This window comes from Phoenix dactylifera, unplaced genomic scaffold (genome assembly GCF_009389715.1).
Source record: "Phoenix dactylifera cultivar Barhee BC4 unplaced genomic scaffold, palm_55x_up_171113_PBpolish2nd_filt_p 000130F, whole genome shotgun sequence".
NCBI lineage: Eukaryota > Viridiplantae > Streptophyta > Magnoliopsida > Arecales > Arecaceae > Phoenix > Phoenix dactylifera.
The window spans coordinates 3,668-74,690 of NW_024067692.1; the positions used below are offsets into that span (position 1 = coordinate 3,668).

Sequence of the window (71,023 nt, forward strand, 5' to 3'; positions counted from 1 at the left end):
CACCCTCCTGGTTTTGAAAATCATCAATACCCCAATCATGTTTATAAACTAAACAAAGCACTTTATGGTTTGAAACAAGCTCCTAGAGCATGGTATGAAAGACTTAGCAAATTTCTGTTAGACCATGAATTCTCTAGAGGGAACGTTGATACTACACTGTATTTAGTAGTTCAGATTTATGTAGATGATATTATTTTCGGTGCTACTAACAATCGCCTCTGCGAAGAATTTGCTGACCTAATGCAGAGTGAATTTGAAATGAGCATGATGGGAGAGCTGAACTATTTTCTTGGGCTCCAAATCAAACAATCTAAAGAAGGCATCTTCATCTGTCAAGTAAAATACATCAAGGAGATGCTTAAGAAGTTTGATATGGAAGAAAACAAGTCAATCAGCACATCCATGAGTTCATCATGCAAACTAGACAAAGATGAATCAGGTAAATCAGTAGATCAAAAGATGTATAGAGGTATGATAGGATCTTTATTATATCTTACTGCAAGTAGACCTGATATCATGTTTAGTGTATGCATGTGTGCTAGATATCAATCTAATCCTAAGGAATCACACTTAATTGCTGTTAAGAGAATCTTTAAATACCTAATAGGAACAAAAACCATAGGTTTATGGTACTCTAAAGATTCGAGCATAAACTTAATAGGGTACACTGATTCAGACTTCGCTGGTTGCAAACTTGATAGAAAAAGCACCAGCGGGTCATGTCAATTCTTAGGAGAAAACTTAATCTCTTGGTTTAGCAAGAAACAAAACTCGGTTGCACTATTTACGGCTGAAGCCGAATATGTTGCTGCCGGGAGTTGTTGTGCTCAAATCTTGTGGATTAAACAACAACTTGAAGATTATGGCATTAAACAAGATAAAATTTCCATTAACTGTGATAATATAAGTGCCATTAATCTAACTAAAAATTCAATTTAGCATTCAAGAACTAAACACATTGAGATAAGACATCACTTCATAAGAGATCATGTACTGAATGGTGATGTGACACTTCAATTTGTTTGTACTGATGATCAACTTGCTGATATCTTCACAAAACCTTTGAGTGAAGATCGATTTTGCATACTTAGAAGAGGGTTAGGAGTGATTGATCCATTCTAGTGATACTCTCCTCTAGTTCATAGATTTTGAGGATTAGTTTATGTTGGACATAGGATTTCTTATCTATGATCATCAAATCAGTTCTTAAATCCTAGATAAGCCCATAACTCTCTCTTTTGGCACGAAAATAACAAGATTTTTGGTTGTGTGCTAGAGGTCGAGTCGACTCGGATACATTTTAGAGTCAACTCATGGGGGAGTCGACTCGCGCATATTTGGGAGTCGACTCGAGGTCGAGTCGACTCGCGACTTACCGGAGTCGACTCGAGGTCGGAAATCCGACTTTTAACCCTAAGCGGAATATTTTTCTTTTTACTTCTATTCACAGCCGACACTGTTCCAAAACCCTAGAGCCGTCTCCGAACTCGTCTCCGACCCATTCTAGGTCTTCTCCATCGAGTTTTCCTCCTATTTTCCGTGTCTTTCCCCGTCTTTAGGTCAAAAATGCCTAGGAAGGTCCTTGTCCCGAGCCGAAAGAGACCCGTCTCCGCGAGTGGGGCCGAGCGACGATCCAAGGCTCGGAATGAATCGGCGAGGCCACCACCTCCGGTTCCTTCTCCGCCTAGGCCGGTTCCCTCGCGCTCATGCGCCGGGAAGGTTGTCTCTACCGGGAGGCAAGTCAACTTTGACTTCCTCTCCCGGAAAGGGTTCAACCTAGGGCATCACCTTAGGGCCCAGAGTTTAGAGTTTTTCTGCACACTTGACCTCCCTACCTATCCAGGGTTAGTTAGGAAATTCTATGGTACTGACGCACGGGTTAGCGGGGGTATCCAGGAAACTGTTTTGGGTGTCCCTATTTTCATTTCGGAGGACTTCATTGCTCGAGTCCTCCATCTCTCGAGTGAGGAGATTGTTCCCACACACCCCTCCGATAGGACAGAAGCCCTTACGGCCATTTTAGGGAGTCCACCTCTGTCCCCCATAGAGGTGGTGTTTGCAAATCAGCTTTCGGTTGAAATGCGGCTTCTCCTTAGTGTCATCTCTAGGACTCTTTTCCCAAAGACTGGTAGATTTGACTTCATTTCCGAGAGAGACCTGGCCTTGATGTTCTACCTCCTCCAAGACACTCCCATCAACTTTCCAAAACTCATCTACAAATACCTTTGTGAACCCCTAGACAAACCTAGGCTGAGTCTCCCTTACGGTATGTTATTCACTCTGATATTTAGACAGTTAGAGGTTCCTATCCCTGAGGGGGAACCCTCTCGCTCACTGCGTTTTACAGATCGCATGGGTGAGGGGACCTTTCACCGGATGGGATTCCACAAGGTAGGGGGAGTCTGGGTTAGGAAATCATCCACATCCACATCTACACCTTCTAACCCTACCACTCATCACTCATCCAGTCCCGATCATGATCAGGACCATGACATAGCTCCTCCCACTTTTTCTTCCACCTCTGCTCCTACCTATACTGAGCCCTCCACCTCCACTGCCCCACCTTCTCAGCAGCAGCCCTTGGAGGTTCGGATATCCTCTGAGCAGCTCCGAGAGTTGAGGCAGGAGATAGTGAGGGAGCTGAGGGATGATCTCCTGAGAGAGCTAAGAGGTTCTCAGACTGCTCCCTCCACAGATTTAGTTCCCTCCTTAGCAGCCGTGACAGAGATGGTTGCAAATCTGAAGGAGGAAATATTCAATGTGCGAAGCCTAGTTCAAGCTCAATACTGGAACATGAGTGACGTCAAGGACGACACAAGGGAGATGCGAGACAGCATCAGACATGAGCTAGGCAACCAGAGTCAGGGTGCAGAGCGGCTAGCCAATGCGCTGATCTCCAAGCTTGACACCCTCCAAGAAAGTGTGACCCAGCTCACCACGATACAGTCTAGTGCCACCCCGGAGATCATCGAGCAGCTAGGGAACATCTCTGAGATGATAAATTTAGTCATGCAAATGAGTAGACTGAAAACGGGAGCCACATCCTCCACTACAAAGACAAATTAGTGTATTTTTATCTGTTTTTATGATGTACAGTCCCTTAAGGACTCTTTTGATATGTAATCACACTTGTACTCAAATTTGAATTTAATACAATGAGTAGAAATTTTCTTTCAAAATTGTGCATTCTTGAGTTCTTGTACTTTTCTGTGCTTTCTGCCTTTTTGCTATGATGACAAAAAGGGGGAGAAAATATATTGAATTGAAATGTAAAGGAAATCAATAAAAAGAAAATTCTTAAAGCACAAAGTAATTTGTTCTAAGTAGATTCGATACCTTGAGGCTCATTATCTCTCTATTGGGACTCCTAAAGGAGTAATCTCCAGAATCTATTCAAGGGATATTCGGAGATTAGTTGAATCATACTCAAGAACAAATTGGCAGATTTTCCCTTTAAAACAAAAAATTTAAGCTCAAAAGCTTCAAGACATTAAAAGAAAATTCAGAGAATCTAAACAAAATTGAATGCATATGTTGAGGGAGAGAATCTGAAATCTTAAGAAAGCAAATTCATTAAACACATATAAGCCAAATAATTGATTGCATGACATGAAGGCTTATATAATTTCAAATGAAAGGGGGAGCTTTAACTTCAGAATTTACTGTTTCACACCTTTCAATTTTGGATAAATTAAATGACTAGACACTTGAATTCATTTCAAAACTTTATTATAAATCTCCTTTTGGTTGAGTAATTCACTTTATAAATACTCAATGTTTTGTCATCATCAAAAAGGGAGAGATTGTAGAGTGATTGATTATAACCCTATTTGATTTTGATGAGCTCAAAGCATTTGAGTATATCTTATACTAATGAATTCAATCTAGTGTTTCAGCCAAATATTTGTGAATTTATGTTTAAGTATCTTTAGCTTTGGTTCAATACATTTTGGCTAAGAATGGAACTCAGTTTGAACCAAAGTCTGAAGCTCGAGTCGACTCCGAAAGATTACGAGTCGACTCCAAGTGTTTCAGAAGCTCTGGCACATGCTCGAGTCGACTCCGGTACACTACGAGTCGACTCCGACTGAGAACTGACAGAAAGACAGAAAGTTGATTTTCAGACCCTGTCAGCGAGTTGACTCCAGAAGGGTTCGAGTCGACTCCGATGGTTGCCGAGTCGACTCCCGACATTTCCGAGTCGACTTCAAAGGGTAACAGAAGAAAGACAGAACAATGTATTTCAGACCCTGCAACCGAGTCGACTCCAGAAGGTTACGAGTCGACTCCGAAGTTTGGCGAGTCGACTCTTAGAGGAAAGCAAGACTAGAAGGCAGTTTAAGCCAAAATACAGAGGATCAGTTTTCGGATTCTGAGAGCCGAGTCGACTCCAACAAAGTGCGAGTCGACTCCGAGGCAGTTCAACTCAAAACACAGAGAAACAGTTTTCGGATCCTGAGAGCCGAGCCGACTCCAAGTACTCCCGAGTCGACTCCCAAGTCAGCCAAGTCGACTCCAGCAAAGTCCGAGTCGACTCCAAGGCAGTTCAACTCCAAAGACAGAAGACCAGTTTTTCGGTGTCTGAGAGTCGAGTCGACTCCAGCAAAGTCCGAGTCGACTCCGAGGCAGTTCAACTCCAAAGACAGAAGACCAGTTTTTCAGGCTCTGAGAGCCGAGTCGACTCCAAGAGAATCCGAGTCGACTCGAGGAAGTAAACCCGAAAGAAAGATCTTTGGATTCCTGAAAAACGAGTCGTCTCCGGAAGGGAGAGTCATCTCCGGACATTGGCGAGTCGACTCCAGGTTTGGCCGAGTCGACTCCAGAACGGGACAACACTTTATTTCAAATTTTGAACAGTGGGCGAGTCGTCTCCAGTAAAGCATGAGTCGACTCCAGCAACAGCCGAGTCGACTCCAGATCGAGCGAGTCGACTCCGATCCCAACGGACACTGTGTCAGGAGTTGCAGGTTGTGCAGAACGGTTCTAAAAGTGTGTCTAACGGCTAGTTTTCGATGGGGATTGCTTAAATAGCCAGAGTGAACAGTAATAGACAAGTAGAGAGACACTCCATTCAAAGAAAAAGAGATTTCCACCTACCAAAGCTTCTCAAGAGTAAATACAAGTGAAAGAAGGAAGAAGTGCATTAAAAGTCTATCCTCCAAACGTCTTCCTCGCATTCAAGGCTCCCCTTCTGACAGCAAATCTTCAGCACACTCAAGAGGAGTTGCAGAGTTTGAGAAGCCTCCTTCTTCACATTCAAAAATCTGTTTGAGGGCTTCTAACTCTTCTTTATTCATATTGTTTATATTTGCTTTTCAAGAAGCTATCCTTGTACTCTTTTCAAATTGCTTTTCTTACTTGATTCAATCAGGGGATTAAATCAAGGGTGTTAAGGTTGGTTGGTGAGCCGAGAGTAAAACCAACGTGTAAGAATTCGATTGTGATCCCGGAAAAACAATCGGGTGGTTCTAGTCGGTGAGCCTGTGAAAACCGACCGAGTTCGTTGTGATCTCGTAAAACAACAAGTTGGGTTGTGAGCTTGTAAAACAACCGGCTGTAATCCGAGGGATTATAGTGAACTCCCAAGTGAAGCTTGGGGAGTGGACGTAGGAGCAAGGGTTAGCTCCGAACCACTATAAAATCTCTTGTGTTTGTGATTGTTTAATTATCTCTCCCATTCCCTTCATCCACTGCATATAGTAAACTAATTAATCCACTTGCAATAAGGTTTAATTAGTTACTCATTAAGTTTTAATTTGCAATTATTACTTAAAACCCAATTCACCCCCTACTCTTGGGTTGTCTTCTTGGGCAACATTAAGAGTTACATAACTTTCTATGCAAATTAAGCTAAGATAATTGGTTAATATATATGCACATAGGAACACGAAAGTTGGCATGGTGGATCTCATAAAGGCTGAAATGACCACCAAGATGGTCCGGTCGGAACTAATATGTCTACCACAAAATGGCTCAGTCACTCAAAACAATAAGTGTTTCTAAATTTCATGAACAGTTGCAAAAAATGCCATCCGTCTTGATCTAAGTAGTTGACTTGCTCAACTCATGATAAAATATGTAGCTGAATAACATTCATCTCCATAAGATATGTTAGGGTTCAGCTTGAATTGCAAAAAATAATGGTCCATCTCAAATATGGATCAGATATATATGATCCTTCTTGGACTCGAGGAATCAATTTTCCATTATTAATAATTCGAATATAATCAATCATCAATTTGTGTACTTAATGATAATATATTCCATTCTTGGTTATTGACGATGTTTATTATATCTTTGGGATGTTTTTCACAGATCAACCGGACCAAAAAAAAATAGATTAAGGTCGAATCTAATTTTAGATCTTATTTAATTTGGAATATGCAAGTCTGATACAACCAAACTTGCCCATGTCCCTACCTAAAATATCATCAAGCTAATTATTCTCTAATTAATCCATATTAAATTGTCAAATATTTAAATTAGACAGAGCCATACCTACACCAATCAAGCAAATTCAACGGTAGAGCGAATACTAAACCATTGACATAAAAATGGCATTTCTTTCCTCTTAGCAAAACATAGTGACCCATCGCAAATCTATTTCTTCTGGCACATCCTGCACGCGTGCACTTAGCTATGCTTTTATAGGGCAAACAATATTATAGCTTGCACATATAGCGGCAAAAATTATTACCACTAGGAAATATGCAGAAAATGGCAACAAACAATTTGGCCATAAGAATATTTCTATTTTGCAGAGAAACTTTTGTTGCTGCGATAGTATTTTTTTGTGTCAAGTCTAGATATCAAGGAAGGATTACCTGCCTCCTTCTTGATAGCATGATACATGTGGGGAAGCTTCGTTTGCTATCCTTCACTCTTCTTCCTTCTAATGTTTCTATTGCTGGAGTTCTTTCTATTAAAATGTTGTAAATCTCTTTATAGGATAATATTGTTTCCTCTTAAATGTTAATTAATGGCTTTCTACATACACTGAATAAATAAATCAAGTTTGGATGTTACTCGATTCGAGGCACATTATGGAAGCGCTTCCTTCAAAATAAGATTTGCCATGCCCAGGTACAAATTCTTGACAGCAATTTACTCTTAAGATACAACGAACCACTTCGTGCTTTCCTTGAAATATACTCTAATAATATACTTGTCAACTCCGTATGCGCTGAAAATCAGCAAAATAAATTGAAAATAATTCTCCCTCACTTAATGCTCAATTTACTCTCTCAATTTCTCTTCTCTAATTCACCTGAGTGGTGTTGTTTAGTTGATACGAAGCACTATCTCCTTATCTATTTATAGATGTAAAAGGGTGAGTGTAATTGGATTCTTGGGTAGCCTTTAATTGGATGCATCCCTTCACATGATTCTTCTATTCATCATAGAATTTTAAAAGATGAAAGAGAAATGAAGATGAAAACTAAATCTTATCTACTTAAAAAACTAAGTTCTTTGAGAATCTAAAATAAGAAGTTATATTTAAGTAGATATATAATAGTTAAATATCGAATATGGGACTATTCTTAAAACCTCAAAATTTTTAATTATATATTTTATTGATAAGCCAACACCTACAGTCTGACAGCATACTCGGTCATCACTATCGTGCTTTTATATAGAGGGATGGTATGAATTTATCATTAATTTTTTCAGGACTCGTTTGGTTCGTAGAAAGAATTTTTCTTCATCAAATTATTTTTTTAAAAACCTTATTCCTGATAATATATACCTGAAAAATTAATTTTGGTATGTTTGGTTGACCATAGCTAGAAAAGTGGCCATTTCAGAGTAGCTTATATTTGGTTGAGCATCTACTTTCCTAAAAATTGTATAAAATATCTATTATACTCTTAATAAAGAAAAAGACCTTATCAATAAATTTTGATGACTTAAGGATAGTTTTGAAAAAAAAAAGCATCCCAATTTCCAACCGGTGTAAAAATAGCTTTTTCATGAAATATGAGAATCTTATTCTCTTAGAAATACTACTTTTCCATATCTCTCCTTTAAAAACTCCAACGAAATAAGAGATATTTTTTTGTTTTCTCGTTGACCATACTTTCTCTCTTCTTTTCCCGCGAACCAAACAAGTCCCTAGGTAATTCTATAGAAAAATTTAGTCGCCAATCTTTGACATTGAGGAACAAATGTTGCTCTTAACTTTATGGATGAAAAGGCATCCACTTTTAAGATGATGAGAGTCGATATTCGAAACTAAATTATGCTAAATTAGCATCCAACAAAGGGAGGCATTATGTCAATGAGTTCGAAAAAAATTCAGTTTGGTTAAGTTAGTTGGAAAGCTACATAATCTTCCTCTCCATAGTCTTTCAAACGCATAGCAAGTGAAGCTTCTACCACAGGCTATGCCATTCTTCTCAACTGGTTTGCAAGGTGAGATTGCTCCATTCTCTTCTACCGCACGCATTATGTCTATGAATGCTTTTCTATTATTGATGAGTATTGTATGCTTATATTATCTCCTTTATGTTGTTCTTTGCATCTAAAAGTCTCCCTTAGCTTTCTTACTCCATAATTTTTTCATTTACTTTAATAAATGCTGGGTGGTCTATGACCTCCTTTATCATAAAAAAAACAAAAAGTTTGAAATGAGTGAGGTATGTTGTCCAAAATTGAAAGGACATGATCAATCATTTTGTCATTTCGTTCGAATAAAATTCTAGCTTGTTTGAGGGATTCTTTAGAGAGTGCTTACCTTTTCTTTTAGAACAACTTGTCTAAGGGTAGTAAGACATTTGGCTTACGGTACCTATAAGGACCATGCGAATATAATTTTAGTCCTACATCGGCTATGCACTGAATGGATTTTGGATGCTTATGCAGAGCTAAGGAATTCAAAAAATATCTTTTCAGCTCGCCTTTTCAGGTCATGTCTTAAGTTGTTACAGATGCTATTAGAACAGAACCAACCCATGGCCTAAATGGGTCCATTAGAACTGACGGCCGGCTGATCGTGGTATTTATGATTGAATTTGAATAGATTTGGGCCTTTATTCTGGTGAGGATGCCATGGTTAAACAGAGAAGTATATGAGAACCATGCAGATATATGTTTAGTCCGACTGTTTAGTCCAAAAAATACCTTCCACTACAACAAAAGAGATGTTTGCCGACTCTAAATTGCCGACGCTAGATAAAAGCGTCGGCAATTTTTTTCTTGCAACAGTAAATGCCGACGCTTTGAGAGAGCGTCGGTAAAAAATTTGTCGTCAACGCTTTGGATGGATTCACCGACGCTAATAAGTGTCGGCACAAGGGAGAAATGCGACGACGCTTAGGAGAAATGCGACGACGCTTATAAGCGTCGTCGGACTTCATATCTCCCACCACAAAACCCGATCGACCCTCTCCCTCCGCAGCCTTAAATCCCTTATAGCTCACGCCGACCGACTCCCCCCTCCCTCCGCCGATCTCAGCCATTCTCCTCCTTCGAGCGACCCCAAATCGCGTTCCTCCGCCGCATCTCCTTCCCCTCCTCCCCCTCTCCGTTGGCCTCCTCTCTGTGGATATCTCCCGCCTCCTCCGCCGCAGATAAGCCCAAATCCCCTTCCTCCTCCTCCTTAATGCCCCCTTCAAAGCCCTCTCCCTCTCCCCCGCCGCCGCCCCAGACGCCCACTGCCTCTTCTCCCTCTTTCTTTCTCCCGATTCTTCACTCTGTAATAATTATTAAATTAAGAAAGGAATTAAATTAAAAGAAGGAATGGAGAAGGGGGAAAGAAATGGGGCTCCCGAACCGACTCCACGACGCCTCCAGCGACTCCATCCCGATCCTTCTCGTCGTGGCGGCCGCCGGGTGGGTCTCCTACCTCCGCTCCCTCCTCCTCTGCCTCCTCCACTCCCTAGGCCTCCAACGCCTCCACCCCTCCTCCGCCGCGGCCGACGATCCCCTCTTCTCCGCTGCCGGGTCCGGCCTCGCCGGACTCGTCGTCGTGGCCTCCTCCGGACGCCCCTTCGCCTACGAGGCCTTGCCGTCGGCGGCCACGGAGGGGGAACAAGATGAGCCGGGCTGCGTGGTGTGCCTCTGCGAGCTCGCCGACGGCGACCGGCTTCGGCGGCTGGATTTGGTGAGGGAGTTATTTGATCTAATGGCAGAAAGAGGTGTGGTTTCTTGGAGCTGCATGATTTCGGGCTATGCAGAGTAACAGGTTCATGAAGGCACTGCACCTCTTTAAAGTGATGCAACTGGAGAAGAGTGCAAAGCCCATTGGGTTGGTGGATGAAGGGTGCAGGTACTTTGTGAATATGTCAAAAGTTTATGGGGTTCAGCCTGAGATGAAGCATTATGGTTGCATGGTTGATTTGTTGATTCGAGCAGGGTTGTTGGAAGAGGCAGAAGGGATCGTCAGAAGCATGACAATGAAGCCAGATGTGATGGTATTAAACAATGCTACTATAGTTTTTGTTAGCTGATGGTGCTTTAATATTAAAGTTTTACTACATTTAAATGCCCTAGTGGTTGCAATTAGATTTATTGTTTGGTGATTGAGTGATTCTATGCCAAATTAATGTCATTCGCTTGAACCTTGGCTGATGCTTTCAGCACAGTCTTTTAATAAATCAAACATGCCACTGATATGCAACCTGGCCTATCTGCTTGGAACTTGCTGGTTTGATCTGTTCATATGGATTACTAGAAGAACCAACCTTGCCAAACAATGTCCTGGTGGTTCCAATCAGACCTGATTTAATCAGCTGGTCTGCCAGCTCCTAAACTATTGATGCTCAGAGAATGTCGTTACACATTCAGTGAGTAGACAGACACAATTTATGTTATGTCAGTGGTTCCATGTTTAAATGATAATTTTACAAGGTTTGCTGCTAATGCTTGTGCCGAACTTTTGATTGCTTATTACCACCAATCAGATATTCTTAGAGTTCTACACTTCTAAACATCGGTGTGGCAATGACTATTCTCATAGGCTGCATTTCACACTCTCATAGCTCCAACGATGGATATTTTTCTCTGTGTTCACCATTTTCATTTAGTAAAATGATTTCCTACTCAAAAGAAAGCAGCACAATTACAAGAACAAAATATCAAAAACATATCATTGTCATAGGCTATACTTTTTTTATTGATGGAAATCTTTTGCTTTCACCTTTTGCACTTTGTGGTGAAGGGCATATTCTAAGATAAAATACCTGGTTTAGCTGGCACTGATGGCACTTTCAAAGTACTTTTCCATCATTTTGAAGGATAAGTCGGCCATCATTGAGACTTCCATTGGATCTAGGTGTCACATTATATGTAGCCTCCCCCATGAGCCTCAAGGCATTTTCAAAGAACTTTGCCTCAAGGCATGAGGCAAGATGAGCTTCCAGCCTACCAAAAAAATGTCTTGACCATGTTATCGTTACAGAATTTAGGATTTATGGTATGGATACCATAAGGAAGCCATGAATTTTGAAGGCTTAATTATATTCCAACGATTACCTTAAATAGGGATTAGTACTATGGATCTATTACCGATCACATTATTGCTCCCAAATTAAAATATGCTGATACATTTTGTTTATCCTTTTTCAGCAGAAGACATTAGAGAATTTCAAGAACATTATCCTATTATCTTCGCCACAGGTATCGTTTCTTTCTCCATTAATAATAATGGCTTCTTCTTTCTCAGATAGTTTTAGTTTGCAGTGAGAGATATGGGATGATTATGCTGTTAACGTACTCTTGAAGGCATGCCATAATACACAGAAATATTGATGCAGACCTGGAAATCTTGTTCTTCTTTCCTTCACCTTTCTAATTATATTTCCTTTCCCCACCGGGATTCTTCAGTTACTTTTTGTAATCAAGGATAAACAAATTTGGATGAGACCTACATGATTTTTCTTTAATTCCTTATTTCCTTTTGAACTGTCTTATAATCTTTTAGTCCTCTGTTGCAAATAATCTAAATTGAATTACATATTAACAAATGCATATGATCAGGCAATGGGGCATTAGCTTCTGTAAAAAATTGTATGTCTTTTACTTTCAAGGCTGATCACACTCTCACATGTTCGTATTCTAATTAAAATTTCTGCTGTTATTTGATAGTTACTTCTTCTGTAGAGATGGCTATGTCAACAAAAAACAATTGAATGCCTAGATATTGTGATGTTCTAGAACAACTCAAATAGATAAACTTGGAAACTTCTGCTAGAGAAAATGTTTTGATCCATATGAATTTAATGCAGTTCTTAAGTATATCTTTATTTTTACCCATACTTACTGAATTTAATGTTAGCTTGAAGAGTGGGATTTTTGCCCAAGTTTCATTCCTCATCATCCACAAATATTCCCAAGATCTCATCAGCACAGCAAGAGGCTAAGATGGCTGCAAGTATGATTCAGATGGTTGTGAAATGGGTCCAACTTTGGTACCATTCTGTTTAGTTCATGTGTAAATCCCTTACTGCATTCTATCCAATATAAATGTCCGGTATTTACACTTGACCTGGTACAAATAATTGAGATGCTTGTTTTTGGTAATTTGGAAATTGTTCCATGCTTGGACTGGTTAATTCTTATGCAGCCTCTGACAGTACACTTACAGGAAAGCACAAGGCACCGTAAGCCTGACTTTCCCACCTCTGAGGCTACTGAGCATCAGTATTTGGCTGCAGAATAAATTTTAAGGGGATAAGAAGAACTCATCCAGATATTGTTGAAATGATGCGACTTATTTAATAGGACAGAATTTTTTTGGCATTGGGTTAGAGGGATAAATACAAGAAATAAAGTATATTTAATGCTGCATAGGATGATGATTTGGATTTCTATTACAAGGTTGAATTTATTCTCTCATTCTTTTTGTTGTGTTTAGAGAGTGGTTAAGAATAAAAAAAGTAACTGGAGGGATAACTTTCCCTTTTCTATGTTGTAAGAATAAATTCCCATATGAGGAATTTAATGCAGTTCTTAAGTATGGGTTTGTGATTCATCCACTGTTTTTAATATTTTATGATTTATACATTAGTTACTCTTGCATTTTTAACATTTGGGGATTCTACAGTTATTAATACTTCTTCTAAATTCTCTTTTCTTTCAGAGAATTTGTTATGGCTTTGGCATGTGGTGCATGGGAGAGCATGTCATGCATTACTGTTGTTTGCATCAAGTTTTTGTCGAAAAAAACTTCATTGATCTGGCTCAGTCCCATGGACAGAAATTAGTGTTTAAAAAGAAAATCCTTTCAGACGAACGTATTGCATACTTAACATTGCTTGGGTTGAGTTAAGAAAGTTTGAATGTGTTGTTGTGTTTCAGGTTTAAGACTTGGAGGAAGGATACTTGCCGATGAAACTGGGACAGAGTTAGTATTGAAAGAGAGACCTGGATTTTGACTTCAATCCATTTACAGAAAATAGAATTTTCTTCAGCCATCTTGCTTTCTCTTAGTGCTGGTTATTTTATCCTCCCTTCTTGATCTGGCCATAGCTGTGGACATGTTGTACTCCTAATGTTTATAGTCATCATCTGACCAAAGATATTTATATACTACAAACAAGAGAAGTTCATGGTTCTGTTGGTTCTTCTGGTGGTCCTGATGTGGTGCTGACGGTCCTACTATAGTTCTCAAAAAGTAATTGATCCTTAGGTCTACCTAAACCATCTTTTTAGCTTTATAATTAGCATCTAATTTTGCAATTATCATCTGACACAGGACATTTGTACAAATGCACTATAAAGTAATGTATGAGAGAACTCTCATGTAGCAATGAGTTGTTGATGCTCTGCACATTGCTATTGATGCTTGCAATGATTGCTGGATTTTTATTACCTGTATGATTCAACAACTGTTTCTGGATCTCTTTATTACCGCTGCTTGCCTCGGCTTTGTTGTTGTTAAGCCTGCGGCCTCTGCGAGTGTGGAGGATGCCTTGCATGTTTGCGGTCTCATGTCCTATTAACATGGTAGCCCCTTTGTTCTCACCTGCTAAGGTTATGATTCTTGTTGTGCCCTCGCTTCCCCAGCTGCTGCAACTTCCCAAGATTCAGCTTTTGGACCAATTTGGGCTCCTGAGTTGTTGCTTCTTGTTGTGGCTCGGAGGTTTCTTGGGGTGGTGAGGGAGATCTTGACCTTGTTGGAGTTGGAGATGGCTCTGAAGATCTTCTAGAAGATGGTGATGGTTGCTGCAGCTATGTTTGTTCTGCTGGCTGCTTCTGAGATGATTTCTGTGACAGCGACGGTGAGGGCGATGGTGGTGGAGCTCGAATCCTCCTGATCGGTATTTCTGTTGGAGTGGCTGATGGGGATCGGGATGGTGATGGACGCCTTGATTGAGGTGGGGATGGGGGCTGAGGCTGGGTTGCGGTGGAGCATGAGCAGCTGGCCATAGCGTAGCCACTGGTGGACGTGGAGGTGGTGTGGGATTCTTCAGGGACTCGTGGTAGTTTGATTTCTAGGCAAGAATTAATATTAAAAGCCTTTTATTTTTTAAAAAAAATTAATATTCTAACGACGCTTTAAAGCGTCGTTAAAATTTCGACCAGAAATCAATTAGCGATGCTTTAAAGCGTCGCTAAAATGTCGACCAATTAGCGACGCTTTAAAGCGTCGCTAAAATGTCGACCAGAAATCAATTAGCGACGCTTTAAAGCGTCGTTAGCTACCGACCCTTTAAAGCGTCGTTAGCTACCGATCCTTTAAAGCGTCGTTACATTACAGCTAGCGACGCTTTACAGCGTCGCTAAGTTTACAATTGCCGACGCTAAAAAGCGTCGGGAAAGCCTCGACGCTTTTCAATGCGTCGGAAAAAAATTTCTCCACTGTAGCATAGGCGACGCTTAGCGACGCTTAAAAGCGTCGTTAAAGGCCAAAAAAAGCGTCGCTAATGACCATTATTCTTGTAGTGTTCTTAGCCAGCTTTTTCTAATCAAGATGTCAAACTGAACAAAAAGAGTATGCGATAATCTTTGGCCTTTTAGTAGGTGAGGTCCTGAATTGTTGCAGCACTCTTGAAACATTCAGCTAGTGCCTGCACACATGCATGTGTCTGTCTAAACCTTAAAGCTCAGCACATGGAAGGTGGGGAAAGTGTTATTCCACATTATCTCAAAACGTTATGAAGCATTTAGTCCATCCTCATCTCGCCACCATAAGAACACCAAAAGCATGTTGACAAAATTTTTTGTGGCCGCCATGATGTCCAGAGAATAGACTATAAACTTGATTACTGCTAATATAACTTGTTCTCTAGAATATATCAGACCAAAGTTAAGACTTAAATCCAATCCGATCAAACAGGATCGAGTAATTATGCTATCCTTAAAAGCCATAAGCTTCTTGTTTATTGAAGGTACATACATAGATTATCACATAAAGAGACACGTAGAACTGCGTATCTACTTGGGCCGAATGACAGCGTGTTTAACTGCCAGACCTTTCTTCGAGGGCTCAACATACTCAAATAAAGAAATCTTCATTTCTCCTGCTAGATCTGAGTTTGCCATGAATTCACCAACTTTAAGCTCAATCCATTGCCCTAGAGGCTTTTCTTGCAAGGACTCTTGGCGCACTTGAACATTTCCATCTGGGAGCTCGAGCATTAGATTCACTGGAGAAGACCAATTAACCATCTGTAGGCGGCATCATCTTCACAACGAACACAACCTCATACATTACACCCGGTGTAAGATAACAGGTCTCAAATTTCCCATGGATTTCCAGCCAACCCACATCTAATAGCAACGCCACTTCACAATAACAGCTGCTCACAGAAATTAAGTTGCGATAGAAAAAGTTAAAAAGTAATGGCACACAAGATTAATATACATTCTCCAAGGTTATAATACATGCATTAGTACTTTTTGAGAATCAACATATATAGGCACGTAGTTATGTACATACATACCAAGATTAATAGCTTTCATAAAAACAATTTTTTCCTTGACTGAGGGTGATATTATTCAATAATTGCGATATTTCTGTTTGTAAAAATTCCTGCATATTTCAAGTGAAAAGCAGCGCATTTTTAACTTTACGGCATCAGTTGTTTCCTCTATTTTTAAAAAGGGAATTAACCTGGGGAATTGCACATACAAAGAATCAGGTAGAAGAATACAATATCACCTTGTTCCTTTGATACGGAACCAGGTCCAACGTCCCGGTTCTTCACCAAATTTAATTGATAGGCCTCTTGCCAATATTATGACGCAGTTGTCCATAGTTTCCTTCTCCACCCAACACTTCTATATAGCAAAATCAGTAATGAAAGTAGCTGACTAATTTAGTAACAAACTTAACTATAAAGAATTGTTGCAATTCTCCATTGAAGCTCATACATCTTTTTCTTTTTTTTTTCTTTTGCAAAGGGTAAGGTGTCTGGTTTATGTAGGACAAAAATGCAACAATATGGATGGCTGCATATTTTGTCAAATGCAGGTGTATGTATGCACGTCAAATGCATGCAAATTTCAATAGTAAAAGTGATAGGAATGCTAATATTGATTACAATACTATCTTGGAGCCAAAAGAGTGCATGAAGTTCCCAATAAACCTTTGATCAGCGGTCAGGTCCTATTAGTTATAAATTAATTGTCCATATAAAACTTCCTCTCTTTTTTTGAGGCTTAGGAGGAGAAGGGATTGGTTTTGATTGAGTGCAACCAGCCATTTCCCAACTTCAGTCTCCTTGTTTCTGATGTTCCTATTGTGTCACTGCATATTTGGCCGTTATTAAGAGACTTTTATAGGTGAGTGGATTGGTGCAGGAGGTTGTTTAGTTTGCAAGTGTGTCGAGAAGAAACTATCAGCCATCTGTTTTTAAACTTTTCTTTTGCTAAATACACTACATGGACAAAATAGGCATGGGATTAGAGGTAGTGCAGCTTGCTTACTAAACCTGTGGATAGATTGGAGAAGAAAGTTTCTTTACCTTTCCAAAGAGCTTGGGATCAGTTGGTACCTGGTAAGAAAGAAACAATTGTATCTTTCCGAACAAATCGTCACCTAATAAGTAACCTTGAATTAGGCTATCGGCTACCTTGAAGAATGGAGCCTGCTTTGTGGAGTCTTTACAGAGCTCTGTGTCTCTGGGCGCCTCTGTCCTCCTCTGTAGTTGTATTCCTATTGTTCCTTCGTGGCCTCTTCCCCCCTCCTAATATACCTTTATAGGACTGAGAATGGATTGGATACAGATTGGGCATCAGAACATCCATATTGGTGTCCGTATTTATTCGATGAATATGAATATGAACATGGATGTATTTGTGCTAAATAGTTATGGATACGAATTGGATATTGACAACATAGATAAAAATATAGATATAAATAGGATAGTTATACTCTATGAACATGTGAGATACGGGCTGAAGTCGGCAGCCCCAGCCGACTTCAGCCACGTCTTCTTTTGGGAAGAGCCGGAACAGAGGATCGCGATTGCGATCCTCTCCGGCTCCTCCGGGGACAAAGATATCAAAACAATATAGATATAAATAGGATAGTTATACTCTATGAACAATCAAAACAAAGATATCACTATATAAGTGGAAAATTACATTAAATACTAGTTAATGTTGTCACTTATTTCCCTTTAAAATTCATAAGAGATATATAAAACTATATAGACTTGCATATTCGAATATATATATATAGAATGGTTTTCCATCTCTCTTTGACAAATATAGGTACGGATGTGGATATAACTTTGATGCTCAAATTTATATCCATATCTAGAAAAATTCAAATATGTATATAGAAATCCTTAAGATAAAATAATAAACAATGAGAATTTTAGAAAGTGGAGCTTTGAACCCTTTATTTTCATTAATTTTTCATGAATTACAAATTATAGTATATATCAAGGATAGAAAGTGGTGGAAAGTAGAATTTGTATCTTTTGCTTTCACTCCTTTTATTTGTGTTCTAGTTGATAGATTGAAAAGTTTATGCTCTTTGCATTCTTTCTCTATTCCCTCTATTAGAAATCTAATGGGTAAATTATAAAATATATATTCTTTACTTTCACTCCCTCTATTCTCCTTCTCCAAAATTATAAGATATTTTCTTTATTCGTACCAGCGAGATCATTCTTATTTGAGTAGAATTCTTTTTTTAGCTAAAAAGGAAGAAATTGTAAGTTCTCTACTATTTATAGAGTTGCACTCTCTTTAATTTATTTGAGTTACTCTTTTAACTTTTCTCTTTATTCATACTAATAAAGTTCAGCCTAAATCGAGTTGTACTCCTATCCTAAATAAAAGATGTTACAAATTATAAAATAATAAAATTATTTTATTTTTTTTAATTTGGGTAAAACCTAGGTGTTGTTTCTTCCATCAACTTCATTTTCAATAACAATACTATTTTTTTGAATTAGAAGTTATAGCTTTCCAAAATTTCCATGCTCCACTGAATCTTAGATATAGAGGATCATGCTTCTAGAGTTTAGTCTAACCTACTCGCATGGCCAAATTGCTGCACAACAGGTTAGATGATTCTCCTATATCAATATTTTGGGCCCATTTTCACCCCAAACTGTTTTTTTATATAATTCTATGATTTTTTTTTTCTGTTTCCCTGGGTTAAAGGGAGGGATTAACCCCCCATCCAGCCATCTGAAACTTAGATCATTGGGTACAGAATTTCTCATGGATTATTTGGCATGCACAATTCTACGAACAAGTAAGTCTCCAATCTTTAACATTGAGGAACAAATGTTGCTTTTAACATTGCAGGGGAAAGGATATTCATATTTAAGATAATGAGAACTGATTTTCGAAATTTATTTATGTTGGTATCGAACAAAGAGATGCATCACATAGGTGAATTCAAGAAATCAAGTTTGATGTTAGGGATAAGTATACTGTAATAGGGCATTTTGCATGGAAGAAGAGAGTGCTCGGTTTTTCTTTTGGAACATATTCTGGCCAGTGGCATTAAGATTGGACGTATTTTCTTATGGGTACCTTTCAAGCAGACAGCTGGTATGTGTCCGAGGAATAATCTAAAGGCTTGGCATATGGAAGAGAAAATTCCATATTATCTAAGTGCTCACTTTATGAAGCATATATTCTATCTTTATCTTTAGTTGCTAAAGCACAGGAATGCGACCATTAGGGGGAACCCAAATTTACCAGTAATTTATTCTTTAGGATTATTTAGACCCAAATTTACCAGGATTAAATAATTATGTCACTTCCCGTAGGCATAACATAGGCGTTTCCTTCAAACTGCCTGACTAATGATTTTAACCTTCAAGAGAGTTATGTGGTCCGACCGTAATATGGGTGTTGCTGGTGGTCCAAACCGAGAACGATTGGCACAGCGAGGTGAACGGGGTTCCGTCTGAGTTGCCTTAGTTGGTGTTGGTTGTGCTCCACCTTCCACCGGGAAACCTGCAAGCAAGCCTCGCACCACCACTGGGGTAGTGGGGGCCCTCCGACGATCAAGTCAGAGGAGGTTGGAGGAGAAGGAGAGATAATTGCAGGTAGTAGGAGAATGCTCTGGAAGTTCTTGCTTACCTCCCCCTTCCCCCCCCCCCGCAGCATATATACCAGGCTGGGGGATCCTTCGGGGGGGTTGGTCATCGTGTGGCACGATGGAGTCGCCACTGACATGGCCGTTACAGGGCGTCGTGGGGCAGCGCCGGGTACGGCCGTGACAGGGCGTAGTGGAGCTCCGCCTTGTACGGCTGTTACAGGAGATCGTGGAGCAGCGCCGGATACGACCGTTGCAGGGACAGAGGGTCGTGGCGTGCTTCAGGGGAACAGCCTGTCGTTGTCGAGAGGTTGCCGACTCGGGATCGGATTGCTGGATCAAGGGGCAGCCGACTCGGGGTCGGGCTGCGAAGCCGAAGATATCCGACTCGGGGTCGGATTGCTGGATCAAGGGGCAGCCGACTCGGGGTCGGGCTGCGAAGCCGAAGATATCCGACTCGGGATCGGATTGCTGGATCAAGGGGCAGCCGACTCGGGGTCGGGCTGCGAAGCCGAAGATATCCGACTCGGGATCGGATTGCTGGATCAAAGGGCAGCCGACTCGGGGTCGGGCTGCGAAGCCGAAGATATCCGACTCGGGGTCGGGTTACTGGATCAAGGGGCAGCTGTAGTCTTCTTGGGCGCGCGTGTCAGTCACGTGGGGCATGGTGGCTGAGTTCCCCCGTAACAGTAGCCCCCCACTTCCGAGCCTGGAACCAGAAGGGGAACGGGCGAAGGAAGTGATGCTTCGAGATTGCCGCCATTCCTCGGAGAGGCGCGCGTGCTTCGAGCTCCCCGACTTCTTTATGGCGTATGGCGGTTGTTGCTGACCTGGCAGCCTGAGGATTTCGGCGGACGTCCTTCCTTAATGGCGTCGATTCGCCTTTGGGGCGCGAGCGACCCTTCGGCAGCCAGGCGTCCTCTGGCGTCACCGGGGCGTCACCCACCTTTCTGCCTATTTAACCGGGGGTCCTCCTCCGTCCGCCTTTCTCTTTACAGACATCTTCGAGTTTCTCCTTTGCGCTGCCGTCATCGCCGTCGGACTGTTCGCTTGCTCCTCCTTTGACGCTCTCGGAGCTGTTCTTCCTTCTCTTCCGGTGAGTTGCTCCATTCTTTAATTTAGGGCTCTCCATACTCTCCTTTTGTATTAGTGTACTCCAGTCGTTCCGGTCTTTTCCCCCTTTTCGACCCTGTCCTGACCGTAGATTCACTGGCCATTAGGGATGGGCGAAGTGAGAGCAGACCGCATTAAGTCGGAGTTGGCCGCCGAAGACCTAGATAGGTTCGTGGCTCGATACCACCTTCCCGAGGCCTGCAATGTTACACTCCCGGGGCCTGAGGAGAGGATGTCCCATCCTCCTCCAGGGAAGGTTGCCATCAATGAGGGCATTCTTCAGGCCGGGTTCCGCTTTCCCCCCTCGGACTTAGTCGTTCAGGTGCTTCGGGGTTTAAGAGTGGCGCCGACGCAACTGGTGCCGAACTCATGGCGCGCCCTGACAGCCTTTCAGGTTCTCTGCCGCATGCACGAGGTTCCCGCCACCCTGAATGTCTTTTGGGAATGCTACGGCCTGAGTGGCCACCCCCAGGATAAAGGGTGGTGGTGCTTTGCAGCGCGGCGAGGGTGCGGCCTCGTCAAGGAGGCTCCCACCTCCATTCACGGCTGGAAGGAGCGCTTCTTTTTCGTTGACGCAGATTCCTCTTGGGGAATCAGGGCAACCTGGGAGACGCCGATGAAGTCTCCGATTGGCCTATCGAGGTTGTCGAGGGAGGAATCCGACGGCGTCGCCGTCTTGAAGGAGTTGGTTGCCGAGGGTCGGCTCCCCCCGGTGTGTCGCCTTATTTCCGAGGATACCTTGGTGAACGTCGGTCTGAGCTCGGTCCCCACTGACCGTGAGCCCGCCACCATTTCTTTTCCTTAGCTCTGTTCTCCTCTTTCGTTTCGTTCTTTCCTTCAGTTTCTCAACCTCCGACCACCTCATCCTTTTTGCAGAGATCGACGACGTCATGCGGTCGGACAAGGCAACGGCTGTTGGTAGGACGTCCCTACTGGAAGCAGTCCGGAGGAAGAAACGAGCTCCTCCGAGCGGGGCTCAACCGGCGAAGAAGTCCCGCCGGCAGGCGACTCCGACGCCGACAGACGGGTCCGGACCCACCGATCAGGGGGACGCCGCGGGCGCGGACCGGGAGTTGACGTTGTATCAGCCCTCCGATGCCGAGACTACCGTTTCTCCGGAGGCATCACCCGGGCGCGCCCAAGATGGACGGGTCGGACGTGATCGGTCCCCAGCCCAGCCTTCGACTCGGTCGGCTCCGGATGATACGAGGAGGGACGCGCCGAGGCCCCGGCCGAGCAGGACCCTGTCAATTCCAGGGGCGGCCCCCGCCCCGAGCGTGGTCAGCATGACTCTTCCCCAAGCAATGGGTAAGGGTAAGGCTGCGGAACCACCGTCCGACTCCGGGGAGAAGTCGGGGTCGGCCTTCACTTTCGCCGGCGCCCGAAACCTCATCGAGACGGTACTGCTGGAGAAGGACCGCAGGCAGGTCCGGGAGATGAGGGTCCCTGACGTTGGGGCTGCCAGCTGCGTCTGTCTCATGTCGGTGAGTGTTCTTTCGGTCGCTTTTATCATTTATAGGCTCTGTTGATCCCCGCCTGACGCCCTCGTTTTTCCTATCTCTTAGCTCGCCCAGTACATGATCCGCCTGGAGGAGTGTTACGAGGAACAGGCGAGGCTTCTGGCGAGGGCCGAGAGCCAACTGAAGGCAACAGAAGAGGGTGGTCAGGCTGCGGCGGGGAGGACGACCAGGGACCTCGAGACGAGGCTCCAGGTAGCCGAAGAGCGGGCACTCGGCTTCGCCGCCCTCGAGAAGCAACTGTTGGAGGCTCGGGAGCAACTCAAGGTTGCCTCAGGTCTCGAGGGCGAGATCAAGAAGGCGGAGGAGCGGGCCGAGAAGCAGTCCCGGAAGGCTGCCGACTACCGGGAGAGGTGGGAGAAGGCCCAGCGGTCAGCCGACAACGCCCGCAACCGGACCCGGTCTCTTGAAGCCAAGCAGGGCGAATTGGAGTCGGCTTTGGAGAAGTCCCGCGCGAGCGACCAGGAGCTTCGTTCGCGCCTGGAGGAGGCTGAGGCTGCTCGCATCGCTGCCGAGGCGAAGCACAAGGAGGCCCAGGCTGATCTGTTGAGGGTCTCCTCCGAGGCGGATGACCGGATTGTGGCGAAGGTCTTGGAGGCAAAAGCTCAGATTATGGAGCGAGCAGAGGCGACGCTGGCCGAGAAGAGTGCGGAGATCGGGCGTCAGGCGGTACAGGCTTATCGTCAGTCCGCCGAGTTCACCTGTGATATGTCGGAGGCGGTACAGGCCTATCGTCAGTCCGACGAGTTCGTCCGTGATATGTCGGACGCGGGGTCCGACTCCTTTGTCTTAGGCTTCGAGGAAGGCCTGGCAAGGGTGTCGGCTAAGTACCCCGAAATTGACCTGAGTGGGATCTCCCTTCTCGACTCCCCTCCGGCGCCATTGCCTGCTGCTTCTCCAACCGTCTCCCTACCCCCTGCGGACGTGCCCGGCGTTCCCGACCCGGGGGTTCCTCCAAGCTGACCTTCTGTATTTTTGTTCTTTTCTTTGTGTGTTGGCGTTTTGCCAAGTTGTATGGGTCTCAGCCCTAAAACAATGAAAGTTAATGCAAATAGAGTTTCTTCATTTCACTTTCATCCTTCTTCTTTTTAACTCTTGGTAGCGTCTCGCTGACTCCCGACTCCGAGGGTTAGGCCTCAGGAAATTCTTCCGGCGCTAAGCCAGGCATCCGAGGGTTAGGCCTCAGGAAATTCTTCCGGCGCTAAGCCAGGCATCCGAGGGTTAGGCCTCAGGAAATTCTTCCGGCGCTAAGCCAGGCATCCGAGGGTTAGGCCTCAGGAAATTCCGCTCGTTGGTCGGCTAAGGCTGGCGCAAGCCGAGGCGACCGGTCGGGGCTTCAGGCTAGTCTGCTCCCGGGATGATCATCGGGTTAGCCTGGCATCCAAGGGCCGAGCCTCGAGAAATTCCGCTCGTTGGTCGGCCAAGGCTGGCGCAAGCCGAGGCGACCGGTCGGGGCTTCAGGCTAGTCTGCTCCCGGGATGATCATCGGGTTAGCCTGGCATCCAAGGGCCGAGCCTCGGAAAATTCCGCTCGTTGGTCGGCCAAGGCGGGCGCAAGCCGAGGCGACCGGTCGGGGCTTCAGGCTAGTCTGCTCCCGGGATGATCATCGGGTTAGCCTGGCATCCAAGGGCCGAGCCTCGGGAAATTCCGCTCGTTGGTCGGCCAAGGCTGGCGCAAGCCGAGGCGACCGGTCGGGGCTTCAGGCTAGTCTGCTCTCGGGATGATCATCGGGTTAGCCTGGCATCCAAGGGCCGAGCCTCGGGAAATTCCGCTCGTTGGTCGGCCAAGGCTGGCGCAAGCCGAGGCGACCGGTCGGGGCTTCAGGCTAGTCTGCTCCCGGGATGATCATCGGGTTAGCCTGGCATCCAAGGGCCGAGCCTCGGAAAATTCCGCTCGTTGGTCGGCCAAGGCTGGCGCAAGCCGAGGCGACCGGTCGGGGCTTCAGGCTAGTCTGCTCCCGGGATGATCATCGAGTTAGCCTGGCATCCAAGGGCCGAGCCTCGGGAAATTCCGCTCGTTGGTAGGCCAAGGCTGGCGCAAGCCGAGGCGACCGGTCGGGGCTTCAGGCTAGTCCGCTCCCGGGATGATCATCGGGTTAGCCTGGCATCCAAGGGCCGAGCCTCGGGAAATTCCGCTCGCTGGTCGTGCGCCTGTCGCTCGCCGCCCGACGGGATTTCTCCATGGCCAGCTGCGATTGTATTTCTCCTCCTCTCCAAGCGTCGCCTGGGGAACACCAGATGGGCATTAAGTGCTAATTAAGGGATTACCTGGGAAATCGGATCGCCAGTTGCTGCTTGCGAGGAGTGTCAGTTAAGCGGCCGTGATACGCGCGTTCTTCGAGGCGGATGCGGCTTGGGGCGCGAGCGGAGATACGTGGGCCTAGGGGTACAGGCCACCCGGAGTGTCCTGCACAAAAAATGCGATTAAGGAGAATAACGTTTAGGAAATCGCGGGAAGATACGCCTTGAGAGCCGGATCGGCTCCGGATTCAATGCGCCCGCATTTATTGGAGCTACCCGTATCGGAACGACCGGGGGGCCGCAGTTTGGCTATAAATATAGGTGCAGGTGCGATGGAGCCTGCCAAGCCGGAGCTGTTCAGGTTGCAATGGATCGTGGGCCTCCTCTCCGGCGCATGGTTGAGAGACCCCTGCCGAAGGAACGGGAGGCGCGCCCTTCGCGACTTCCGCCAACTAGCCGTTTCATCTGGGATCAACAAGGAGGTTCTCCCCGGCGGAACTCCGCTCTAGGCGTTTCATTCGGGATCACGTCTCCCCTCCTTGAAGTTCGGCCTCCCGATTGAGCTCCGCACCAGGTGCTTGATCCGGGACCGCGCCTCCATATGCTCTTTGAAGATTTTGTTGACGAGGCGCTGGTAAGTGGCGCCAGCATTCTTCAGACCGAAGGGCATTACCTTGTAACAGTACAGCCCCCGGTCTGTTATAAAGGCAGTTTTCTCCTCGTCCTGTGGAGCCATCATTATCTGGTTGTAGCCGGAGAAGGCGTCCATGAAAGACAGCAGCTGATATCCGGAAGTCGCGTCGACCAGTTGGTCTATCCGCGGAAGCGGAAAGCTATCCTTGGGGCATGCCTTGTTCAGGTCGGTGTAGTCGACGCACATCCTCCACTTTCCGCTCGCCTTCCGGACAAGTACGACATTTGCCAGCCATTCGGGGTAGCTGACCTCCCTTATGAATCCTGCCTCCAAGAGCTTGTCTACCTCCTGGTCGACCACTCGGATCCGATCCGGGGCACAGTGTCTCTTCTTCTGCTTTACTGGTCGGTGGGTTGGGTCGACGTTGAGGGCGTGAGAAATGACCTCCGGGTCGATCCCAGGTACATCGGCCGCCGACCAAGCAAATACATCGGCGTTGGCTTGGAGGAATTCCACCAACCGAGCCCGAGCTCCCGGGTCGAGATTGGTGCCGACCCGGACCGTCCGGTCAGGGCGACCTTCCTCGAGGGGAACTTCGATCACACCTTCGGCCGGCTCCCCGTGCCGCAAGGCCACCTCGTCTCTGGCGTCGAGGGACTCGACGCTTAAGGCTTCTACGGGCTTCTTCCCTTTGAGAGTTGCTAGGAAACATTGCCTTGCGGTCGGTTGGTCACCTCGGACCTCTCCAATCCCGGCCGCCGTGGGGAACCGCATGAGCAAGTGGTACGTTGAGACCACCGCGCGAAGGGCGTTCAGTCCGGGTCGTCCGAGGATAGCGTTGTAGGCCAAGGGAACACGGACGACCAAGAACCCGAGCCGCACCGTGGCTTCTGCGGGTGCAACGCCCGCAGTCACAGGCAGCTCAACGACACCTTCGGCCGAGACAGCGTCTCCAGTGAATCCCATGAGGGGGGTAGATGTTTTGTGCAACAATTGTCTGGACAAGCTCATCTTTTGGAAGGCCTCGTAAAACAAAATATCAGCTGAGCTTCCACTATCCACAAGAACACGCCTTACATCATAGTTTGCCATAGTGAGGGAGATCACCATGGCGTCGTCGTGGGGGGTCTGAACCCCCTTTACATCTTCATCACAAAAAGTGATTACATTACCGACCCTCTGCCTCTTTGCGACGGCTGCCCTTGATGCTTCAGTCGAGCCCCCCGCGTTCCTCTCGGGCCGGGGGCAGCCCCCAGTGATAGTATGGATCACGCCCGCGGCGGGTCGATTCTGCTCTCGAGGCTCCGGAGGGGCCGGGTCGGCCGGACGCGAGTCTGCGGGGGGACGTCGGTCGTTTACATATCGACCAAGACGCCCTCGGCGGATGAGAGCCTCGATCTCGTCCCGAAGCTGGAAGCAGTCTTCGGTGTCATGGCCGTGGTCCCGGTGGTACTCACAGTACGCCCGAGAGGGCCTCCTCCCAGGGATCTTCTTCATCTGTCTCGGGACCGGGAGGTCCTCCCGCCCCTTGATTTCCATGAGGATCTGGGCCCGGGGAGTCAGGAGAGGAGTGTACCGGTTGAAACGTCGGGGCGGAGAACGAGGGCGTAGGGCGCCGTGGTTCCTCACCGGCGACAGGCTTCTGCGCCGACGCTGAGGCGTCGGGCTCCTCCCCTGGCGTGCCTCTTTTCGCCTTTTCTTCCCGAGCTTTGGAGGGATCTCGGCGGCCTCCTTGCTCCGGTGGGCGGCCGCCTCCTCGACGTCCGCATACTGGTTCGCCCGGGACAACAGCTCCGGGAAGCTCCGCGGCAGGCGTTTGTCCAGGGAGAAGGTGAGTCTGCCCTTTCGGAAGCCACGCTTCAGGGCTGAAAGAGCCACCTCCTGGCTCAGGTTCCGGACTTCCAACGTAGCCTTGTTGAAGCGGGTAAGATAATCCCGCAAGCTTTCTCCCTCGTTTTGCCGGACATCAAAGAGGGAGTCGGAGACCAGTCGCCGCCGACTACTGACGGCGAAATGGGTGATGAAGAGGCGGGTAAACTGATCGAAGGTCTGGATCGAGTTAGCCTCCAAGCCGGCGAACCACGCCCTTGCCGGGCCACGGAGGGTCGCCGGGAAAACCTTGCAGAGGAGAGGACCTGATGCTCCGTGGAGGAGCATAAGGGTCCTGAAACTCTCGACGTGATCCCGCGGGTCCGCCGCCCCGTCATAGGGCTCGATCGCCGGCATTTTAAACCCCGGCGGATTCGGGGTCTGCAGGATCCTCGAGGCAAGCGCCGGTTGGGAGGAGATCTCCAAGTCGGCGAAGGGATCTTTAGAGTGGCCCTTCAGGACCTGGAGTTGTCGGTGGAGATCGTCCACCCGCCGGTCCAGGGAGCGCGACCGATGGGTGGGAGACAAGGAGCACCGAGAGGGGGACCGACTGGAGCGCGGGTTCCTTGAGGACTGGGGGGTCTGGGAACGCGCCCGGGCCCGCTTCTCGTACCCCGCGCAGCTCCGATGGGACGGTCCCGGCAGAATAGACCGTGCTCGAGAATCTTCCTCGCGCCGGCGCTCCTCCCCATGGGAGAGGAAGGAGCGCGGGTTAAGGAGGACAGGTGAGCGCTCAGGGAGCAGCGGCTCCTGGGCCCGCTACGGCGCCCGAGACATCACACCCTGCAGGTTCTGCACCGCCTGCGCGAGGGTGCGAACCTGCTGGGCTAACTGGTCGAACTGAGCGGCTTCGACCATCTGAATAGGGGGTGGAACGGTGGAGTGTTGCTGAGAATGTGTTGGAGACGCAGCGGCCTCCCGGCCGGAGGCGCGAGAGGCCCCGCGACCGGAGGCATTGGAAGCTCCCCGACCACCTCGTCGTGCCATTACGATCGCTCTAAGATTCGGGCCCTCCTTCTAGCGCCAACTGTTGCTGGTGGTCCAAACCGAGAACGATTGGCACAGCGAGGTGAACGGGGTTCCGTCTGAGTTGCCTTGGTTGGTGTTGGTTGTGCTCCACCTTCCACCGGGAAACCTGCAAGCAAGCCTCGCACCACCACTGGGGTAGTGGGGGCCCTCCGACGATCAAGTCAGAGGAGGTTGGAGGAGAAGGAGAGATAATTGCAGGTAGTAGGAGAATGCTCTGGAAGTTCTTGCTTACCTCCCCCCTTCCCCCCCCCCGCAGCATATATACCAGGCTGGGGGGTCCTTCGGGGGGTTGGTCATCGTGTGGCACGATGGAGTCGCCACTGACATGGCCGTTACAGGGCGTCGTGGGGCAGCGCCGGGTACGGCCGTGACAGGGCGTAGTGGAGCTCCGCCTTGTACGGCTGTTACAGGAGATCGTGGAGCAGCGCCGGATACGACCGTTGCAGGGACAGAGGGTCGTGGCGTGCTTCAGGGGAACAGCCTGTCGTTGTCGAGAGGTTGCCGACTCGGGATCGGATTGCTGGATCAAGGGGCAGCCGACTCGGGGTCGGGCTGCGAAGCCGAAGATATCCGACTCGGGGTCGGATTGCTGGATCAAGGGGCAGCCGACTCGGGGTCGGGCTGCGAAGCCGAAGATATCCGACTCGGGATCGGATTGCTGGATCAAGGGGCAGCCGACTCGGGGTCGGGCTGCGAAGCCGAAGATATCCGACTCGGGATCGGATTGCTGGATCAAGGGGCAGCCGACTCGGGGTCGGGCTGCGAAGCCGAAGATATCCGACTCGGGGTCGGGTTACTGGATCAAGGGGCAGCTGTAGTCTTCTTGGGCGCGCGTGTCGGTCACGTGGGGCATGGTGGCTGAGTTCCCCCGTAACAATGGGCATCATGGGCTAGCTTAGGCCTAGGTCGAAAACAAGGTTGGGATTTAAATCCCAGACTTAAACTTGGAACAAATCACATCCAACCCAACCAGCGTAGGGTGTTAGGTTCGAATAGAGCCGGAAACAAGCAAGTTGTTTGTGAGCTAGCTCGAATTTGGATTAAGGGTGACTCAGCGGAGCTGAAGCTAAGCTTAATTAGCTCGCTTGAGCTTGAGTCAAATTAACTCAAAGTACTCATATATAAATAATTTATTAATATTATATATTATTTTGATTATATTATCAACGAAAATATTTGTTTTAACTTTATTAAAAATTATTTGAAATACAATGTATTCTAATTTATTAATATGATTTCTTAAGTATAACACTAAAATGTAATTAGGATTATTGTTTTAAATTAGATAAATATACAACAACTTAGGGCCTCATCCAAAAAAACTAGCCGAAAGTTTTTATTTGAGCTCTTTGGTACTATATAAATACCTAAGATTTATCCAATGCATTGTCACTGTGGGACTAAATACAAGCCCCTATATGTTCTCACATACTTTTTCCATTAAAGCCCTAGCATCCTCAATAGGCTAAATGTTTAAACCCATTTAAATCCAATCCCATGTACCAAGTTCATACCATGGTCAATCCAAATGAACTTGTGCAGCAACATCTCCTAGTCCATGTGGACCACGGGTCAGGTGCACTCTGATACCATTTGGCCTCACGTAAAAAAGCTAGGCAAAAAATATTATTTGGATTTATTAATTTTGTATAAATATTTAAGATTTACCCAGTGCATAGTCGATGTGGGACTAAATGCATACCCACATAAGTTGTCACAAAATTAAAGTTTCGAATATTAAGTTCTTACCGGATCTCTTAAGCAGGTCATTCACGAGCGGCTTGAGAACTCAAAATAACCTGAGCTTGAATTATTAGATGAGCTAAGCTAGAACAGGGCCAATCTCGACTCCTATTTAGCTCATTTCCACCCTTAGTCCCAAGCTTGACCTGGCTCAGATTCATGTTTTGGGGGAGCCACTTGGGTCGCTTGTTATTTTCTACTGAATTCTCTGCCTAGGTCCAGTCCAGAATTCATCAGATCCCGAGAACCAAGCCACGTCAAGGTCTTAAGCCAGCAATTCGGGCCAAAGCTTTCGAATTGGGAATTCGGATTGCACTAGCCCACCAAGAGCACCAACTACAACACTTATCTATACTTCTACTTAAAATTGAGGTGCGGAGGTACATAAAAGATTTAATTGAATGTCGGAGCTTTCAAAGCCAACCCAACTCCACCTCAAATTGGGTTAGCATACCAATCCAATTTTCCTCCAAAACCAACAAATTCAAACGCAATCCAAATATATTGGCTCAACCCAACCCAACCTAACCCGATGAATGGCTCGGGCTAACCAGGCTTTAGCCACTCTATAAAGATTTAGATACTTCAATTCGTCTTTGGTGTTCTTGCCAAAGCTCGTAGGTTATTTCTTAGTCCCTCAAAACTAGTGTAGCCATAATGAATCTTTTATGGCTGATTATCCAAAACAATTCTGAATTTTTATAATATGAACGCCCAAAGATAAGGGCAAAACAATTCTGAATTCTTAGTCCCTCATTAAGGGCATGCATGATTTCCCTTTTTTTCCCCTTTATATGAAAAGAAGGGTATGATATGCGTAAGGAATTTTATGTGACATAATCAGGATGACCACACCGTGAAAGAGACAGAGAGTTCTTTGGCAATGACAGAATCTAGTCAATCATCCATAAAGATCAAGAACATGGTTTTGGACCCTAACAAGAAAGATTTTCTAAATCTTATGCAGTAGTTCAAGAAGTTTGGTGACAGATGGCCATGGAAACATTCCCTGTGTAAAAGAAGTTTGAGTTCTTCGTTGATTGAACTCGAAATTATTTAAGAGTTACGTAACTTTCTGTTCGAATTAAGCTAAGATAATTGGTTAATATATATGCACATAGGAACATGAAGTTGGCATGCTAGATCCCATAAAGGCTGAAATAACCACCAAGATGGTCCGGCCGAACCAACATGTCTATCACAAAATGGCTCAGTTACTCAAAACAATAAGTGTTTTTAAATATCATGAACAATTGTCGAAAAATGCCCTCTGTCTTGATCTAAGTAGTTGACTTACACAACTCATGATAAAATATGTAGCTGAATAACATTCATCTCAATAAGAGATGTTAGGGTTCAGCTTGAATTGAAAAGAATTATGATCCATCCCAAATATGGATCAGATATATATGATCCTTCTTGGAGTCGAGGAATGAATTTTCTATTATTAATAATTTGAATATAATCAATCGTCAATTTGTGCGGTTAATGATAATATATGTCATTCTTGGTTATTGACAATGTTTATTATACACTTTGGGTTGTTTTTCACCGATCATCCGAACCAAAAAAAAACAAGATTAAGGTCGAATCTAATTTTAGATCTTATTTAATTTGAAATATGCAAGTCTGATACAACCAAACTTGCCCATGTCCCTACCTAAAAATCATCAATCTAATTATTCTCTAATTAATCCATATTAAAATGTCAAATATTTAAAAGACCCCCTTCCGAAACATGCAAAACAATATCCATTCATTAGCATGTCGGTGCGAGGCCAATTCCTAACATGGAAGAAATGACTTACGGATATCGGGAGGGGGGGCATTAAGTATTGAATGGTTGAGTACCACAATGCTAGGCTCTTATGGTTGGAATTTTCATTGAAATAGTAGGTTTTCTTGGATGCCCAAATAATTCATCATCAATAGTCTCATTCACCAATTATGATCCAATTTTTTTCCTAAGTGCATGTTGCTGCCAAATCTAGACCAAGGTCGGAGTTTAGCTCGGATAATCCCGAGGTCTGCTGGAGACAAACTGGTGGTGGCATCAGGTGTCGGTCTCCTTCGGAGGCAACCTTCAAAAAGTCCGCTTGTCGGAGAGTTTCCGGTGAAGAATCCTTCGATACTTAAGTCAGAATAGATGGGCAATAGTATGGAAGGAAGAAGATTTCAGAAGAGTTTTGTTCTCTGTGAGTAATATGGCATGCATACCTGAGGTCCCCTAGACTGCCCATTTATATAGGAGAGTTAGATTTTTCGTTATATAGGCTGATGTGGTGTACACTGATGAATAGGTGACGACCGGTAGTATTACTGCGGCATAGAGTCAGTCCGCGTGGGCGGCGTGTAGCGCTGGTCAGGCATAGATTGTGGTGTCGTCACGATTGCGTGCTGTAAAGGCTGTCGGTTGCTGAGATTTGTCAGTCCAAATCGACACATGTTGACGGGCTCCTCGGTCAGGTCCAAAGTCGCTCACCTTGGGTGGTCAGATCTTCGACTACAGTCAGAGTCGTTTACCTCAGGCTGGCGGCTCCTCGACTGGAGCTAAAGTTGTCCGAGGTCGAGGATGGTCTTGTTCGAGGTTAGTGTCTAATATTTTCTCCATCGGTGCCTATGTTTTTCCTCACTGAATCAATAAGAAAGAGTTTAGATCCTCTATGGCTCAAGTCAAACCAAAGAGATCCGATCTCCCCATCATGGTCATTGGTCATTCATCTATGCACCATGCAATTAATGATCATGATTCAATAAGTCACATGTAGAACACTATGACCCAAATACTGCATTTACAATCAACATGCAATGTATAAGGGGGAGATTGGCCCTCTCCAATTCAAGTCAAAGCTAGATCCGACCTCCATGCTATAAGTGCTAAACATCATTACCCCATTCCCCTTGTTCAACTGACCCTCTCCAATACCTACATATGCCCAGTTAGCACTTGACATGTTCCAATCATTTCAATTCGAAAAAAATAGGGGTATCTACTGATGAAAAGCTGGAATTTTCACAGCTGCAATTATTCTTTTCAGTCAACAACGCAACTCTGGTGTAGACCACCCAAGCAATTTGGATGCTCTGAGGCCTCCATGTTGCTTTCTTAGTTACGTTACGTGAAGAGCAGCAAGCAGGCATCAGATCCCTCGATTATTGCTAACCCCACTTCATCAGATTCTCGCTACTTTCAGGAACCCACGAAAGGATAACTTTTGAAGCTACCATCCCATTTTTTTGAGTAACTGCTGATGGAGAGAGTCACCTGCTCCTTCGACGTCACGCAGATGAGGGAAGGGTGACGTTTTATTCCTGGGTTTAAGTGGTGACTATGATCTCGTGAGAGGAAGTGGTGATTGCGGGTCTCTTATTCTCTGGATGCACTTCTGCTTTTGGCTGATGAATTCTTTTTCCTTTCCTCTCAGGCAGCAACTAGGTTAGTTGAAAAGTTTTGTTGGACCAAACGTGTCCAACCCACTGCTCAAAAATATCCTGACTATAATCAGTGATAGAATAGCTTTGCAAGCAAAACATATATCATGAGGCTAACGGAGTAGCAAATTAGGTAGTCTCATATGTACCCAACCATTCTGAAAAGACTTTATGGCTAGAGAAGAAAAAATTATCCGGTGCTCTCTGAAACTTGTTATTTTTTGATTTTTTTAGATATATCCGTATCGGACATATATAATACATCCTCTTTAACAATATATATATATATATATATATATATATATAATAATAGAGGTGTGGTAAACCATGGCTTGTCTCGAGAGCCGCACTTTTTATACTCATCAATCAATGGTTCCAGGTTTGGTTACCGAATGGTACGTAATCTCTAACAATCTGACTTGAATGTTGAAAGAGCAGATAAGCCTCCCTTCCTTTCTCTCAAAATTACATAATAATAATAATAATAGTTGTAGTAACGATAAATTTACCATCTGCTCATAATCATTTAGACGGCATGATGCTTTCATGATGAGTTGCAAGGAGGTCTATCAACCCCAGCCATGTAAAAAAGAATATTCAAATAAAAACCTCCAAAGCAAGATTAATACTAACTTAATTAGTAACTCTGATGCGGCCCACAAACAGTGGTGCCTATCATGCACGAGATTGCCTAGCATCGCTTCAGTTACGGATGGCTGTGATTGGCTAGTAGGCCCTCTCCGGTGCTGACACGGCAATTTCCTATTGAGCTAAGTTTTCACGTCCAAAATATGACATGGCTGCACAAAGAGCATGCTCGAGAAGATGTACATGCGCAAAGAATTTTCTTTTCAACGTGAAAGGCAACATCAATCACCTCAAGTACAGGGGCTCTTTTTCTTCTTTATTTCTTTTGGCCGTATTGTTGCCGATGTGGACCCACTTAACCCATATGCCGAGAGAAGAAGATGCTAGAAGACCTAGCGTTGAGCTACTTGGATCGGACGAGCTACAATTTAGAATGGACGGTTGTGTCTGATCCTGATTTGCAACTATCTTCCGACTTGCAACAACAAAGATGTGGGAGTTTTTTTACCGAAGTATGTTTTGTAGAGACTTTTCGATGCCTAAGTTGATACTTAAAATTTATAAAAGATTCTCAATGGGTGACAACATAATAATAGTACTTGAGCATTTATCTGAAAGATCCTCCGAAGAGTAGATTATATAAGCAAAAATTAGCACCCGTTGCTCAGATATTCAGACAGTGGGTTGGCTGTGGTTGGCATGTCTCTGTGCGCCCTGAGAATTAAGCACGGACCTTATGCACGCATATCATGCCCCACAGGTTTTACTGGTGCGATTTTGGAAACTATCTAAGATCATGACCAAGGTATTGCCAGCCGTGGAGGATTTGAAATTTAAAGAATCATCCGTGCACTTCTAGGCCTACCACGTGGCAGGTTCTGGTTGTTGTTTCATAGGCTTCATAACAAGTTTTGGTTGACCGGCCTTTTTGTGCGGATTGTGGTCGATCATGAGGCACGTTAGATACCAAAAAAATTAGTATAAAGTTCTAGCATGTACAAGGAATTGGAGTGCAGCAGCCTCGTGCTAGAGCTAGACATTTGCATCGGAATTAAACCATGGCATCCCCCCATCAGAGTGGTGTTCTTGATAGCAACTTCACCGTGGTCAGTGCTACCTTTCTCTTGGCTAATATTTTATCAGATGAAATATCTCCGTAGCTTCCCTTCCTTCCTTCCGTATGGATATATAAATATGCATAGATATATATTCTTTGCTCATAAATATCATGACAAATTCAAGTATAGAACCCAAAACTGCTAACACGATGGAATGAAGCCTGGATGACTGATGCATGCAGAGCAAAGAAGAAGGGAAGAAGGAAGTGATCACACTCAACACCAAAGCGATCAGTATAATATGGGGTGGCGAGAGCTGCAGGGGCCGGTACTGGCGGAGGACCCCCATCAACTCCTTTGAGGTCGCCGAGCTCGTGAGCGTCTACTGGCTCGAGGTCACCGGCAAAGTTCCCCTCAACAACTTCAGCCCAAGCACCACGTATGCGTTCTTCGTTACCCTCAAGCTCAAGCCAGGGGCCTCCGGTTGGGACAACTCTCCGGTGATATTTAGTCTCAAAATGCCGGGAGCGGTCGTGTCGTCAAAAGCAGTCAAACTGCATGAATACATGGGACAAGACTGGGTGGATGTTCCTCAAGGAGGGATGCAGTTCACCGTACCTAAGGACGTCTCTGGGGAACTTTCCTTTGCCATGTATGAAATTAGGGGTGAGAAGTGGAAGAAAGGTTTGATGATCAAGGAAGTGAAATTTAGCCAACTTTAAACGTCTATATAATATATATATATATATATATATATATAGGTGGCAGTCTTCCTCTTGTACCAGTTTTCTCTTGAGTAAAAAATAAGCAGAATTTGCACCTACTTATGCTTTCAATCATTTGATCTAAAAATAGCAGTCAGGTCTTTGCTGCTGAGTGCTGACACTGGTTTGTGTAATAGCATGTAAACATAAGGAAGCTGCAGTTATCTTGCCATATCGTACTAATTAAACTACTAGTTGTCTAAAGATGGATGAAATACATTTGTAGTCTACATTCCGGTCTACAGAAGTGGACTTGTTCCTGACTGCAATTAAGTGTTAATCCACGCATGGGGTTAGGGGGGCTTGGGGGAAATTATTATCAAAGGCAGCACGAAGCTTGAAGTCATTATAATTCACCAAAGAGAGTGAGTTAGTAAATCCTTTCTTCAGATGTTGGGCATGTATCCGCTATTCTCAAAGGAGGAGGATTTGGACATTTGCAGACTGAAAACTTGTTTACCAATTATTTAGTAAAGCTCATTTAACAAAAATTTCCAATATATCAGCTACAATGATATGCTTGATTCAAACATAAGCCTGCCGGTATCAATTACAGACTGAATTGAAGGTAGGTAATGTTTGATCTTAACAAAGTGATGCCAGTAATCTTCTATTTGCATTTTAAGACCTTTCACTGGGAGTAAACGACCTGTATCACTTAGGAAAACAGAGCAATTTTTAGCTTCTTCGGTTAAATCAGGCATTTCCTAGTGAAGTTCAAAAGCCCTCGAGCCACTGCATGGCCTATATGCAGCATAAGCATCGTCCCATCAAATACCAAAAAAGTGACTAGGCCTCAAAAATGGCGATGGCACACTGCAGAACTCACATTATTCAAATGAACAAAAGCAAAAATTCAAAAAGCATTCACAAGAATATGAGGTATAATCGCATGGAGCAAAGTTATTTTGGGTTCTCTATATGCCAAATTTTTGTAAGATGGATTAATCCAAACTACTTCATAGATTAGAAAACGAAAACATATGGTGTATCATACCACCTTTTTTTCCTATAGTCTTGTTCAGTTTCTTTCCTGACCACCTTATAACAGGTCTACGGGAGGCTGGATCCAACAGCCCTTTCCCAACAAATATTTGAAGCTGCAATTGGTGTCCGATGAAACACTACTTTAATAGTATCTGATACAATGACCTTGAAATTACCATCACAAACGCACAGCTAGTTAAGTTATTTGCAAATATATGCCTGCAAAAAGGCACTAATTTGATGGAACATTGTCTGCTTTGTCTTGTACAAGAGCACAACAAAAGGCTGGGGTATCAGAAACCTAGCATGGAACGAAGCTAATGGCATGAGCTCTCTGCTAAAACAAAAATACAGCCATGTCTGAATATTGGCGGAAAATCTTCTGGGTTTAAAACAACAATTTTCCTGTCCACACTGTTCGGATTGGACTTATGGCTGTGGTTATTTCAACAACCCCACTACCAGAATTACTTTCTTCAAGATTCGGTGTCTGTAAAGTAAACAGGGCCATCAGTTTCGCCCATGTTGGCAGAAGCAAAAGATTCTGTAGACTCTACAGTTGATGGGCTTGTAGGGGTCTCATCAGAATCTGATATCTCATCATGTATTGCTATATGCTCATCTGGTTCAGACTCCTCAGATCCCGAAGTTTCCAACATTAGCTTGCTTATTGCTGACTTAGCAGCATCAACAAACCATTCATCCTCCGGAAGTGCACTGAAGAAATGGTCGGTTAGACTCGAGAAATCAAGAGAATATATCAGAAGCAACAGAAAAAGTAGAGCTGGAAATGGATAGAATATTTACCTTTGAGGGTCTATGCCTCTAGCAGAGAACGTTCCAATAGCCCTTGTTATAATGGCCGACACAAGTTGGTGAACATTTTTCGATGAATATCCCCCACAAACAGCAATTTCAACAATGAAGCGCATATCAAGTATTAACTGATGGGGAAGAGAAACAAGTGATGAGAGTTTAGAACTCCGGACAGCTCAATAGGTCCATAATTAGGCGATTGCTTAATAAAAAGACACACCTGTTGTAGCCCAGATGGCTGGAGCTGAACAGAATCATCTTCGAACACGTCCCAGAACTCCTGCTCATCCGAAAGCCACATCACTACAGTCTCTGTTAGCCTTGAAAGCAAAATTTTTTGTATCTTTTCTTTCCCAAGTAGGATGTCACCAGCTACAGTTGCTAATTGCTGCAACCTTGCAAACAAAGCCTGCAGCAATGACATAACAAATGTTAAAGCGGAAGTTCTGTGATAAAACCATCAAGAAGCCTCTGAACTAGGAAAATATTGGCCATAGTACAGATCAAAGCTTCTTTAATCAGTTCCGCTATTTACATATCAGCTAGCTAGAACCTAGCACAGAAAGTAAATAAATAATCTGTAGTTCTGTACCATTCAAAGTCTCCTAGGCAGGGAATTAGCTATTAGTTCAATAACATGGTGCACAAAAAATGATGCCATCCTTAGTTAAAGGGAAAGGTCCATCACAGTCTTAACCACGTTGTCCAAACTGCAATAAGCAGAAGGGAAAAAGGGTCTAGCTGTTACCTATGTTGAAATTAGTAGTATATAGCTCCAAATTACATCCTGCTCTCCAGAAGTTTATAAAAAAGGAAATAGAGCCTATGAAATAGTGTAAAAAATTATCATGATCATTTAGAAATTATAGAAAATAAGGATTTCTGAAAAAAATTATAGAAAACACATATAAAGAAAATAAATTTGAAAGTAGCTTAAAATAAAATAACAATAAAGTTATATTACGATAAAATCTAACAATAGAGCCTATGGATATTTTCCATGGTTTTAAAAATGGCACGAAGGAATCAACTCCAGAAGTTGGCAGGCAATAATTATACTACAAGCATCATTTCAACATATAGAACCATTAAAGAGTTAAAAAAATTGGAACACCTGAAATGGCAAGGAAGGCAATGGATCAGAATCCCAGAAAAGATCTTCTCCTTTCCCTTCCAAATACATCCGAGCATCTAATCTAGCTTTTCCTTCACGAGAATAAATGAAGGTTAAGATATACTGCCTACAGAAATGATCTCTGAGTTTATCCAGCGAGTGTTGGAGATGGCGCCTCCAATCCTTGTATTCTACGGTACTAATCGCGACCGGACCTATGCCCTCAGAAGACCCACCACCTGCTTCCTTGCTTTCACTTTGTGGACTAAAAATTTTGGATACAGCCATTGGTAACAGTTCATCAGCAACTGTAAATGCAGTTCCTAGAAGTGTAAGTTGTTGAGCATCAGTTTCAGCCCTAAAAATTATAGACTCTTTCTGCTCCATTAGGTTATCATCTTCAGAAGGGCCAGGTAGGGCCTTGATTAATGTTTCTACATATTTATCAAATAGTTGGAGAAGCTTGTTTAATATAGTCCCTCCAAAATGCAGTATAGCCATTGATGTCAGCTGATCCAATAAATCCTGTAAAAGGTACAAAAGACAAAAATGTCATGTTAATAAATATATCTAGTTATACCAAGATCTTCACTTTAAATAGTAAAAGCACTAAAATCAACATTACAGGAAAGAATAGAAGTGTGCAAAAGCATCCACAATATTCTCAAACCATTTGCACCATCCTCTTCAATCTTCTTATTTTGCATCCTAATAGAATCTAGGGCCACAAGTAGATTTACAGATACAGGAAAATATTTGCATCAATCACATCAGAAACTTAGACCTGATGGATTAGGCATTAGATTCCCGACTCAATATGGGTTCATTTTAGGTCTTTTCCTTAAACTCAGACCTAAACAGACCCAGAAAAGGCAAAACCCAAGAGGGCTTGTCTGGGTCAGAATTTGGAACAGCAGCTCCATGTGGATCAGTCTGCTGAACTTGAGCTTAGTCCATAGTGGGTACAGCTGTAACTAAAAAATGGAAAGAAGAGGGGGCAGGGGCAGAGAGAGATGAAGGATCAAATAACAACTTTCATTAGGTTCAATTTTTCACTTGATCAACCATGAGAGTTTTGAGCATAAAGGACTCGTGCATAGAGAAGGGTACCATAATATATCAAGCTCCAATGCAGATGCCCTATTTAGTATGTATCATCTCATTAAACAGTGAAATATTAGAGAAATAATATTATTTTCTGATCTGCTCCAATCTAGTAAATGTAGCCACTACAGGTAGGTTTCCTAAATTTTATTGCTTTCTTCCACAGTATACAAGCAGTGCAGAGTGTATGAGAAGATGTATACCACTGCCATAAACATTAGTGGGTGCACTCATATACTCCACACATGAATCTTTAGCTGGATGCCCAGTAAGAGATGAATAGCAATCAAGTGATCTAGGTTCTTTACTTTAAGAGTCATTTAAGTGGCACAATAGGATAACAACATACAGGGCTGATATTGTCATCGTGTGGGTACTGGTACATGTTGATATCAGAGAGTACATTCACATGAACCATCTTGAGACTTAACTCAAACAGTGCATTAGTTCTGGTTGTCCTCAAAGATGCATGGCGTTCCTATCGTTTTTGGTAGTTGAAGGCATATAAACAACCAAACTTCAAAGGAAACTACCAACAAAATTTGTTAGGGGTTTATGTTAATGTGTTAAGGCTTTAAACTATTCTTTTTTCGAAGAATCAGAACAAGATTATGTTTAAATGGAATAATGTCAAAGCAGAAAGTAGGCCTTTCGAAGACAAACAAAAGCAGATGGTTTCTCCAGTTCAGTTATCTAGTGGTATACTTGTATTCAAGAAGATCTAATGCTTAGATGTTCGAAACAGTATGTTGTTACAGCTAGTGACCAATAACTCTAGTTGCTGCATAATGCTGCACCCTACTAAGTCGGCAGCATTGCATGTTGGAGCAACCTGATAACTTTGGCTATGAACATAAACTTCCTCCAACTACTTAAAAACATAATATGTGATGCAGGGGCAGCACTCACACCTTAAAGCAACAAGATTACTTACTTTGACGATGAACATAAACTTCTTCCCACTGTTTGTAAACATGATATTTGATGGGGCAGCAACAGTAAGTGGACCACCTTCTCGAGGGGACAGAAGCACCTCATCTTCATCCATTGCCAAGTCAAGAACCTTTCTTCTTGCTCGTCTGAAATTCATATCAAGGACCTCATCAATATAAGGGTGCAATAATACCATAAGCAACTTTGAGAACTTCAGTCCTTGCGATTCCAATATTGAGCAGTGACTAAGACTAGCCTGAATACATATGCTGGCAGAACGAAGAGCAGAAGCAGTCTCAGGTGATGGAGAAATTTCTTTCACCAAATGAACAAAAGACTCTATTTCACATTCAGCCCATTGCACAATTCGATTTATATAAGTTGGCGCATCTCCAAATATTAAACCAGATTCTTTTGTTATCAATGAAATTGTTGAAAAAACAAGCTGAGAAAGAGTAGCAGTATATGTCTCTGAGTATATAGAACATGAAGGAAGAAAAGCCTCGATGCTTTTGTGGAGACGAGAACCATATGCTTTTAGCAGCAACTGATGGGCCAGAGAACCTTTCCCCAGTTTAACTAAACCAGACGAAGCCTTCTTCAGTTCAGCAATACAAACAGATGGTTGTTCACAAATCCCAACAAGCTGATCCACAAGCACTGCCTTTCTTTCAAGGAATGCTGTCTTATATGAAGAACTTTCAACAGATGGATTTTCCCCCAAGTCATTCAACTCTGGATAATTTCTCTCTTCTGCCTCTAAAGCCAACAGTGCTTCTTCTATTTTACGCTCTGCCAACAAAACATCCACAGTTTGCAAAAAAGTGACCTTAGGATCCTCCTTATCAGCATGCAAGAGTTCATCAAGTTCAGAAATTTGAGGGTCTAGCTCAGCATCTGGTTCCTCACTGCTTTGTTTGTTCCACACTTCTAATTCTCGACAAACACCACTTATTAGATCCTGTACAAGAATTCCTTGAGCAGATACGTGCTTTTGTAGCTCGATTAACTCTTGCTCCACTTCAATAACCTCCTCAGATATTCTGCATGCAGTTGGTATGGAAGCAATCAGCACATGTATAAATGAAAATTAAAAACTTAAAAAGGAAACGAAAAAGCTTTGAACAAGAGAGGCAATATCATCTTTACTTGGCCACTAGAATCATATTCATTACATTGACATAACTACAAGACTAAAAGGCTATCCCAAAATAAATACCATAAGGATCATCCAGTTATTATAAAAGGTTTAACAAGACCACATATACAGGTTGCTTTGTTTCATGTGGGAATATCGATGTGTCTTGGTAAATTTAATATTAACCAAAAAAATAAGGTTTCAAACATCAGCTTTGCTGATTAAACATTTTAAGGATCAGATATGTGCAGATCTGATTCCATTAGGCTACAGACCATTTCATGGTTACCTTATTATAGCCAGCATAATGCATTAACAATCCTTGGCTGTTCAGAACCATAATAACCTTGAAGCAAACATTTATTTCCCTTTCTCTCACAGAATTCAATTAAAACATATCTAAATTTCTTTGCAATGCAGTAGAAATCTCCACAATCCCAGTTCTTCTCTTATATATCTCTAGCCCTTCCAGCCTTCAATCAACCCTTAGCCCTAGAGAATTTAGAAAATTACTCCTTACCACTCCTTTTCCTTAAAACATGCAGATCTGACATGTGCTGTCCACAAACAAATTACAGGAAAGCAAGCCACCACAAACCCCATAACCCCTTACATGATTATATCTCAACTTATTAATATCACCATTTATCATATGGAAGCCCAATCATTTGGAGACTATGACATTAACCAAATAATTTTTTTTAAAGAAAATGTCATCTTTTGTTCTAATAATATCTAGATGCGAAATGTGGAACATACATGTAATTTCTTTTTTAACAAAACCAAGATGTACCCCTCAAAAAACAAATGACAGAGAAAAATTCACAAATTCTTAAGGCATAGTTATGGTTCTAGTGAGAATCTACAACATACGTTGTATGCCATAATGTTTAACCAAAACATATGGCCTCACATGCAACACTCCTGTAATATAAAGCAAACACAGAACCAAGGTCCGGCGTACCGGTACCGGTCGGCTTACCGGTGGCTGGCCGGACCCGTACGGTACCGAACCGGTCCGATACTTACCGGCCGGTACCGCGAGCCAGAAATCTGGATTTTTTTTTTTTAATGTTGTCTCTGTTGGATCTTAAATTAAGTAAAGATTGATGTTTTTTTATTGCTTTTTTCATGATTTTTGATGTTTTTATGTTTAAATTTAGGGTTGAAATTTGAAACATAGATGATGCATGTTATTAGCTCCTCCCGTTCCAAATGATAAAATGATACACATAAAATATCTTCAAATTAAGATACAATCATTTACATACATTTAAAGCACTCTCGGATAGCTAAAATCGGAACGAGTGCCGATGGCTCTCATAGATATCCGGATCATAAGTATAGTCAGGAGGAAGCAAATCAACCCAATCAAAAGGAACGCGCGCCAGATTATAAGAACTGTCGGATCTCTCACCGGCGCTCTAGCTCTGAGAGGTGTCCTCTGATTGTATAGGGGGGCATCCAAATATGGCGCAAGCAATTTGATGCACCATATCCATATTCGTCAGGCTGAGGCTGAGGATAATAGAATCTGTATCCGTATGCGAGCTCATCTGCAGCCGTATCCTATTTTTCTGAACGACCTCGAGGAGCCCATCTTCTATATCCAATGATATCCTCACGGAATCTATTAGGTGGTCGACCGTGGTTCGTATCCTGTGTAGCACTCGTAAATTGGGACTCACTGGTGAAATAAAGACCACCCTCCGGCTGTGTCTTATAAGTACCATACTGTCCTCCGCTCCCTCCATGGCTAGAAGATCCATCACCACCAAAACCTTCATCACTGCTGGTCTAAGTCTCCTCCTCGACACTCTCCATTGGGACCCTTTGTTTTCCTTTCCTATCCCTCTCTGTCTGGCTATGTTGCCTTTGTCTGCCGAGCATCTCTCGATCAGCTCTCTCGGAGGATGTCTCGTACCAATCATGTGGTGACTGGCTCTCCTGTGCCTACGGCTGATCAGCTCTGGGAGTGGGTGGAATATTGCGCTCAGCCCATTGCTCTGGATCGACCCTAGCCTCGGTGGCTATGAAGCTAGCTGGTCGTGAAGGCGATCCTGGCTCGTCAAGCTCGGGCTTCTGCTACTGGCCTACAAGCCAGCCGAGTAGTGCATCATCGTCATCATCGATGAAGGTCCCGTAAATCGGATCTGTATACTTGAGCTCCGCTTCCTCCTGAATGCACTTTAGCCTCAACCACAAATTGTAGTGCACATAAACAAGGTCGTTGAAGCACTTTTGCGTCAAACGGTTTCTTCGTTTGCTGTGGATAAGGACGAAGGTGGACCAATTGCGCTCATAGCCACTAGAGGAGACTGTTTGGGAGAGAATCCGAATAGCTATCCGTTTTAGATTTTTCGCGGATCCGCCAAAATGCATCCACCATTCAGCTGCAAAAATATTTATGAAAATTACATATATAATAGTTCCATATTAGTAACTAAGTAACACCAGATGAATGTTTTTCTGATGTGTCACGTACCTGGATTCATATTGTATTTACTGACGACAGCCGCTCGGCCAAAACTGTAGCTGCCCTCTCTAAATAATTTGCTCTGTGAAAAATAAGCATGTTCTACCATGTTAATAATTGAAGATGTCGGTATACTTACACATGCTGGTAATTACTAAATCATAATTACCTCTTCAAGACATAGGGCCGCTTTTTCTGAATCATGCTCCATCTTGTAAATCACATTACGCAAAGCATCCAGAAGTGTTTCATCCATACCAATTCCATCTATGTTGTACTGAAACGCAGTAATTAGGAATAGAGAATTTCTTGAATATTGAATTTCTATCAAATAAAAGTCTTATTGCTGAGACGAAGATTTTGCTTGCTCCAAAAGGAACAACCCTTTTTTTTCATCTGACTTTCTTTGTCCAGCAGACCAGGGATTTTGACAAGCCAACAAAGAGACCAGTTCTTATTCTTTTCAATAGACGAGTGAGGTTCCTACCTGAGATTACCCAGCTTGGTTCGGGACACTTTCATCAGCGGGTGGGTTAGCATCTATAGTTCCCTTTGTCGAGGGAGGTTTTTGCCGGTCCCGAGGCGGCAGAGCTTCCTCTTGTTCACAGCAAAGAGAGCAGATTCGTTCAAGCAAGCTTCTGTTTCTATGAGAATCCCGCCCAGATGAAAGATCATACGCTGCCCTCGATAAGCTTCATGAAAATCCGTTACCTCTTTCACTCCTCTAGAACACGGAATTTCAGAATTCCGTATTCCGTTCGCTAGGTTAGTTCGCGAGCTCCTAACTAACCTAGCTCTTCCAAAGAACAAGGCTTTTTTCGAATAAGCCAATTCATTTGGGACCCTGCGGATCCATTCTTTTTCCTATTAAAATGACTCGGTTTCATAGAGCACTAACGATCATGACGACGAAGCTACTAATTAGGAATCAATCCTACTTTTCTTCTTTCGAGTAATGCCATCTAACTCGACTGTATAGAACCCCATCTCCCCCGCCATTGAGGTAAGCGCGGCTATCCCGATCTGGCTTTTCGGGCTAACCATTCAAAGATGAAAGATTTCCCTCGGGTAATTTATGGCAGGACAATGTCCGTTCCACTCGTTGTGGCCTTGACACAGCGTTAAAGGGAGATGGGGTATAGAACCGGAATAAAGGACTAGAAGAAAGGCGTAATCCGGAACAGAATAGCTAGGTCCCTCCTCTCGTATAGTATGCTACACATATACAAGACTATCTTAGCATAATTATATAAGTACATCCATCATTATAATTGTGAAAATATAATTATATCTTAGCTTACCTGCTAGATGCAATTCCTTACCCATTTGCGCTCCCCACCGTCGCTCAATGATGTTGATGTACGACCAGCCATGTGCTGGATCTACCTCAATAATTTGATCCTTTGCTTTGACCATTATGTGATACAAAAACCCCATCTGAAGGTAGATCTCGCTATCTACCGTCCGCAGCACTTCATATAATGGTTTGATAGTCTTGACTATTGTAGTAGCCCGCTGCCAGAATGACTGTCTCGTCACCAAGTCTTCTATCTTGCTCCCTTCAGTGTCGGCATAAGAATATCTACTATCATACCACTCGGAACTGGCAAACATCTGACGTAGGGCTCCTCTCTTCTCGAGTATGCTATCAAGTGCGATGAAGTTGGTAGCAAACCATGTGACTTCTGGTCTAAGAATCTCTCCCCCTGCATACTTTCTCATCAGTGAAAGAACCCAGTTATGGTTATAAATATACCTGGTAATGCGTTGGGCTGTCTCCACCGTTTGTTGCACCCTACGGATCTTTCCAATGTCCATCAGCATGAGATCGATACAATGTGCAGCACATGGGGTCCAGAAAATATGTGGTCGCCGCTCCATCAAGACCTGCCCGGCAGCCTTATATTGCGGCCCATTATCCGTGACGACCTGCACGACATTCTCCTCTCCTACCAGATCAATCACATCCTCCATAAGTTTCAGCATGTACCCGGTGTTGTGCACATAAGTCGAAGCATCAACCAACTTGTGGAAGAAGATTTTCGCATCACAGTATGTCAGAAAGTTGATGATGCTCCGCCTGGTCGGATCGGTCCAACTATCGCACATGATGGTTAGTCCGTATATGGGCCACTTACTCTTGTAGGAGTCAATCCAATTCTTCAGCTCCTCCTTATTGTTGTCAACAAGCTCACCGTATATATCCTTCGGATCTGGAGGAACTACACCGGGACCGGCAGCTTGTATGGCGGCAATGGCAGACCTGTAGTATGTATTGTCTACCACATTCGCTGAGATGTGGCTGAAGTGAAATCAGAATCCAATAGCTCGCCACATAGTTTTCTTCTTATCCTTCATCCACATTGTGTCTACCCTCTGCTGCCTTGAATCTCTGCTGGGGAGAGCATGCGGATCTACATCATGAATTGTCGCTCCTTCTGGAATTCCTCTAGATGACCTCTTTCGGCTACCAAAACTATCCAGCATAGATGCAATCCGGCCACGTTCTTTGCCGACGCCCTCCTTGACTGAAGTTGTCCTCAAGAATTCTGGATCTTGTCTAGTGCTCTCAGAACCGCCGCCCGACTCGTATGCAGAGGGCCCAAATCGAGCCTTATACCTGGCCACCTCCTCCTGCTGCCACTGATCATCCAGGCTTGCCTGCATGGCCGCCTGAATATCTGCCTCCTCCTCATCTAGATCCTCAACCTCCTCTGACTCCCTAAAATGATAGGAATGTGGCTCTGCCGCTCGGCGATCGACCTCCGCCCTCTTCTTAGAAGCCCTCTCCTTCGCTTCTTTGACCTCAACGAGATTCTGCCTCATCAGCACACGAATCTCGCCAGGGCAATTCGGGCACGTAGCAACCTCACCGGAATTTCTGGCTAAGTGTTGCTTCAACCTGGTTACCCCTCCTCCCTTGAAATCCTTGTCGCAAAAGTTGCATTGAAACTGGTGTCATTGCCTCTCTCTTCCAAGTCTTCGCCCATAAGACCAGCTAATATCACGCTTTGTAGGGTTCGTTTTTCTTGATGGCTCCATTTCTACCATAACTGTACAACATATCAAAAAATTAAGCTAATGAAGTAAATTTTTGCATGATCTTATTTTTTAAGTAATTTCTAAACTATTTTTTTAAGTTACTTATTATCAAAATTAATGACATAACATAGGACAAAAAAACCGCACCTTAAATAGTTTCTGCTGGATTTTTTGGGCAGAACCTCCTCCTGAATTTGTGGGCTATCTCTCAAATCTTCTCTTCTCTGATTACTCCTCAGAGGTTAACTGAATTTGAGTTATTCTGAAGTTTGAATTGAATGCTCTCGTTCGGTTTTTATAATCGAACGAGTGAGGCCAAGGCGCAGAACCATAATCTCTCTCAGCCATCAAGATCCATTTTCAAAAGCACCAGAAGTGGCCGAGAGCAGAAGTGGCCGAGAGGCCACTTCTTGACTATTGTTAAAAGAAAGAAGTGGCCTCTCAGCCACTTCTTTTAAAAAAAAAAAACAAAAAAAAAAAGAAGTGGCCGAGAGGCCAAAAGAAGTGGCCGAGTGTTTCCTGAAAAGAAAGAAGTGGCCAGTCGGACCACTTCTTTGTGAACCCACGCGCAGCGCGTGGTTTTTGAAGCGACGCGCCGCGCAGTGGCTTCAAAAACCACAGTGCGAGGTGCTGTGTTTCTTAAAAAAAAAAAGCGTACCGGTGCGAACCGGTCGGTTCGCACTGATACGAGACCGGTACCAAGCGGTACCGGCCGGTATCGACTGGTACGGAGCACGTACCGGTCGGTTCTGCTAAAAAGATAATCCGGTACCGGATTCCACGTGGATCCGGTACCGACTGGTACGGAGCACGTACCGGTCGGTTCTGCTAAAAAGATAACCCGGTACCGGATTCCATGCGGATCCGGTACCGGTCTAGGGCCGGACCGGTATGTACCGGCCCGCACAGAACAACTATGGTCAAAGCATCATAAGCATTGAGAATTCAGTATTAATTATGGACTCACCTTTACTGCTAATCTCTCTCTCTAGCTATTTTGAAGAATAATTTTTTAGTTAATATTATCAAGAGGTCATGTCATAGCAGCATATTGTGCCAAATGCTCATGACAACGGTATTAAGCGCTGTTGAGTCTAGCATTACTACATGTTTTTCTTGTTTCGATTTACTTCGATCCATAACACTATGTGCTAATATAACAGCCTCCCACACTAGAATAGATTAATTTGCATATAGTGTTTGGTGCTGCCGATGTCACTTAACTATTCTAACATGCATCTTTAACAACACGATTAACAAAATAAATTCTTCTTGGAAACAAAAATACGTAGTACAACACTAACATATTCCAAATTGCTTAGGATCCAGAAATGTCTCGATCACTCATATTCAAAGTGACTAATGTTGGAAACAAAAGTACATAGTGCAACACTAACATATTTCAAATTGCTTAGGGTCCAGAAATGTCTCAATCACTTATTCAGTGACGGATCATGCAGGTAAAGCAATGCAGCAGCATATATATGTGGAAGCAGGGTAAGATTCAATATGCAGACACACAAATGCCAATAAGCCTCAGAAATATAAAAGCAATAGAAGAGTCTTTGTGAGGGCCCAATCCATTGACCAGCCCGCACATGAATTGGGCCGCAAGCCCACGTGAGAAAAGGTTCACGCAACCTGCTATGGGAGAGGAAGAAGTTGGACTCCGAATAGGAGTCCTCTTTTTCCTCTGATCCCGCTGGGAGGGGGAGATTGAAGCGGGTCGATCCTTCCATGTTTGAGCCCTATTTTCAGCTATCGAAGTGCCCCATTCCTCCTCCTTTTGCATCAACCTTGGGAATTCTTCCATTAGAGGCTTAGATCTCTAAGTATTTCATGGGGAATACTGGAGGATTCGTCGTCAATCTGTCCGGGAGAGCTTAACAGAGGCAAGGTTAGCTTCCTCTCTTCCTTTCTCCGATTGTTAGGCCACAATTTTACCTTGAATTTGGCCAGTGAATCGCCAGATTGATCGCGAACAAGCCCCCTTTGTTTTTGGCCGAAGTTTTTCTTCTTTTTCGGCCACCGATGCTACTATTTCTTGATGTCGAGACCTTGGTTGAGTTGCTTGGCCAATTTCATCTTCGCCCTATTGTAATAAATATTATGAAATCTTTCCGTCTATCCGCAATTCAAATGAAAGCCATGAAATAAGTAGCTGGCAAATCCAAAATGGAACTAGCTTTGCCACCTCCTCACTTCCAATTCAAAGAACTCCAGATTGCAAAAGTGGAAGAGGGCAGATGCTATATCGCATCAGCAAAGCCTTATCAACGCGTGTTAAAGACCTCTTACACCTAAGATCCCTCCTAAGTAAGTTGGGATATCTTTTGAAAACCTAATCTCTGAAAAGAAAAGATGTTTGCAATCCCTTACCCCAAAATATTACTGCAGCTTTCCCACCCCCTTTATTCAAAAAAATAAGTTGATTACTTCCCTACAAAATCTCTATATATTCTGGCACGCCCCAAAGCTTAAAATGCAATATACCTCCCAAATATGAAAGGAAAGCTGCTGACTAAAGATTACTGAAAAGCTAAAGCTGCTGCTATTGCCGATTTTCTTAGTAAAAAATAGATTGGAGCAATTATATCTCTACAAAATAAATAATAAAACGGAGCCTCAACTTCCTATATATACATATACAAAAAACGGACCCCGCAGCCGTCGGCGAGTGGGCCGGGACCCGAGGACAACCAAGCCAAAATTCTCCTACTTCGTCAGACCAACATGATCGTAGCCACCAATCCGCCTCCTTCCCCCGTTTTGCCAACGAGAAAAGAGTAAAAAAAGAAGAAAACAAGAAGAGAGAGAGAACCAATCTCTCTCTTATTTTCTATCCCTTCCTTCTCTCTCATCTCCTTATTTCTCTCTTTAAGAAGACCCATGGATCTATGAACCAAGTCCCATCTCCCCACTGGACCCAAGTTGACCCTTGCAAAAGGGTCCTAATCTGCCCTGGTGCTCGGGCAGCTTGCGCTGTTAAGTACCTATGAAACCCAATATTGATGAACCTCATCGAATGGCCTTGGCCCTAATCGAGTTCATGCCCCATGATTCATTGATCGAGTTGCTTAGACCTGACATAACCAAGCCACCGTCATCTGGCCAAACGTTCTCTTTGTCTTGTTATTTCAATACTATTAAAGTGATCGAATGAAAATTAATCTTACTCCTAATATTTTTAAATAGGTTTAGCAAGTTCGCCTAGTGAAGTTTAAAAGTCTAAGACAAAAAAAGTAAAAAACCCTAACACTCCTTATTAGTTTTTAATTTTTCACTTATTTTTTGGTATTATGAAAATAGCATTAAATATTGATGATATCATATTTTCTTAAGATCAAGAATCAAGCATACGATACTATGAAACTCATGCTTTATTGCGAAATAATTGTTCCATGATTGTTTTACCGCCAAGCACTATTTATGAACTAGGAACTCTATATTTATAAAATTTGTATTTTTATTATGAAAACAATACTTTCATGATTATTCTACTGTTAAATGCTTATTTATGGGCTATGAACTCTATCAATCTATTTAGTATTTTATTCATGTATGATTCAAGAAATATGACTTAAGAAAAATTGTTTTAAGAACTATGGCAAAAAGGTTCTCGGATAGCAATGTATGGCCCTAGAAAGTGGGGTAGATCGACATCCAATTCCATACGACTCTGCCGACGGGTAAAAATAGTTGTCATACAATCTTGCCAGCGGATAATAGTAGTTAAAATACGACCATACCGGCGGATAATAGTAATTGGCATACGATCCTACCAGTGGATAATACTAGTTGGTGTTTGTCGATTACGGTCCTATCATAGGTATAATAGTGACCTTAGCATTTAGTCTGAGAGTGGTAATTTGATCAATGATATGGTTAAATAGTAAATACTTTTATGATTTTATGCTATACATCTGGAATCATGTTTATGACATATTGATAATTTATGTATGCATGATTGACTTTATGACTTACTTTATCATATGATACTATGATATATTCTATTTTGCAATAATTGTTATTTTCTCTATATAATGCATCGACTCATGCAAAAACTTATGCTTGTTCTAGTAAGATCATGAAAGATTTACTTACTGAGCTATATCGCTCATATATCTCTATTTTTATTTTTTTTCTCTCCAAACGAATAGATTCGATAGGAATGAAGGATGGTCTAGGCTTGAAGTTCACACTAGCAAGCTTGACAAATTTGTAAAAAAAAAAAATAATATCTTAAATTGACTATGAATTTGTAGTTAATAATTTTCTGCATATCGAAGATTATGGGTTTGGTATTTATGTTTGGATTTAGACGTTTTGAACCAATAGTAGTTGCATTTAATGGATAATGAAATTGAATTGTTATTTATTATATTTTGTTTGAGAAAATTTTGGAAGTTAAAAAAAACGTTTGGCTCCGTGTTATCATAGGTTGTACCCCTCGGTAGCATAGCCATGTCATGCTCCGGATCTGGGGTGTGGCAGTCTTTGGCTAAACAGTCTAGCAATACAAATACCCTATTATTGGATAACCTGAAAGACAAGTGCCACTGATTATTTATGTGTATCTCATGTTCCATCATGATTTTACAAAGTTACACCCAATGCTTAGCATAAATTGTGCTGCAACATGCATTCAAGAGATATATCCTTGCCCTTTATTTATTTTTCAAAAGCACATACACTATTATAAAAATTTTCTTTACAAACAACTTATAATGTGATAACCACCTCTACTAAGTGTTGCCCTTGTAACTATCACAAATGATCAAAAGTGAAGAACAAAGGTTTGTTTAATCATGTTAATAGGATACTGAACTCTACCTCTTGCATTTTCAAGCTGCAACTCAAGATTTTGAAGAAAGAGAATACTATCATATCTAGAATATAACACAATATTTTTCCATATTACATATTGATGTCTTTTGGTACATTTTTAGAATTTTAAATAATGAAATTACCAAAATACAAAAGTCCAAACAAAGGAAAAGCTGAAAAAAATGATATTCATAAGCATAAACCATAGGTTCGCAATTATTAATAACAACCTTTTATCAACTGAAACAAAATAAGACTAATTAAATAATACTTACATGAACCGAAGCTCCAAAAGGTCACACCAAAAAATCAAATATGAGAACATCACATAGCTTTTAATTCTCTAAGCTTCAACAATGGAAACTAAATGAATGTAGTGAAACTCTCCAGCAAAAGATGAGAAAATAACCTTGTAACACGCTAAAATAAAAACTCGCACAAAGCATCAGAAAGTGCATTCTAGCTGCTATTAAAATTTGAAAGATACCACCAAAAAGGAGGGATAATATATATGTCACATATTTGGTGCCACGAGTATTTATGCTGTAAGGATAATCAAGGTTGGGCAGATACGGTTCAATTATCTGACTAATTGCAGAACTGGCACTGTTGGTGCTGTGAATTAGTTTTTCCCTTCAATGCATATGATTTTCCTTTTTTTCCCCTAACTTGCAACGATTTCTAGAAACCCAAATCCAATAGCAAACTTACAACCAGACAACGAAAGGCATCATTGCCCCCAAAAACTTATGTATTTTATCACATACATTTTTAAGCTGTGAAATGGTGAACCTAACAGCTTCAAAGTCATGAAGAAAAGACAGCTACAGAATAGTTAAGACAAGTTGTCCAATGTTCCACTCATAATGCTGATTAAAATTTTTCATTAGTAAATGCTAAATAATGAGGATAATGCTTTTTTCAATTATTACCTGAGGAAGGATAGGTACTTTGAATGCATGTTCCCAGATAAATTTTCCACTGCATCTTTTAATTCCAAAAGCTCAGAACAGATTTTCCTGATCCCCTGTATATTTAGATGACAACAGAAGATGTGAAATTGCTGCCACAAATGAGCAAAGAAAAAAAACACAGATATGTAGGTATCCTATGGTTACTGAAATCATTGCTAATGAATACAACCCTAACAAAGTATAACAAATTACTTCAATCACATAAAAATGAAATAACATGCATGTTTGGTTTTGCTTCGACTTTTTTAACAACCCCTCACGAATGAAGAAGCCAAATACTAGGTTTTCCAACTTCTCCTAGAAGCACTTTTTTAACTTTTCTTCTTTTAGAAGCACTTTTCAGATATTGTTACCAAACACCTAAACAGTTTTTTTGCTTTAAAAGTTGCAAAAGTACTTTTTGGAAGTAACGCCAAGGGCATGTTAGGCACTCCTCATGCTTTCCAAAAAATTACTGTCACAAAAGGAGAAGCTAGAAGCTAGGTTTCCTAGCTTCTCTTAAGAGCACTTTTTAAACTTTTCTTCTTGTAGAAGTACTTCTCAGAAATTGCTACCAAATTACTTATTCATTTTTTGAGGAAGCAGTTTTTTGCTTTAGAAGTTGTAGAAGTACCTTTTACAAGCAACACCAAACATGCCTCAAGCACGCCCAACAAGAAACTTTCTTTTTCTTTGTTGTAAGTGGGGTAAAGAGGTGATTACAAGCTAAAATTGGTTTTATAAAGAGAAGAAAAGATACTGCACCTCTCTAATCAAAGCTGTTAGGCAGAATACAGAGGATTTGTTCTTGGAGGATCATATAGATGACATAAATTGCAGTTGGAATCGTTAATTCCAGTAATGCATATCCCAGCCATCTGAAATAAAGTAGATTAAAGGCAATACAACTTGGCATAGCAATCTCATAAAGGACTCCTTCCACAAGCTAGGAAACAAAATTTTCATCTCTATTTACATATTTAACAAAATTAAATAAATAAGGATCATATCATTACGGCCATCTGAGTTTAGGCTTTAGTTGGATCCCATTTAGGCTTTAGTTCCAAAGCCAATACAATCCTTACAAAGGTCATTGTATTACACTATTACCAAACTTAATAGTCCTTCCTTTCCAATCTAATGGTCTTACTTCTACAGTGACACCAGTAACTAGCCAATCCTTCTAAAATCTCGAAGACTTCGTAGCAAAAAGACCACAGATTAGGACCAAGCACGAAATTCAAACAACGAGAATATAAGGCCAGACAACCCCAAGCATTTGATTCATCTTTTAGGCCATTAATCTCGAAGTGCCCACAGATTACATCCATCAAAACTCGTATGTGATAGTCGATGGAGATTTAGTGACCCTACGTCCCTCGTATATTATAAAAACAAAAAAAAACCCAGTTTATCGAGAAGAATAAGACATCGCGAGCCGATTTTCTCCAAATACCACAACGTTGTAACCCCTCCCGCATTTGAAGTCATTTTCCAGGGTAATTCACCCTAGGGCATTACAACTTAATTATAGGTGCTAGGAGAAGAAACCATATGTTTATATTTAAGCACTTCCAAATAGAGATGGAATAGAGAAAGAGCGCGAGGTGAACCTTTTCGGTGTCGGACTGGTAAATGGAGTTGATGCTGGACTGGGGGGTGATCCACTCGTGCGTCAGGAAGTCGTCTTCCTCCTCGCTGCTCTCCATCCTACTCTCTTTTCTCTTCTACTTTTTCCCCTCCTTCCCCCTTCTCTCCTCTTAGTTATCAATTCCTCTGCTGCTGACTTCCACAGAGACGCAGGCTGGAGGTACAGCAGGGGAGAGGAAGGGGAAGTTCTGGAAATTGGAGAAGGGAAAGGGGCCGGGCCATGGCTTTCGGCATCCGAAAAGAAACCCACGGAAAGGACACCACTGTCGACTTTTCCGCGATGGGTCCGGTTTTGGGGGCACCAATGGGTGCGTTTAGTTTGATTTTTCTTATTCCATGGCGGGACCCTCTAGGCGTGATCCACCGTTGGATCTGCATTGTCGCGTGGATCGCGTTTCCCTCTGAGGGAACGGTCAACGTGCATGAGAAGGGCCGATTCATTGGACGGTCTGGATCGCCTTGTGGTACGGTTTATGGTAGGTATACCAAAAAGGGTTAAGATGCCGAGGTCCCCAGATCACCTTTGTCTTGCTGCTTGACCTCTTGCGGGGCTAGGTAGGAACAGCATTGACGAAAGGTCCGAGAGGGCACCGCCTGGTGACACCTTAGGATTCGTGCTCACTAATCGTGTTGCACATGGAATCCCCTACCACTACCCCTAGCCGACTAGTGTGCAATTAATTGCACATGCAAAGTTTTTCCTAAAAAGAAAAATAAGCGGTATTTAGCATCACGCACAAAATGCACAACTTTTTGATACTAGATCCAATCTTGCAAAATATTGTAGCTAACCAACCATCATTAGAGTACACGTGTTTGAAAGGTGTGGATAGTTTGGTTATGATCATTAATGATGATAGTGTGTAAATTTAGTGCAAATGACAAATTGTCATGATGATGAGTAAATCAAGAAGATGGAGGGATCACTAAATTAGCCCCATTCAAATGAGAACTTTCCTCGTATATATATCGTAGCATATATCTGTTGTGATTGATAAGCAAAATCAAAAACTATGAACATGTACAAGAGAACTAGAGTGGACTTACTGTGTTTTAACTAGAAGGCTGCAAAAGCATGGATAAGGCCATTAACAAAGTTCCATAGACTTGGACATGATCTAAACTCGACGAACACCTAACCCAAAATTTGGGCCTATGAGTTGAGCATCGTTTTAGAAATAGACTTGTAAGAATAAAAATTCTAGTATGAATCCAATAAAATATCCTCATTTCATAGTTGATCCTACTTGATTATATTATATGTTGGGGGTATGGAATTTATTTTAATGAGCCTTTTGCACTTCTCGTGGTTTTATTATTTTTATACTTTGAATAAAAATCATTGATAAATTGTCATGAGGATATGACTAAACATTGTTGTGCACTTACTGCTTCGGTCCAATTTATTTGTAATCCAAATTTGGGGAATGTCGGCTAGGATATAGGTCATTGAAAATTCAAAAAATGACCTAAGGATTTCTCTTATAAAATATTGACTACCCAACCTAGATATGGCCCAATTATTGGACATGTAGGGTTATGAAAATACTTTAAATGAAAATTCCAAATGACTTTGAGCTTGGATCAAGCAACACCAAGGGTTGGCTCAACTTCATAGAAGAAGAAGACGATAATGACGACAATGGCATAACACCCAACTTATTTCATTTGACTACTATCTTAAAGTTAGTCCTTTCATATATCTAGCGGTCACATTTCTCTCCTTCTCTTTGCTTAGCGATTAGAAATGCCACATTCAAGTGTTGAATGATGTATCTTCAAATATTTGAACATAAATATCTACAATATAGGTGGGTCTTTCTTCCTTTTATCCAAGGAAGAAGCAACACCGCAATAATTATCATCTCCTATCTTGGCATGGCTTGCTCAATTCATTTAACACTTTGAAATGGCTACTTCACTATACTCTCTCATTAAATTCACAAATATTATGAATGCTTTACACGAAGAAAAAATTGTACTTTTCTGCCCAACTAGCCCTCCCCGTGCTCATCTCATTTGTCCCATGTAGAAGAATTGACTGAATGATACCTAGGACCTCAATTGACACCCACATATATCCACATATGCACTGTGCTAATACCATACCACCCCATGAAATTAGAGAGCTTAGTAGGGAAGTATAGCTGTATTTAGAACACATCCAGAGGCATCCAATATCATTAAACAAGCAACCTTCTTCCAACGGATCAAAATGTTGTGCCTCACGTTGATGCTATTGTAGTCTTCTTTTACCTCCACGATGCAATGGAAGTAAAGAAAATGCATACCTGTGAAAGATTGCAAAGTCCACAATCTATCGCATCGAGTAATATTGTGAAATTTTAAATGGATCAGATCCACTGTTGAGCTGGTAGATCAATCGAACCATGAAACAATATGCACAATTAAGTTAATATTATTTTTTTATTTATTGTTATATATATTGGTTTTTACTTAATTTGTTATTTTTTCCTGTGCATTAGTGGGGGCCGAGAGGTCCCGTGCGTACCTTCTATCACGGAACTTTTCCCTCTTTTTTTTGGTCAAAGACGGAACTTTTCCTTCAAGTACGTCGAACACCAACTTTTATGTTTTTGACCACCTGACTGATAAAGATCCGAAATTTAACAGTTGACAGGTGCTAAGATGCGATCACCCCCAGAGACTTCTCCGCGACTTAACCCACAGAGACTCTTTCGTCTCTTCCTCTGGAGTGGACCTTCGGCAGCTTAGGCCGGCGACCGAGGGAAAGCGACGGCGATCGGAGCCACACCGAGGCAGATCGAAAGAGCTTCTTGCTCTGATTGTTTCGGTGATCTCCGGCAGCCCGGAGGCGGCGGCGAAGGGGGTTTGAATCCGAAAAACTGATGCTTTGTGGAATGTATCGCGAAGAGGGTTTTTGAGATCGTGTAGTGTTTGTTTTGTTATCGCAGAGCTGGGGCTATGGTGGGAAGCCGGCCATGGCGATTTTGTAGATAAGATGGCTGCGGGGATCGCTTGTTTTCTTCTCCTGGTTCTGGTTCAACGAGCCTGTGGTGATGACCGGCCAGGTCACAAAGTTACAACTCCTTTTTGATCATGCTTACATGTTATTGTTTGTTTCCCAAGTTTGAGATGTTTTCTTTTTTTTTTTGGAATTTATGATAAATTGATGATAGCTAACTTGGAGAATTTGAATGTTTTGGTTATGCCTTCTCTGAGTTATAGCCGCGTAGGGCTGGATTCTTATAAGGGCTAGAAGTTCATAATTATGGGCATGTTGAAAAAATTTCATGGATAAAAAAGGTTAGTGGTTGATGAATTGATGAGAGATTATGCTTGAGGAATTTCAGGATATGTCAATTAACATTGGATGCATTCAAAAAGGTATCAGGATATATCTTGGCTGTCTTTTGGATGCGTAACAATCATTTGTAATCATTCTTAAATTTTGCTGATTACTGAGGATAGATATGGCAAATTATAAGGAAAATCAAAAGGTTTGCATTTAGCTAGTATGTTTATGAGGCCAGGGTTAATTGGTTGCGATCACCTTGTGAATTGGTTTCATATAGTAAATTTTGTTTCATTGCTGTACAGCGAGTAGCCTTTTTTTTCTACAGGATATGTTTTCGTGAAGATTGGGTTTGTGCCGTGGAGTCCACAGACTGGTGAACTACTGGCTAATTCATTTTTAATTTTTTCTGTCGAGATAGTTCCAACATTAACTCTTTCTCTCTCTTGCTCTCAGAAAAAAAAAAGAGCGCATTATCTTTTGTTAACAAAAACTCATTCATGGCTCAAAACATGCAATGATCAGGGAACACGGACTTCAGGATTTAATAGTCTTCCTTTTTCAGAAAAATTAATGACATTACTGACAAAAGCTGAATAATTGAGCTACATTTCTTGTTTGAGGGAGATAGTTTTGGTAGAAGGATCCATGTTGTTAATTAGGTTAGCATTTTATCATCTCAACAAAGGAAAAGACTATGAGATCAATCAGGGTTGTGAAAACTGGAATTAAGTTTTGCTCACAAAATTGTTGAGTAAATTCACATAAACAATGTATTGTAAATTTTGTATGCCAGTGATGGAATAGAATTTGGTGGCTAGTGTAGGGTGTATGTACATATTAGGCCGGTGGATACAATCTCATTTGCATAGGAAGTTGATAGGAATTGCATCTGAAAACAATGATAATTTCATAAAGAAAATTTAAGAAGTAAAATGCTGGAATTCGATACAAGACACTTTCTAAAGTTGACCTTAGCTTTTCTTGCTAACCATTTGAATAATTAATGTACTGGCACAAATTTTTATAGTGGATGCGACGAAGGAGTTGAGGAATCAGTTGCTGGTGAGAAACCCAGGAAACAAAATTCTGGAGAAATGGCATGGGGACCCGTGCTTGCCTTCTCCTTGGGAAGGTTTGACCTGCGAGAAGAGGAATAATATGATTGTCATCACTAAGCTGTAAGTGCCTCCTACACATCACAGATTCATGCTTCCATATTACCGCATTTTCCTACTTTGCTTGCACTTAAGATTTGTTGATTGTAATGTATGCTGTTTCTACATCTTCTTCATTAGAACTTTGTAAGCTACATTCTAGTTTCTGACTACCGAATGCTAAATGGCAAACAATCTCATATATACTCAGGAATCTGTCATCGAAGAGTTTGCAAGGGCCACTTCCTACAGCCATTGGTTACCTAACGGAATTAGAGGAGCTGTACGTTTGACTATTTTTGATTGTCGAGATCTTTTTTTTTTTTTTTTGAGAATTAGAGGAGCTATCATATTTGACTTTTTTTTTCTTTTCTCTGAATCCAATAGTTCATTCTACGTGCAGGGATGTGCAGAACAATAACTTCACAGGGTCCATTCCGGAATCTTTTGCCTCTCTCCACCATTTATCAAAACTGTATGATGGTGACATATTCTTTTATCTTCATTTTTCTGTCTCAAATATGGCAATTGGGTCCATGACTAAACCAGGTCTATATTACTGTAATGAGAAGAAGAATTGAATCATGTTTCTCTGTTTTCCTTTTTTACGTAAGACAAGGACTATGTTTATGGAAATTGTCTTTTAACAAAAAGAGTTCAGCTTAACAATTTAAATTGTCCATTTTTAGGTATATCGGGTGCAACCGACACTTAAGCAGTGAACTCCCGCCTGCCTTAGTGACGGCGAATCTTACTATAGGGTATGCAAACTACCCAGAGTTATGTTATATCAGCAAATTAAAGGGCAACATATTGTTTTTTGTCTCATATGCCTCTTAACTATGATTGTCAGTTCTGAAAGCTGTGCTGATCGAGATCATTGTCACCCAGAGTCTTCTCAACGAACTGTTTACTTGATAAGTACTGTTGCTGGAGGATCTGTGGCCTTTACTCTTGTGCTTGGAATATTTTTCACTTGTTTCCACAGACGTGCACGCCAACCTGATAAGCGAAGTTTCCCAATTATAAAGAGTATGTTCACCAAAACTTCACCTTTTCGATTCAAGCTCAAATAAGAAACTTGTAGAAGGTGATGCAAGATATGTTCAGATTAAGATTATCAGGTTTTCTCAACTTTTATTAGTCATTTTCAGTTGTTCTGAAATGTAGCATAAGAATTTATGGTGTGAAAATGTCAAAGGGAAAAAGGGTATGGTATTACTTCAGCCTGAATGATAACAAATAATTGCATGATGCTATTTCCCTGCCCATGCTTATGTTTTTCTTTCATGAACTGGTAGGTAGATGAACATAATCCCTTATATCAAATCTCATCTTCAATTTTGTCTAGAATCTTTCCGAGTCTAAGGGAAGCTTGGAGTGTTTCTCTCTGGTTGCCTGATCTTATACTGGTAAATGCCCTTCTAGATTTATTAAAGGTCCTTCTCTTGCTTAAAGTTGCCTTACCCAGGAGTTGTACCACTAATTGATAGTTGATGTTATGTATGTATGTATATATAGAAAGATTAGGATCAAGTTATGCCTGGTGTAACTCTTATAGAGTTACAACCTTTTTGAATTGAACAATGTGGATTCCACATTGATAATCCATGTCAGGGTAGGCCGAACTAGACCGAACCGCCTGGTTCGGCCCATACCGACCCAACCCGATGGAAAACCGGATCGGTTTGCCTATTCGAATTGTTTCCGGCATCGAACCGGTCGGAACGAGTTCCGAACCGACCGGAATCGGCCGGTCCGAAGCAGACCGAACCGGCCGGAACCGTTCGAAACTGGCTGGCTCCATTTGAACTCAGTGTGAACCGGATGGTTCGCGCTGAGTCGACCCGGTTCGAAACCGGGCCTACTCCCTCTCTACTTTTTTTTGTTAAAAACAAGTGTTGTCCTTTCCAGTAGTTTGTTTTGGAAGTTCCACCAACTTTTTCTTCCCTCCAATTTGCGACATCACACTAATTCAGTGCGATTGAAGAAAGATCCAAGCCTAAATAAGGTGTACTTTTTCTCTCCTATCTCATTCTCTCTATTTTTTTTGTTTGAAAAAATAGCTCGAAATTTGCAAAATAAAGAGAGTTCATGCCAAAATTTTCTATTTGGCCTTGATTTTACTATATGTTATAGATCTACAGATGATCTATACGATGACATAAAATTTTTAATTTTAAAATTATATATACTTTTTTAAAATATATATATAAAAAATAAAATTAAAAAATATAAAATCAGAAGTGTATTTAGGAGCATGCAAGCTACTCTCCAGCAAAATTTGATGTCCATTTATTCAAGTTTTGATGCGATCACGCGCACAGTGGCCTAGGTCTAAATTTGAAAAAAATTGAGACATAAGTATCCTTTAATGCATGCTCACGGAGCTCGAAAAATATATGTAGCTTGATGAGCAAGGATCGCCTCCATGACTGGCCAGTTTCGTAGTCAGCGAGGCTAGGGTCGATGCAGGACCATGGGCAGAGAGCAATATTCCACGCCTCTTTCCAGCTGATCTGCCATAGCTATAGGAGAGGCGATCACCATATGACTCCTCTTAGAGATATGATCGAAAGATGCTTAGATGAGGCCATTACTACCCAGTCGACTGTTAGATGTATGCCCTAGAAGCCAATCTGGCTGACACATTATTAATTCTGAGATATAGTTTTATACTTGACTTTATTATTATTGAATAATAAATGGGCATCTTTTTCATTCATATTGTGTATGTGTCTATGAATCGTCCAAAAAATTAATAAGATGATGATGCATATCCTCAAGAGTTGAGAATTTGAGCTATGTGTCATTGGTGATTAATTCTTAAATGCTTCTGATCGATAGATCATCACGAGGATGGTGATTGATCCGATGAGATTAGTGTACAAATCATTTTTCTTTTGGGTGGACGAGTTTCAAGTGCACAGTGTAGGGACACTGAAGTGATAGTGCAGGTGCTTGTTAGAGAACAAGAGGACTGAGTGTGACCAAAAACAAGAAGTCACATGGATGTCTAGCCACTCGTCAGTGACTTGCTTGATGTTGCAGTAGTGTGACTAGTTCTTTAACTTGCGGTGCTTCGGCTATTCATAGTGAGGTTGCTGTAGTTTGACTGCACGTATACATGGTCTCCAGCCATATGGATTCTTGTGGTGTAGATTGGATGCAGTAGGTTCACTGTAGGAGTAGGGTATGCACCTACATGGAATCTATCGATCTTGGTAGATAAGAAGTGATCCTATATGATTTATAAGACTGAGTTTATAAGACCTCGGCCAGGATAGTATGTACAGTGGAAAAGGAGTTTTCCACTTTCGAACTTAAGTCGAATAAATCTTGATATATAACAGATGATGGGGTTTGACGAGTTATTCCTCCGTCCTGTAGGGATCTACGATATAAGGACTGTCTCATACGATAACTGCACTTAGAGGTTCATCATTCCATTCTGCTGGGTTGCCGCTACATGCTACTAGGTGTCATTGATGGATTGTGAGACTCAAAGGCATTCACTTGATGATCAGTGAACCCGAATGAGAATAGTTGGAATTGTTCCAACCCATTGAAAGGAGTTTCAATGATATTGTGATAGGGATCACAATATATCTCACTACCAGACAGAATAGAACCTATGGGGTCACACATATTAGAGGTATTGACCGATCCGATGGTTGAATTATGATTTGGAATCACAATAGTTCAAGATTGTCAATTTGATTGATAATTGATTAACCTACTAAGAGTTAGTGAGTTGAAGAAGGAATAATTATAATTGGATTGCAATTTAATTGAATCAATTGGATTTAATTAATTGGGCTTGATCTTATTAAATAAGAGTCCTACTTGGAGTAGGACTCCTAGAGTCCTAATTAGATTAGGACTTCAAATTATTAGAATCCTAATTGGATTAGGATTTCTAAAGTTCTAATTGGATTAGGACTAAAACTAAATGAGTCCTAATTGGATTAGGATTCCTAAAGTCCTAATTAATTTTGATTTAATAAATCAAGATGACTCCTAATTAGATTAGGATTGAAGAGTTCAAATTGAGTCATGATCCAATTGGGTCCTAATTGGATTAGGACTCTTATGGATAAGTCCAAATTGATTTATAAATTAAAGGAGACCTAATTAGATTAGGACTCACTTAAAGAGGGGCCATCTAATCCTCCTTGGAGGAGGATTAAGTGCACACAAGAGGGCCCCTCCTCTCTTTTTCCTTATGTGCGGCACAAAGGGAGGGGCGTACGCCCCTCCTTGGAGATAAGGATGGAGCTCCTAAAATTTAGGAGCTCCACACGCCCAAAGAGAGGAAATAAGGGGCGGACCCCTTAAGGGATTTTAGGCTATTCCATTCAGCCGTGATATCTCTCTCCTCATCCCTCTTTTGTGCCATGAAATACAAGAGAGAAGGTCTCTCTTTCCAGCCGTAAGGGAATAAAGAAAATGGGTGTTGGTGGCCTCCATCTAATTCCTTCTTCCACCAAAATAAAAAGGTAGCAAGAAGGGTGAATCTGGTTCTCCCCTTCTAGTCCTTCTTCCACCTCTCTAAGGCAATCAAGAGTTGATTCAAAAGAGAGAATTTCAACCATCAAAACAAATCTCTGCAAGGGAGCTAGCGCCCCGGGGAGATTCAGGCATTTGGATTGGTTCTCTGCCTCGTGTGGATATCCATAGAGGCCGGACACGTGTACGGCTTTAAGCGAACCTTCCAACAAATACCACGATTAAAAGTTTGCGGTGATCGTCTATCCGTACAAGATAAAGATCTGATCTTCCTAATCTTATAAAAAAGTTTTAATCCTAATCTATCTACGAACGTCGGTTTTAAAATACGTTATGCGATGAACGGATCCGCGCATGCCTCTTCCGCTGCATCTCTGATTTTTCTACGGCGTGCGGGGATCCCAACATCAATTTGGTCAGGAGGGCGATATACATCCTTCCAACATGTCCAGGCAGAGAGAGGCACAAAGGATAAGCAGACAAAGAGTGGCACAAAGGATAAGCAGGCAGCAAGTGGCACAAAGGATAAGCAAGCAGCGAGTGGCACGAAGGGTAAGAAAGCAGCGAGTAGCACGAAGAGTAAAAAAGGCAGCTGCCCAATACACCAAAAAAAGAAAACAAAAGGTACCTACAGCCCCAATGGAGAATATGGAGGAAGAGCCAGTTCACTCAGATTAAGAGACCAGGAGTAGTAGTTCTAGTAGTCATGGATTTGCCGACCAAAAAGAGAGGAGAGGACATGAGACCACCGTTTATGCTACAGTGTGGTCTTCGATTCACTGGTGAGTCCTAGTTTACGCATGTTACACAAGCTAGAGATCATGGTGCATAATTTGGTGAAGCCCGCGAGGATTCAATTGTATATAGGAGACGGGCTCCTCGAGGTCATTCAGAAAGACATGATGCAGCTTGCAGATGATCTCGCACGTGGAGTAGAATTTTTAGATGTATCAAGTTTCGAGTCTGGATCCTATTACCCACAACCACAAGCAGCCTATGATCCATACTGATACGGATATGGATATGTACGTTCGAGGTACCTTCTAGTGGCTACTATCCTGTGCAGCTCGGAGCATCTTACAAATTGAATTTTGCTGCCGGCTTATTCGAATGTGCTCCTTCACAGCTATTTTATTAGCCAGTGTATTGGATAGAGGACACCTTTCAGAGCCAGAGTTTTAGCAAGAGATTCGAGAGTGCTTATAACCTAGAGCGTGTTCCTTATGGGATGAACATACAAGACTACAATACCATTTGGTTAGAGGGGTAGGCTGATGTGTCTCCGACTATGCTAATAATCTGGATATCTACGAGAGGCATCGCCACTCGACGAGATTTTAGATATCAATATGTATGTTGTACTTTAAATATATGTAATTGATTGTATTATTTTATATTTTTTATCTTACTACTTGAATTGAGAATATTTCATATTGTTTCTTATAGCATGCAGCATTTTACTAATTATTTTATATTTTGCATCATTTTAAAACAATCATATACTTCATTCAGGTTAAATCGGAAATATAGAAACATCAAAAAATATTAAAAAATATCAAAAAGTATCAAATTGGACTTAAAATCATTGAAAATGTTCAAAAAATTGATTACCAATTAAATCAACTTAAAAAATTTCAAAAAAATAGGCATGCCGGTACGGAACTGGTACGCCCAAGCATACCATGTGTCGGTACGGTAACGAACCAGTACCATACCGAGTTGTCTGCCAATCGGTACGGATCCTAGTATTAGTTCGGCGGACCTTGATCTGTGTCATTGAATATGGTCTATTATTTTTAAACTGTATACACACTAATGATTTGGAGATTCCTAGCCTATGTATCAAGTGATCAAAAATTGAATGGTTTAAATAACACAAACAATTGACCACTTGATGCATAGGCTCAGGGTCTCAAAATCATATGATTTTTGCAAATAAGCAGTTAGTGATCGTAGATCACATTCAGTAGCTTAGATTATTGATGTAGGACCCTCATTATTCAATTCCAAAAAATGGTGCGACTCTGTAAGAGTTACATCATGTGTAACTTGGACCTAATCTATATATATAGTTATCTTTTATTTCTCTTGTACAGCTTGGCATGGTGGTGATGGGTGACCACATTCTCTCTCTCTCTCTCTCTCTCTCTCTCTCTCTCTCTCTCTCTATGTATGTATGTATGTATAGACATATATGTATATATATCTTGAGCTCTTGCTCCATGTTGAGTAACTCAATTTTCTTATATGTTTAGCTCTTCTATCATGGTATCAGGGCCTCCATGAAAATCATCCTAGACAACATTAGACCACTATCATCTTATTAAATTGAATCAGTCCAGCTGTGCTTGGATCGGTCTTGAAACTACCAAGAGAGCATCCCCAAACTTCCAACATATCAATCATCTTTGCACAGATCTATTTGCAGATCTATTTGTGCTCAGATCAGTCCCTTTTTTTTTCATCTGTTATTGCTGTAGTTGTTATGTCACTGTTGCTGCTTTGTTGCTGAATTGCTGGTGCTGTCATTATGTTGCATGTCAACTGTTTGATCTTATCCTTATGTGGTTCTATGTGGTTTCTAGTAATATTTCTGCAGCATTGCTTTCTGCTATATCTGATGTAATTGACACCGCGCTCACTACGTGTTCTCAGTCACTGCTTACCTATTGTTTGGAGTGGTATTGCAGCTATACTACAGCTAGCACATCAATTGTCGTTTGTTGCTGGTTCTCACTCATATTTCAGCCCTCATCTTTTGTGCTGTTACATCCACCTTTGTATGCATCATATTGAGGCCATATTCCTCCAAATTTAGCCACTGTTGATACACTAGCTGATCCTTTGTTTTGAAGCCATTATTGAGCATCTTTCTTCACCATGTGCTTAGTGATTGTCTGGCCTTCCTTTCTTCTTTTTGAGTGTTAACATTCGTTGCATCATGGCGTTAGTGATGTTATTGGAGGGTTTGATGTTAAGTCGGAGGGACCATACTAACTATTAAGCATGGTCCATGACTCTCAAGATGTATCTTCATGGTAGAGATATGTGGGGCCATATTGATGGCACAGACCCCAAGCCTACCCCGGATGGTGATCCAAAGAGTGCAGTGGCCAATAGTAGATAACCATATCATGGCTATTACATCACGATGAATGGCTCCTTCTATTTGGCTTTGCCTAGAAAAGTTCATGACGGCTCATGACATGTGGGATTACTCAGCCACCATGTCCAGTCAAGACATGCTCCAGGATATCAACTTATGCAACAGCTGCTTTCCAAGATGCTTGCTGTAAAGTATTTTATTCATTCATGATGGACTTTTGGCAGGAGTTGACTAGCATGGGGCCCTGTGTTTGTGCATTGTGCATGTCTGAGCTACCAAAGTGTCAGGATCGATAACATCTTTTCTCTTTTCTGATGCATTTTCTACCATAGTTTGAGTCCTTTCAGGGACAATCTTGCATCATTCTTCTTTGCCATATCTAGGTGCTGCTTATTTAGAGCTTGTTGCCGAGGAGATTTGCTTGCATATGCTTGTGCTCCATAGCTGACTCAACTGAATAAGTTTTTATGATAACAATGAATAAATCAATCACTTTCACATCTATCCCCAGATCCTTTCCAACTTTTGAGTAGGTATCTACATTTTTCCAAGATTTGACATTTTCTTTGTTTCCTAATATCATACTTTCGTATATGCAAATTAAATATACTTTCAAGTATATTTTAGAATTACAGCCCTCTGGATGTTTTACAATGTTCAAGCACCCCTTGGTTACCATGTCGGTTGTAGATTTAGTTGGTCTGTTTTATGATTTTATCGCTTTTAAATTGATGCTCTCTTTTTATGTGAAACACCTTCATACATGCAGATCCAGTTTTCTCAGAGTCCAGCACTCTTGACCCTCATTCAAGCCCTGTGGTACAGCAGTTCTCTCTTAAGTATATTGATAATGCCACATGCCACTACAAAACCTTGATAGGAGAGGGTGGATTTGGAGCTGTGTACCGTGGTACTCTGCCACATGGTCAAGAAGTAGCAGTAAAGGTTCGATCAGCCACCTCCACTCAGGGAACCCGTGAGTTTGATAATGAGGTAAAAAAAAATTATAGAGCATCTTTCTTTTAGTTGTATACTTTGGGTTGGGGGGGGGGTACAGTTTTGCGTTCTTTAACTACAGAGAGTTAAGCTTATATTATTCTTGGGTTCTATACAATGTAGTCTTATTATGAACATACGAGCATCTTTAATTTAGGTGCATGCTTTTGGTGCATCAGCCAAATCTGGCATTAGTAGGAGTCTTGGAACTTGGGAGTGTCTGTCATTGCTAGGTTCCATATTGATTGCTTTATATTCCTATACCACTACTACCTAATGGGATGGTGGTCATGATGAGTGCTTTTTCTACTTTCCTGAATGAGTTTTGGTTTTCAGTTACCTCCTGACAACTTTGTGCAATCAATATCTTAACCAAAAGAGCACACTTACTCTAAGCATTCTTTGCTATGACATTTTCCCCAGGTAAACCTTCTTTCGACTATTCGGCATGAGAATTTGGTCCCACTTCTTGGATACTGCTGTGAAAATGATCAACAAATTCTAGTTTATCCCTTCATGTCTAATGGTTCACTACAAGATCGTCTCTATGGTAGTTATCTTCTGATGAAGGACTATTTAACTTCAATTTGCCTTCTCCTTATATTTTTCTTTTTCTTAATCATGATTTTCTTTGTTTACAGGGGAGGCAGCCAAAAGAAAGGCTCTTGATTGGCCAACCAGACTCTCAATTGCTCTTGGTGCTGCACGAGGTAAGTATCCTCCTATTGATTTACTTTTCTACTTGATCATATTGGGTATAGGCGGTGGAAGGTCAATCTTGTAAATTTTGCTGACTTCTAATTGCTAGATACCGTTATAATTTTTGGCTGGATATTCACAAAACATCTAATATTGCCTTTGATATTTTTCTTTTTTTAATTGAACTGTAGAAAGACAGAAGGAATAAGTTCATGTTGAGAAAAAAAATTCTTTCATACTTTTCAATATTATAAAAGTAGAATCAAAAAAAAAATCTGAGTAACATGAATCAAGCCTTGTCCTTGTCCATACCTCTTTCCTATCTTGCACATGGCATGCCATCTCAATTATTTCTTTGCCGGTTTATCCTTTAAGTTCATTCTATTCATTTTAAATTTGCTTTCAAGTCTTCACTGTATCTTAACGTTCTCGTTGCCTTCCTGTTCATCTTATGATAAATGAACTCATAAAATCATTTCTACTCTTTTGTGTTAGAGGTGGTGAATGAATTAGCTCATGTTACTCTTCCTGAAAAATTCAAGAAATATCTCTTTGCTATATGGTATGGGATATGTGCCTACATAAATTTATTATGGTGAAGCTATTAAAATCAATGATTTATTGATGGTCCATCTTTGGAATTTTTTATGATATAAAGTATATGTCATGTACGGTACAGACAGCTAGTTTATTAGCCAGTTGTAAATGTAGATTCATTTACCAATTGTGATAAATTGATAATATTCACATGTTTCTTAATCACCAAAATAGGATTACCCAGAACTTCTTATTATCTTAATAAACTGGTGGGTTAACCTGTCCTTTCATCAAAGAAAGATGAAAAAAAGATGACAATTTGATCAAATTAACTCATATTTTAGGTTTTATATAATATTCGTTTAAGTCAGCATAGTGTTTCAGTGTCTAGGTCAATCTTCAATAACATTTATTTCTTATGATTAAGCTGTCCATTATGTTCTCTTAGACTGCTTAACGGTCACAAGTTGTCTGAACAGATATATATTCAAACCAACTGTATGTGTACACTCTAGACCTGGCAAACAGGCAAGCCTTTGGAAACTTTAATTGGTATTTGCAAGTTTTGTTCTTTAATTGTTTAACTTTTAATATATGGATGGTTTTTAAATCCTTTTCTGTATTGGTAAGTAAAAAATAGTTTGACATCTAGTTTTATTTTCTAATATAATTCAGGCTTAATGTATCTGCACACTTTTGTTGGACGGTGCATCATACACCGGGATGTAAAGTCAAGCAACATTCTTTTAGATGACACCATGTGTGGCAAGGTGGCCGATTTTGGCTTTTCTAAATATGCACCACAAGAGGGAGACAGTGGTGCTTCTCTGGAAGTGAGGGGAACTGCTGGATACCTGGATCCAGAGTAAGTTTATATATTTTTTCTTAGATGGTTGAAAGAAACTTTCTATAGATATTCTTTTTAACTCACATTCTTAAGCCCTCATTAGATGTTACTCTTATGTTCTGATTTTGTATCTTGCTCATGTTTTGAGATATCTTATAGTGGATTGATATTGAAGTCAACTGGAGCTGATAAGTATATCAAGTATAGTCATAGAAGAGTTTGTACCTTAAAGCTTTCTCTCCAACAAGGAGAAGATTCAAACTTTGGACGTCGGGTTACGAGGAGTATAACAACTGCTGTAACACTTTATAAGGCCTAACTCGGGCCAAAAAGAGTGACTATCAAGAAGAACATCCAATATTACATTTGTTCAAGACTGAATTTCTAATCTTCTTTTGACAACTGAACAAAGATTCTGTGAGGCTTCTATAAAACTTAAAATAGGTTTTCCAACCTGAAAATGACTTTCGCTTAAGTCCCATCATATGGGTTGATCTCTTAACCCGTATGCCTGGTCTCACCTAAGTAAACAAGGTTCATTGCATGTTTGATTTCACAAACTAGATGCAAAAAAAAACAGACCACTAAACATGACCTGGTTTGGCCCTTTTCCTTTAAACTTCAATAGCTCCAGCTCCATTGGTTCCCTCTAATCTAGTTCCCGTATCAAGATGTTCATTGCATTACAATCTCTCTTAGAAGTTTGCTAGGAGCTGCAGATCTGGTTCTGTTAATTCCATATGTGGCTTTAACTACCTATTTCTATAAAGCCTCCAAAGACGTTCAAATATCCAAAGCATGGTCTGCCGTACTGGTCTGTATCGGCCGGTACAGGCCGGAACGTTCCGGTCTGGCTTGAGACCGGTACCGGATCAGTGTGGAATTCGGTACCAGTAGTTTATTGTTGAATGACCGGTACGGGATCGGTTCGGACCGGTCCGGGCTGCCACCGGTACGCCGACCGGTACCGGTACGGCGGACCTTGGTCCAAAGCCTTTTGCCAACACAAATGGTATCCATAAAATTTTTTAAAAAACTAACTGTGCAAGCTTTCTCAATACTTGTTCATTTTGACTTACTAATATCTTTTAGATAAAAACTGAAACTGAAACTGAAAAGAGAGTAACAAGATGGTGATAAATTGATTGCACTGGCCCTCAGCCTCCTCTTATGGGCTAATAACCTTCATCTTTTAGATGAAGAGGGATTGGCTGGTACATTCTTTACTCGCAAAGTGCTATAAGCCTATAACTATATGCTGCTATCCTTGCATGATAATTTGCCTATCTTGAAGTAAAGAAGTGATCCTATTGTTATCATTGAAGAAAGTTCTACAGTTCGGGAGAATGTGTTTTTACAAGCATTGGTACCTAAGCCATCAAGAAAGTGGTTGACACTTTATGGGAAAATTTCTTTCT

The 71,023-nt window shown here is 42.2% G+C and overlaps 4 protein-coding genes and 1 pseudogene across 7 annotated transcripts in view; 3 read left to right on the forward strand and 2 right to left on the reverse strand.

Moving 5' to 3' along the window:
- Positions 1–9,437: 9,437 nt before the first annotated feature.
- Positions 9,438–13,778, forward strand: LOC120104863 (E3 ubiquitin-protein ligase RHA2A-like). Of its 3 annotated transcripts, XM_039116738.1 has the most exons (5): positions 9,438–10,102; positions 10,176–10,267; positions 10,354–10,412; positions 11,566–11,616; positions 13,297–13,768. In XM_039116738.1, exons 1-5 carry the CDS (start codon positions 9,758–9,760, stop codon positions 13,371–13,373), a joined length of 624 nt encoding a protein of 207 aa, XP_038972666.1. In that variant the 5' UTR covers positions 9,438–9,757; the 3' UTR covers positions 13,374–13,768. The 3 variants fall into 3 exon arrangements, with proteins under 3 accessions (XP_038972666.1, XP_038972664.1, XP_038972665.1); XM_039116737.1 differs by having other exon boundaries at positions 9,439–10,102; positions 10,176–10,412; positions 13,297–13,778; XM_039116736.1 differs by having other exon boundaries at positions 10,176–10,412; positions 11,566–13,768.
- A 1,409-nt stretch (positions 13,779–15,187) lies between these two features.
- LOC120104864 lies at positions 15,188–17,145 on the reverse strand (annotated as a pseudogene).
- Positions 17,146–34,544: 17,399 nt separating this feature from the next.
- LOC103714439 (uncharacterized protein PHLOEM PROTEIN 2-LIKE A4-like) lies at positions 34,545–35,681 on the forward strand. Its single transcript, XM_008801682.4, has 2 exons — positions 34,545–34,721; positions 34,916–35,681. Exons 1-2 carry the CDS (start codon positions 34,674–34,676, stop codon positions 35,393–35,395), a joined length of 528 nt encoding a protein of 175 aa, XP_008799904.2. The 5' UTR covers positions 34,545–34,673; the 3' UTR covers positions 35,396–35,681.
- Positions 35,682–36,551: 870 nt separating this feature from the next.
- Positions 36,552–54,713, reverse strand: LOC103714440 (exocyst complex component EXO84C). 2 transcript variants are annotated; one of them, XM_008801685.4, is made up of 8 exons: positions 54,441–54,712; positions 53,593–53,705; positions 52,807–52,901; positions 40,393–41,434; positions 38,355–38,879; positions 37,461–37,649; positions 37,232–37,368; positions 36,552–37,141 (listed from the first exon to the last, which is right to left on the reverse strand). In XM_008801685.4, exons 3-8 carry the CDS (start codon positions 52,833–52,835, stop codon positions 36,901–36,903), a joined length of 2,163 nt encoding a protein of 720 aa, XP_008799907.2. In that variant the 5' UTR covers positions 52,836–52,901; positions 53,593–53,705; positions 54,441–54,712; the 3' UTR covers positions 36,552–36,900. The 2 variants fall into 2 exon arrangements, with proteins under 2 accessions (XP_008799907.2, XP_008799906.2); XM_008801684.4 differs by lacking the exon at positions 53,593–53,705 and having other exon boundaries at positions 54,441–54,713.
- Positions 54,714–57,092: 2,379 nt separating this feature from the next.
- Positions 57,093–71,023, forward strand: part of LOC103714442 (nodulation receptor kinase-like) — a 17,730-nt gene continuing 3,799 nt past the window's right edge. Inside the window, exons 1-11 of the mRNA XM_008801686.4 lie at positions 57,093–57,328; positions 57,414–57,530; positions 58,785–58,935; positions 59,123–59,194; positions 59,315–59,386; positions 59,601–59,672; positions 59,765–59,943; positions 67,296–67,519; positions 67,946–68,072; positions 68,164–68,232; positions 69,434–69,623. Of these exons, the coding sequence (XP_008799908.2) occupies positions 57,461–57,530; positions 58,785–58,935; positions 59,123–59,194; positions 59,315–59,386; positions 59,601–59,672; positions 59,765–59,943; positions 67,296–67,519; positions 67,946–68,072; positions 68,164–68,232; positions 69,434–69,623 (1,226 nt within the window). The 5' untranslated portion in view covers positions 57,093–57,328; positions 57,414–57,460. The remainder of the gene's footprint in view (positions 57,329–57,413; positions 57,531–58,784; positions 58,936–59,122; positions 59,195–59,314; positions 59,387–59,600; positions 59,673–59,764; positions 59,944–67,295; positions 67,520–67,945; positions 68,073–68,163; positions 68,233–69,433; positions 69,624–71,023) is intronic.

What these genes read in the sequence shown, in the direction of transcription:
- LOC120104863 (XM_039116736.1), top strand. Translation starts at nt 9,758, where the DNA reads ATGGGGCTCCCGAACCGACTCCACGACGCCTCCAGCGACTCCATCCCG. An exon ending in GGCTTCGGCGGCTGGATTTG is followed by an intron (nt 10,103 to 10,175) that starts GTGAGGGAGTTA and finishes CGGGCTATGCAG; the next exon opens with AGTAACAGGTTCATGAAGGC. An exon ending in CAATGAAGCCAGATGTGATG is followed by an intron (nt 10,413 to 11,565) that starts GTATTAAACAAT and finishes ATCCTTTTTCAG; the next exon opens with CAGAAGACATTAGAGAATTT.
- LOC103714439 (XM_008801682.4), top strand. Translation starts at nt 34,674, where the DNA reads ATGGCATCCCCCCATCAGAGTGGTGTTCTTGATAGCAACTTCACCGTG. An exon ending in TTGATAGCAACTTCACCGTG is followed by an intron (nt 34,722 to 34,915) that starts GTCAGTGCTACC and finishes TGATGCATGCAG; the next exon opens with AGCAAAGAAGAAGGGAAGAA.
- LOC103714440 (XM_008801684.4), bottom strand. Translation starts at nt 54,536, where the DNA reads ATGGAGAGCAGCGAGGAGGAAGACGACTTCCTGACGCACGAGTGGATC. An exon ending in AAGTACCTATCCTTCCTCAG is followed by an intron (nt 41,435 to 52,806) that starts GTAATAATTGAA and finishes AACTGCATGCAG; the next exon opens with AATATCTGAGGAGGTTATTG. An exon ending in AGAGGCATAGACCCTCAAAG is followed by an intron (nt 37,142 to 37,231) that starts GTAAATATTCTA and finishes CCATTTCTTCAG; the next exon opens with TGCACTTCCGGAGGATGAAT.